The sequence below is a fragment of the Canis lupus genome, unplaced genomic scaffold (genome assembly GCF_048164855.1).
Source record: "Canis lupus baileyi unplaced genomic scaffold, mCanLup2.hap1 Scaffold_276, whole genome shotgun sequence".
NCBI classification, from domain to species: domain Eukaryota; kingdom Metazoa; phylum Chordata; class Mammalia; order Carnivora; family Canidae; genus Canis; species Canis lupus.
The window spans coordinates 1-58234 of NW_027326514.1; the positions used below are offsets into that span (position 1 = coordinate 1).

General features: G+C 42.7%; 1 long non-coding RNA gene across 5 annotated transcripts; it reads left to right on the forward strand.

Moving 5' to 3' along the window:
* The first annotated feature begins 9605 nt into the window (after positions 1 to 9605).
* Positions 9606 to 35830, forward strand: LOC140629847 (uncharacterized). Of its 5 annotated transcripts, none has more exons than XR_012027672.1 (6): positions 9606 to 10218; positions 19147 to 19314; positions 19909 to 20129; positions 23711 to 23818; positions 24926 to 25418; positions 35732 to 35830. It is a non-coding gene; the product is annotated as an uncharacterized lncRNA (long non-coding RNA). The 5 variants fall into 5 exon arrangements; XR_012027673.1 differs by lacking the exon at positions 9606 to 10218 and adding an exon at positions 10254 to 10826; XR_012027671.1 differs by lacking the exon at positions 9606 to 10218 and having other exon boundaries at positions 15814 to 19314.
* Positions 35831 to 58234: the final 22404 nt, after the last annotated feature.

The window sequence follows — 58234 nt, forward strand, 5'->3', positions numbered from 1 at the left end:
ATACAGTTAGTACAGTTGTTAAAATCTGTGACTGAACTTAGGTACAGAAAACAATTAAGTTACTGTTTAAATCACCATAATTTGCTACTCAATTGGCCTGTGAAATACGTGCGTTTATAGATAGACTATATTGAGAACGATTTGGCAAAGAAAAGTTGAGGATAAAATCCATCTACTACTTATTCTCAATAAGAACTCCAGTTTCCAGTTTGGAACTGTTATTTGTAGTTATTCCACTTTCTTTATCTTTTGGGCGTTTTTGAGACAAAGTGTCTTACCCAATGAGATGCTTTGAAAATTTCAACTGATAAAAATCTGTACAAGGAAACGATTTAAAAATCACCAAAAAGCCAAAGGACAAGATGTTCAAGACTTTAGACAGTATCTAAGAGAGAATATAGTCAGAGAATGGTTACAATCAGGTGGGCAGAGGTCAGAATGGCAGAATTCCTTCCCTGTTGTAATGAATATATGAAAACCATCAACGGTTTGGTGACTATCACTTTCCACTACTGTTTTACATTTTACATTTACAGTAGTAAAACAGAAGGGGAAAGCCTGGTACAGAAAGCTGACTGGCTCAGAGAAAACCTAAGTGGTGATAAGAGCCTAAAGGTACATACAGGTACGCATCTTTTATACTGGATGTGATCCATTTACATGGCCCCTGTTGAATCTCTTGGGGACCAACAGTAAAGTAAGTTTAGAACTTCATATCTTGAGACATCTCTAGCAAGATGCTGATCCAATGTGGTTCCAAATATCTTGTGTTTTCCTGGCTCACCTGAAGAGGAAAAAACACTACTGAGGATGTGGGAACTGAATTTCTTGATGTAGTTTCTTCTAGAGAAACTGTCTGAAAGTTTTGGCCCAATCCTTTATGAAGACTGGAGATGAGGCACTTGAGTGACTATTGGAAAACAAAATTCAAATGAAAAGGCGGAGTGAGGCATCTAAATGGGGAATACAAGAGCAAAAGATAACCGACTGCCGTAGGTAAATCAGCATTTCTAATCTGTAAGTGGGAGGAGGCAGAGAAAGGAGAGAAAAAATAAGCACAGATGTTTCTCCCTCCACTCCCTCACCCCAATTGCTACTAAAAATTCCCAAAGTACCTAAACTTTTGGACCACAACTAGGGAGTGAATAAGCAAGGTTAATTGGAAAGGTAAACATTTTGTCAAGTCTCCCTCCCCTGGCTATGTGACATTATTAAGCTGCAGGGAGGCCTCTCAGATAATAATTTTTTTCTAAGAACAGATTCTGGTGTAATACAGCTTGAAGCAATAAGAAAGAGAAATATAAACTCAATTTATGCAAAAAGAAGTCACAGGACAATATACCATATTGACAAAGTTTATTTAATTCTGTTTTTCAAAAGGGGAGGGACAGCTTTCATATAATAAGAAATCAGAACAAAAGTAGTTTTTATGTAATAGAAAATATTTTTAAACTAAGCAAAACAAACTGCATGCTTCATCCCCTTAGGAAATATTATCCTCTGGAAAGATAATCTTAAAAAAAAACTAATATTAGCAAAAGCAAATCTGATGTACATTACCACACAAAAGCATAAAAATGTAGTCCATAATATTTAGATTCAATCTAGTAACTTTTTTCTTAAAATATTTTACCTAAATATTATATTACAGTTATTCTCCAGCGTTCATGTAATAGCCTAGAACATAAAACAATTTTCTTTCCAAATATCTTCCATTTTAACCAGTTTACTTGAACTATATCTGGTAAAAAATGGCAGAATTTTCTGACAAATAGGATTGGAGAACCAATTAGATCTTTACCTGACGTGGCTGCTCATTCATTTGTTGTGGGTCTGATTTCACTTTATTACTAGGGTGAGTTGTGACTTTGGTTACTGGTTGTTTGAAAATTGATATGGTTTGTCTGATTGACAATGTTGTATTCAAGTCTGGTTTACCCGGTGGATCTAAGCATGTTTTCATTAATAAATAATATGTATAAATATAATTTGGTCCATTTTTTATTAATTCATTATCCATTACTTTTAAGTTTTTATTTAAATTCCAGTTAGTTTACATACAGTGTAGTATTAGTTTCAGGTGTGCAACACAGTGATTCAACACTTCCATAAATTACCCACTGCTCATCACTAGTGCACTGCTTCATCCCCATCATGTATTTAACCCACGCCCGAACCCCCTCCCCTCTGGTGTCCATTAGTTCTCTATAACTAAAGAGTCTGTTTCTTGGTTTGCCTCGTTTTTCCCCTTTGATTTTTAAGTTTACCTATTTAAATAATTTCTACATCCAATGTGGGGCTCGAACTCACGACCATGAGATCAAGAGTCACATGCTCCTCTGAGCCAGGCAAGCACCTCTGTTTTGTTTCTTAAATTCCACGTATGAGCAAAATCACATAGATGGAGCTAGAGATTATTGTGCTAAGTGAAATAAGTCAGAGAAATACCATTATCCATTACTTTAAATCATATTATACCAAACTTCTCAATCTCAAGCATTATAAATACTTGAAAGGACACTTTTAGCACTTCATTATACAAGACATACATGAAGTTTTCCTATCATAAAAAGCTTTACTTTTTATAAAAAGTTTTCTGTGTATTTTAAAATGTAAGGAAATTATTTATATGTAATGCATGATTAATTTGATTAGCCAGATATTCAGGATTTTTAAATGAATAAATTGTGCTTATGGGTAACACAAAAAGGAGCATTTTCAGAACAATCATCAGGATAGCAATCATCTCAACACTTGAGAATGGAGGAAAATATTGGTATACTTGGCCTTTAAAATGTGAACAACCTGGTCAGCTATTAGGAGGCCAGGTTTACATAAAACCATGTAAGTTAAACTTCACTCTCAAATTAAAAGATAACTAGAGATGGAAGTTCTAACAAATAGAACTCAATTTAGCAACAAACATATCTTTTAATCACCAGTAAATAAAATCTAAGATGTGTTCTAGTAAAGTCAAAATGTGGCAGAGTTACCATTAAATTCATTTGTGATGGAGATGCAGAGGGGCAAGGAAGGAGAAGAAGGACAAAAAGAACAAAATGTGATTTAATCATTGTATATTCTGATGCTGGCAAAAATCTATATATACATAAACAGTCATCTGTATCTGCAACAATATACATCTGGTATTTTTGATACACGCACTTGATAAATCTACAGGAGGGTATTCAATGAACTTTTGTCTTTATAACTATCCCCAGATAAAAATAGTGCTATCAACTTCCAGGCTCCAGAATAATGGTTCTCAACTTCAGCACACATCAGTACCACCCAGGGGATTTATTAAACATGATTCTTGGGCCTCAGCCCTAGAGATTCAGATTCAGGAGAGATGAAGTGAGGCCTGGGAACTTGCATTTCTATTAAGGATGCACGTGATGCTGATGCTACTGATCCAGGGACAACCTGGAGAACCACTGCTCTATAACAAAGATTGCAAACTTGTTGCAGAAGAACCAAGTTTAACCCATAGGTGTAATTTGTTCAGTTTTTAGTGTATTAAAATGAGCAAACATCTACAAGATCTGGAGATTTCACATAAAATCCATATTCTAGCTTAAAAATTCAAATATCTAGAAACACTGGACTTGATATGGCCACAACAGGCCATAATTAATTAGTAACGGCTGCTCACAAGGGTTTCACCCACCCGACCCTAACTTTCCCGAACCTGAACCCTAAACTGAACCCTAACCAACCCCTAAACCATAACCCTAATCCGTAAGCTTAAGAGTAACCCTTACACTCACACTAAACCCAAACCCTAACCCTAACCCTAACCTTAACCCTAACCCTAACCCTAACCCTAACGCTACACCGCAAATGTAACCCTACCCCAACCCGAAGCCTAACACTAACATTAAGCATAGTTCCATTTGGAACTTAGGTGTGACATAACATTGTGTTGGATGTATCGTGTTGGTCAAAACCCATGACGAAACACCTCGCAGTGACACAGGGATATTTATGCCACAGGTCATTATTGCTGGGAGTCATTGTGAAGGCTGCAACCCCCAGAGCCCAGAAGGAGGCATCTCTGTCTCATTCAAAATAGAACAGGTCACAATTGGACGGTTTGACTACAGAAGATGACCATGGCTGCATCTTGTAGCATTCTCACCCCATCATGCTGCCCCCATTGAAATGAGGCCAGAGGTAAAGTGACCATTGTGATATTACATTGCTGGTACCCAGGCCAATTTCAAGTAGTACCCCATGCCACATCTTACCCATTCATGTCAATGCACCATCCTTAAAATTGCGCCTCAGATACACAGGGCACCAGCTCACGTGCATTACACATATCATCCAGAGACCCCTGATGATATCCCTAGGAAGGAGATTCTGCCTCTTCTATCACCATGTAAGGTGGGAATCTGCGGACTATGTGAGAGACACGGTGGGTTAGGTAGGTCACAAATCTGGGAAAGCAAGCACAGAAAGAAAGTCTGAAATCAGCTCCGTCTCCAGAAAAGTAGACCTTCCTTGCATTTTCAGAGATTTGTGGCTATGGCATTTTTGGCTCCTGATGTACAGTTAAGGAGATGGCATGGGGTCAGCAGTCATCTGCCAAGAAGGGGTTCTGGATAGGTCTGACTGAAGGCAGGGGCCCAAGGGCTGGAATCTTGAAAAAGTGACGTCACTTCCTTGGGGACAAGCATGTAACGGATTTAGAACTCTGGTAACCAGGAAGCTGCGTTGAACAATGTCCCTCTTCCAGCTCACTTAACTGGAGCCGGTCAAGAGAACAAGACCTTTTGTTGCTGTTGCCCTACTTTCAGTGGCTCTGGGCTTAAGAGAATCCAGACAGAGAGATGTTCATGTTGCCATGGACGTCAACTCGGCCCTCTTTGCCGAAGTCTGGTTATGTGCGGGAGACCTCAACAGGTACCGCAAGGCACCTGGGGGAAGCCACTGGAGAGGAGGCCACACTGTAATCTCAGCTGTGGGGGCTCGCACCTCTTTCACCCTCATTGAGTGTGTGTCCACATGTGTATGCGTAAGAGGGTGTGTTAGTGGGAGACTGTGTGTGTGTGTGTGTGTGTGTGTGTGTGTAGAGGGGACAGAGGAGAGGAACATGCCTTTCCTGGGCAGAAACCACCAGCCCCTAACCCTGACCCTAACCCTCACGCTAACCCTGACACTGACTGTAAACCTATACCTGACTCTAACCCTAACCCTAACCCTGACCCAAAACCTAAATCTGACCCTGACCCTAACCCTAAGCCAAACTCTAACCCTAACCCTGAGGCCTAACTCTAACCCTAACCCCACTCCCTGAGGCCTAACCCTAACCTTAAACCCTAACCCAGAGACTTAACCCCTAGTCATAACCCTGAGGCCTAAACCTAAACCCTAAACCTGATGCCTTCCCTAACCCTAAAATGAGGCCTGAACTATAAACCTAACCCTAAACCTAACCCCTTACCCTAACACTAACCCCGAAGCCACTCAAACTCTAACTCTAACCCTAACCCTAACTCTGACCATGACCCTAACCCTGACCGTGACCCTAACCCTAACCCTCACCCTGATGCTACCCCTAACCCTGACCCTGACCCTCACCCTAACCCTGACCCTGACTCTAACCCTAACCATGACTCTAACCCTAACCCTAAACCTAACCCTGACCCTAATCCTAAATCTGACCATGCCCTAAACCTAACCCTCACTCTAATCCTAACACTAAGGCCTAACCCTAACCCTAACCCACTCCCTGAGGCCTAACCCTAACCATTAACCCTAACCCAGAGGCTTAACCCCTAGTCATAACCCTGAGGCCTAAACCTAAACCCTAAACCTGAGGCCTTCCCTAACCCTAACCCTGAGGCCTAACCCTAAACCCTAACCCTGGGGCCTAACCCTAACCCTTAACCTGGAGGGCCTAACCCAGAGTCCTCACCCTGAGGCCAAGACCTAAACCCTAATGCTTAGACCTAATACTAACACTGACCCCAGGCCTAACTCTAACCCTAACACTAAATCCTTATCCTAACCCTAACCCCTAGGCCTCACCCCTAACCCTAACTGATGGGCTAACCACTAACCCTAAACATGAGGCCTAACCCTAACCCCTAAACCCTCGGCCCAACCCTAACCCATAACCCTGAGTCCTAATCCTAACTCTAACCTAGAGGCCTAACCCTAACCCTAACCCTAAACCTGACCCTGACCCTAACCCTGACCGTGAGCCTAACCCTAACCCTAACACTGAGGCCTGAACCTAACCCTAACCCTAACCCTGAGGCGGAACACTGAGTCCTAATCCTGAGGCTTAATCCTGAGGCCTAACCCTGAGACCTAAACCTAACCCTAAACCTGAGGTCTACCCTAACCCTAACCCTGAGGCCTAACTCGTAACCCTAACCCTGAGTCTTAAACCTGAGGCCTAACCCTGAGGTCTAACCCATAAGACAAACCATGAGGACTAACCCCTAACCCTAACCCTGAGGCCTGAACCATAAAGCTAACCCTAATCCTAACCCCTAACCCTAACACTAACCCCAAAGCCACTCAAAATCTAACTCTAACCCTAACCCTAACTCAGACCATGACCCTAACCCTGACCGTGACCCTAACCCTAACCCTCACCCTGACGCTACACCTGACCCTGACCCTAACCCTCACCCTAACCCTGACCCTGACTCTAACCCTAACCATGACTCTAACCCTAACCCTAAACCTAACCCTGACCCTAATCCTAAATCTGACCATACCCTAAACCTAACCCTAACTCTAATCCTAACCCTAAGGCCTAACCCTAACCCTAACCCCAAACCCTGAGGCCTAACCCTAACCCTAACCCTAATCCTAACGCTAAACCTAAACCCTATCGTTGAGGACTAACCCTAACCCTAGCCCTGAGGCCTAAAGCTAACCCTGAGGCCTAACCTTGAGGACTAACCCTGAGGCCTAACCCTAAGCCTGAAGCCTAACACTGAGGCCCTACCCTGAGGCCTAACCCTAATCCCTAACCCTGAGGCCTAACCCTAACCCTAACCCTAACCCTGACCCTAAACCTAAATCTGACCCTGACCCTACACCTAACCCAAACTCTTACCCAAACCTTGAGGCCTAACCATAACCCTAACCCTGAGGCCTAAACCTAACCCTGAGACCTCATCCTCAGGCCTAACCCTGAGACCTCAGCGTAACCCTAACCAGAAGGCCTAACCGTGACCCTAACCCTGAGGCCTGACCGTGACACTGACCCTAACCCTCAACCCTAACCCTGAAGCCTAACCCTACCCTAACCCTAACCATAACCCTAAAGCTGACCCTGACCCTAAACCTAACCGTGACCCAAACCCTAACCCTGACGCTAACCCTGACACTGACCCTAACCCTGACCCTGAAACTAACCATAACCCTGACCCTAACCCTAACCCTGACCTTAAACCTAAATCTGACCCTGACCCTAAACCGAACCCTACTCTTACCTGAACCCTGAGGACTAACTGTAACCCTAACCCTAAAACCTGAGGCCTAAACCTAAACCCTATCCTTGAGGCCTAACCCTAACCCTAACCCTGAGGCCTAACCCTGAAGCCTAAGCCTAACCTTAACCAAAAGGCCTAACCGTGACCCTAAACCTGAGGCCTGACCATGACAATGACCCTAACCCTAACCCCTAACCTTGAAGTCTAAACCTAACCTAACCCTAACCCTAACGTTGACCCTGACCGTAAACCTGACCCTGACCCTAAACCTAACCGTGACCCAAACCCTAACCCTGATGCTAACCCTGACACTGACCCTAACCCTGACCCTGACCCTAACCATAACCCTGAACCTAACCCTAACCCTAAACCAACCACTGACCCTAACTCTGACCTGAACCTAATCCTAATGTTAACCCTAACCCTAACCCTGAGTCCTAACCCTGAGTCCTAACCCTGAGGCCTATCTCCTAGTCCTAACCCTGAGGCCTAAACCAAAACCTTAACCCTGATGCCTTACTGCAACCCCTAACCCTGAGGCCTAAAACTAACCCTGAGGCCTAAACCTGAGGCCTAAACCTAAAACCTAACCCTGAGGCCTAACCCTTTCCCTAACCCAGAGTCGGAAACTTAACCCTGAGACCTAAACCTGAGGCCTCACCCTGAGGCCTAACCCTGCGGCCTAAGCCTGAGGCCTAACTCTAACATAACCGTGAGGCCTAAACCTAACCCCTAACTTTGAGGCCTAACACTATGGCCTAAGCTTGAGGCCTAACCCTAGACCTAACCCTGAGGCCTAACGCTAAACTCTAACCCTTAGTTCGAATTCTAATACTGACCCCAGGGCTGATCCTAACCCTAACACTAAACCCAAATCCTAACCCTAACCCCTAGGCCTAACCCCTAACCCTAACGCCTCGAGCTAATGGCTAACCCTAACCATGACGCCTAACCCTAACCCTTAACCCTGAGGCATAACCCTAACCCCTAACCCTGAGGCCTAACCCTAATCCTAACCGTAACCCCTTACCCTAACTTTAAAACTGAAGCCTAACTCTAACCCTAACCCTAACCCTAACCCTGACCCTGATCCTAACCCTGACTCTGACCCTAACCCAAAACCTGACCCTAATCCTGACACTGACCCTAACCTTGAACGTGACCCTAACCCTGACCCTGAGCCTAACCCTAACCCTGACCCTGACCCTAACCCTGACCCTGACCCTGAACCTAAACCTAACCCTAAACCTACCCGAACCCAAACCCTAACCCCTACGCTGAACCCTGAGGCCTAACCCTAACCCGTAACCCTGAGGCCTAACCCTAACACTAAACCTAACCCCTAACCCTGAAGCCTAACCCCTAGGCCTAACCCTGAGGCCTAAACCTGAAGCCTAACCCTGAGCCTAACCCTAACCCTAACCCCTTGGTCTAAACCTAACCCTAAGGCCTAACCCTGAGGCCAAACACTGAGGCCTAATCCTGAGGCCTAATGCTGAGGCCTAACTCTAACACTAACCCTGAGGCCTAACCCTGAGGCTTACCTCTGAGGCCTAAACCTAAACCCTAACCCTAAGGCTTAACCTTAACACTGACCTCAGGCCTAACCCTCACCCTAACCCTAAAGCCTAACCCTAACCCTAACCCTGAAGCCTAATCTAACCTTCACCTAAATCCCTAACCCTAACCCTAACCCTGAAGCCTAACCCTAACCGTAACCGTGAGGCCTAACCCTAACCTTAAACAATTGGAAATTAGATGTGATATGCCATTGAGTTGGATGTATTGTGTTGGTCAGGAACCGTCACCAAGCACCTCGGGGTGACACAGGGATATTTATGCCACAGGTGATTATCGCTGGGAGCCATGGTAAAGGCTGTGACCCCCAGAGCCCAGAAAGAGGCACCTCTGTCTCATTCAAAATAGAACAGGACACAATTGGACGGTTTGACTACAGAAGATAACCATGTCTGATCTTAGAGCATTCCCACCCCATCATGGTGCCCCCATTGAAATGAGGCCGGAGGTCAAGTGAAAACTGTGGAACCCAGGCCACTTTCAACTGGTACTCCATGCCACATCTCATCTCTTCATGTCAATCCACCATCCTGAAAATTTGCGCCTCAGATACACAGGGCACCAGCTCACGTGCGTTGCAGATGTCATTCATAGACCCCTGATGATGTCCCTAAGAAGAAGATTCTGATTCTTCTATCATTGTGCAAGTTGGGAACCTGTGGACTATATGAGACACGGTGGGTTAGATAGGTCACAGATCTGAGAGGCAAGCACAGAAAGAAAGTTCTGAATTCAGCTCCGTGTCCAGAAAAGTAGGACCTTCCTTGCATTTTCAGAGAGTTGTGGCTATGGCATTTTTGGCTGCGGATGTAAAGTTAACGAGATAACGTGGGGCAAGCAGTCATATGTCAAGAAGGGGCTCTGGATAGGTCTGACTGAAGGGAGGGGCCCAAGGGCTGGAATCTTGAAAAAGATTGACGTCACGAGACGTCACTTCCTTGGGGACAAGCGTGTAACAGATTTAGAACTCTGGTAACCAGGAAGCTGCGTTGAACAATGTCCCTCTTTCCAGCGCACTTAACTGGAGCCGGTCAGGAGAACAAGACCTTCTGTTGCTGTTGCCCTACTTTCAGTGGCTCTTGGCTTAGGAGAGTCCAGAAAGAGAGATGTTTATGCCGCTATGGACGTCAGTTCGGCCCTCTTTCCAAAGCTTCTGGTTATGTGTGGGAGTCTTCAACAGGTACCACAAGGCACCTTGTGGGAGGCTAATGGAGTGCAGACCACACTGTAATCTCAGCTGAGCGGGCTCGCACCTCTTTCACCCTCATTGGGTGTGTGTCCATTTGTGTATGTGTAAAAGGGTGTGTTAATGTGAGATTGTGCATGTGTGTGTGTGTGTGTGTGTGTGTGTAGAGGGGATAGAGGAGAGGAACATGCCCTTCCTGGGTATAAACCAGCTGCCACGGTTTGGAAGCCTGACACATCTTTGGTGTTCAGACTCCAGGTCATAGCAGGCAAGATGAGAAGATGAGTGCTGAGGGCCAAGCTCAACTACAAGTATGTTAAGTCATGAGCGCAAGAGTGTCTTTCAACTGGCTTCTCCTTGCCAGATGTCCCTCAGCTGCCCTTGTGATGTGAAGCCGAGAACACGATTTCTAAAGGGGATGTTCCCTTGTTGTGTTGTGGAAGGAGTACCTTAATATCTCTTGGCCCTGTACATATGGGGCACTGTATTTGCAGAGCTGCACCCAGGAGATCTTGGAGGAGATGTTCTGTGGCTTCAACTCTTCTAACTCCCTAGACAATGATAGGGTGCTCCAGGCAAACAAGGAGCAGTGCTGTTCTGAGGTGAGAATGGGAAGAGGGTTCTCCACAGAGAGATGGCCACCAACGAACATGGAGATAAACCTGGGGCCCTCCCGTAGTGTTTCCACACGAGTGCCACACAGGCCTAAACGCAAAGAGACCTGAGCATCCACCCCTAACCTCCGGCTGTGTCTGAGGTGATAAGACACTGTTCCCCTAGATTGGAAAGGTGCAGAATAGATTTCATGCTTTTGAGGAGTGCGAGTGGTTTGTTTTTTTTTCACTCAGAGCACTGAGTGTCTTTGCGTTTCACTACCATTTTCCTTATTTCACACACGTGCCCCAGGTGTCCTGTGTAGAATGCAGCACCACTGTCGTTGCACAATGTCTGCAGGCCTCACAAAAGATCACACTGAAGACGGTGATTTAAGACAAAAGGAAAAGTGGGATGAAGCCATTCTCTATGTTTATCTGTAAGGTGTCATGTGCCTGAATACATCAGATCATTATAGGTCCAACGGGTCATGAGCTATGTCCTTAGTGGTCCTCGTAGTACTCCATCAATGGGGCCGTCTGCCACAGTGATTCAGCCATTCAAGGCCCTTGGCACTTGACATGATGCCATTCTCTTGCCATGTCTCCTGTGCTGCAAGGAGAACCTTGTGTGTCCCCACAGGCTGTTTAAGTTGCTTGATCTGTCATACCTGGAAGCCCAGTTTGGGTGGGAGCCCTCTGAATCCTGACCCAAGTAGCTGGCTCTGTCTTTTTTTGTAGAGATCCGCACAGAAAATCTAGGATGAGGCTAACTACGACCCTGACCCTAACCCTGACACCTAACCCTTAGGCCTAACCATAACACAAACCCCAGGCCTAACCCTAACCCTGACGCTAAACCCTAACCCTTACCCCAACCCCTAGGCCTACTCCCTAACCCTAAACCCTTGGCCTAACCCCTAACCCTAACCCTGAGACCTAACCCTAACCCCTAACCCTGAGGCCTAAACCTAACCCCTAACCCTGAGGCCTAACCCTAACTGCTAACACTGAGGCATAACCCTAACCCTAACCTTGAGGCCTGAAACCTAACCCTAATCCTAACCCCTTACCCTAACAGTAACCCTAACCCTAAGCCTAAACATAACCCTCACCCTAACCCTAACTGTGACTTTGACCCTAACCCTAACCTTAACTCTAACCCTAACACTGAGGCCTAACCCTAACCCTAACCCCAAACCCTGAGGCCTAACCCTAACACTAATCACTAACCCTGAGGCCTAACCCCAAAGCCTAACACTGAGGCCTAAACTTAAAACCTATCCCTGAGCCCTAACACTAACCCTAACCCTGAGGCCTGAACCCTATCCCTGAGGCCTAGCCCTAAGCCAACCCTGAGGCTTAAACCTAACCCTGAGGCCTAACCCTACCTTAACCCCAGACCCTGAGGCCTACCCTAACCCTAACCCCTAACCCTGAGTCTGAACACCTAGGCCTAACACTGAGGCCTAAACCTAAACCCTATCCCTGAGGCCTAACACTAACCCTAACCCTGAGGCCTAAACCTAACCGTGAGACCTAACCCTGAGGCCTTACCCTGAGGCCTAACCCTGACCCTGACACTAACACTAACCCCTAACCCTGAAGCCTAAGCCTAACCCTAACCTTAACCTTAACCCTATCGCTGACCCCGACCCTAACCCAGACCCTTATACTAAACCTAACCATGACCCTAACACTAACCTTGACCCTAACCCTGACCCTGACCCTAACCCTGACCCTGACCCTAACCCTAACCATGACCCTAACCCTAACCCTGACGCTACCCTGACCCTGACCCTTATCTCGACCCTGACCCAAACCCTGACCCTGACCCGGACCCTAACCCTTTGGCCTTACCGTGAGCCCTAACCCTGAGGCCTAACCCTAATCGCTAACCTGAGGCCTACCCTAACACCTAAACCTGAGGCCTAACGCCTAGGCCTAACCTTGAGGGCTAAACCTAAATCCTAACTCTGAGGCCTAAACCTAACCATAACCCTGAAGCCTAAACCTCACCCTGAGGTCTAACCCTGAAGCCTAAACCTGAGGCCTAATCCTGAGGCCTAACCCTAACCCTAACACTGGTCCTAACCCTGACACTTACCCTGAGGCTTAACCCTGACCCTAACGCTAACCCAGACCCCTAACCCTGAGGCCTAACCCTAACCCTGATCCTGAGCCTAACCTTAACCGTGACCCTACACCTAACCCTGACCCTAACCCTGACCCTGACCCTTAACCTAACCCTGACCCTGACCCTAACCCTGACCCTAACCCTAACCCTACCCTAAACCTTACACTGACTCTGATCCTAACCCTAAACCTAATCCTAACCATTACCCTAAAACTGAGGCCTAACCCTGAGGCCTAACCCTAACCCATAACCCTGAGGCCTAACCTAACCCATAACCCTGAGGCCTAACCCTAACACTAACCCTAACCCCTAACCCTGAGGCCTAACGCCTAGGCCTCCCCTGAGGCCTAAACCTAAACCCTAACCCTGAGGCCTAACCCTGAGGTGTAACCCAAAACCTAAACCCTAACGGTTCGTCCTAATCCTAACACTGACCCCAGGCCTAACCCTAAACCTAACCCTAAACCCTAATCCTACCGTAACCCCCAGGCCTAACCCCTAACCCTAATCCATCGGGCTAACACCTCACCCTAACCATGAGGCCTAAACCTAACCCTAACACTGAGGCCTAACACCTAACCCTGAGGCTTTACCCTGACCCTAACCCATAACCTGAACCCTGTGGCCTAACCCTTAACCCAAACGCTGAGGCCTAACACATAACCCTAATACTGAGGCCTACCCTAACCCTAACCCTGAGAACTAACCCTGAGGCCTAATCCTGAGGCCTAACCCTCACCTTAACCCTGAGGCCTAACCCTAACCCTAACCCTAAACCCTAACCCTGACGCCTAACTCCTAGCCCTAACCCTGAGCCTTACCCTAACCCCTAAACCTGAGGCCTAAACCTAACCCTGAGGTTTCACCCTGAGGCCTACCCCTAGGCCTAACCATTAGCCCTAAACCTAAACCCTAACCCTGAGGCCTAACCGTTACATTAACTTTGGGTCTTAAACCTAACCCTGAGGCCTAAACCTGAGGACTTACCCTGAGGCCTAACCCTAAACCCTAACCCTGAGGCCTAACTCTTAGTCCTAACCCTAAGGCCTAAACCTAAACACTAACCCTGAGTCCTAAACCTGAGTCTTAACCCTGAGGCCTAACCCCCAACCCAAACCCTGAGGCTTAAGCATTAACCCTAATACTGAGGCCTAACCTAACCCTAACCCTGAGGACTAACCCTGAGTCCTAAGCCTGAGGCCTAACCCTCACCTTAACCCTGAGGCCTAACCCTAACCCTAATTCTAAACCCTAACCCTGACGCCTAACTCCTAGTCTTAACCCTGAGGCCGAAACATAAACCCTAACCCTGAAGCCTTACCCTAACCCCTAACCCTGAGGCCTAAACTTAACCCCGAGGCCTAACACCTCAGCCTAACCCTAAAGCTAACCCTGAGGCCTAATCCTAACCCTAACCCTAACCATGACCCTGAGCCTAAACCTAAACCTGACCCTCACCCAAACCCTAACCCTAACCCTAAACCTAACCCTGATCCTATCCCTAACCTTGACTCTGACCCTAAACCTAACCCTAACCCTAAACCGAACCCGAACCCTAAACCTGAGGCCTAACCCCGAGGCCTAAACCTAATCCCCAATCCTGAGGCCTAACCCTAACCCTAACTGTAATCCCAAACACTGAGGCCTAACCCTGAGGCCTAACCCTGAGGCCTAAACCTAAAACCTAACCCTGAATCCCAACCCTAACCCTAACTCTGAGGCCTAAATCTAACCCTAAGGCCTAAATCTAAGGGCTAACACTGAGGCCTAATCCTGAGGCCTAACCCTGAATCCTAACCCTGAGGTCTAAACCTAAACCCTAAACCTTAGGCTTAACCCTAACACTGAACGCAGGCCTAACCCTCACCCTTACCCTAAACCCTAACCCTAATCCTAACCCCTAGGCCTCACCCCTAACACTAAGCCCTCGGCCTTAACCCTAACCCTAACCCTGAGGCCTAACCCTGAGTCCTAACCCTGAGGCCTAAACCTGAGACCTAACCCTGAGGTCTAATTCTTAACGCAAACCATGAGGCCTAACCCCAAATCCTAACCCTGAGGCCTAACTCTCACCGCTAACACTGAGGCCTGACCCTAACCCTAAACCTGAAGCCTGAACCCTAAACGTAACCTAACCTCTTATGCTAACCTTAACCCCGAAGCCTAACTCAAACCCTTGCCCTAACACTAAACCTAACCCTGACCCTAACCCTAACCCTGACCATGACCCTAACCCTAACCCTGACCCTGACCCTACCCCTAATCCTGACCCTAACCCTCACCCTAACCCTGAACCTGACTCTAACTCTAACCCTGACCCTAACCCACCCTAAACCTAACCCTGACCCTAAACTGAAATCTGACCCTGACCCTAAACCTAACCCTAATAATAACCCTAACCCTGAGGCCTAACCCTAACCCTAATCCCAAACTCTGAGGCCTAACCCTAACCCTAACCCCTAACCCTGAGGCTTAAGCCCTAGGCTTAACAATGAGGCCTAAAAATAAAACCCTATCCCTGAGGCCTAACCCTAACCCTAAGGCCTAAACCTAACCCTGAAGTCTAACTCTGAGGCCTAACGCTAAGGCCTAACCCTAAACCTGAGGCCTAACCCCTAGGCCTAACACTGAGGCCTAAATCTAAACCCTATCCCTGAGGCCAAACCATACACCTAACCCTGACCCTGACCCTGGCCTTGACCCCGATCCTGACCCGAACCCTAACCTTAACCCTAACCCTAACCCCTAACCCTGAGGCCTAACCCTGGGGCCTAACAATAACCCCTAAGCCCCAGACCTAACACTAACCCTAACACTAAACCCTAACCATGAGGCCTAACCCCACTCCTGACCCTGAGGCTTAAACCTAAACCCTAACCCTGAGGCCTAAAACTAACCATGAGACCCAACCCTGGGGCCTAAACCCTAGGCTTAACCCTGAGTCCTAAATCTAACCCTGAGGCCTAAAACTGAGGCCTAATGCTGAGGCTTAAACCTGAGGCCTAAACCTAACCCTAACCCTAAACCCTAATCCTAACTCTAACCCCTAGGCCTAACCCCTAACCCTAACCATGAGGACTAACCCTAACCCTTAACCCAGAGGGCTAAACCTAATCCCTAAACCTGAGGCAGAACACTAACCCTAACCCTGAGGCCTAACCCTAACCACTAACCCTGAGGCCTAACCCTAACCTTAACAATAACACTGACCCTGATCCTAAACCTGAACCTGAACCTGACCCTAACCCTAAAACTGACCCTAACCCTAAACTTGACCCTAACTCTGACCCTGAACCTAACCCTGGCCCTAACCCTAACCCTAACACTGCCATAACCCTAACCCTAACCCTGACCCTGAACCTAAATCTAACCCTAACCCTAACCCTAAACCTAACCCTAACCGTGAGACCTAACCCTGAGGCCTAACCTAAACCCCTAACCCTGAAGCCTAACCCTAACCCTAACCCCTAACATTGAGGCCAAAAAACTTGGCCTAACCCTGAGGCCTAAACCTAAACCCTAACCCTGAAGCCTAACCCTAACCATCACCCTGAGGCCTAAATCTAACCCTAAGGCCTATCCCTGAGGCCTATCCCTGAGGCCTAACCCTGAGGCCTTACCGTGAGGCTTAACACTAACCCTAAACCCTCGGCCTAACTCAGGCTTAACCCTGAGGCCTAACCCTGACCCTAACCCAGACCCTAACCGTAACTCTGAGGACTAACCCTAAGGCCTAACCCTAACTCTAACCCTGAGGCTTAACCCCTAACCCTGAGGCCTAACCCTATCCCTAACACTGAGTCCTAACCCATCACCCTGAGGCCTAACACTGACCCTAACCCGAAACCGTAACTCCGAGGCCTAAACATAAATCCTAACCCTGAGGCTGACTCTTACCCTAACCCTGAGTCCTAAACCTAACCCTGAGGCCTAAACCTAAGGCCTAATCCTGGGGCCTAGGCCTGAGGCCCCTCCCTAACCCAAAACCTAAGGCCTAACACTGAGGCCTAACCCTGAGGCCTAAACCTCAACCCTAACCCTTAGTCCTAATCCTAACACTAACCCCAGTGGTAACCCTAACCCTAACCCTAACCCTAAACCCTAAACATAACCATAACCCCTAGGACTAATCCATAACCCTAACCCCTCTGGTTAACCCCTAAACCTAACCATGTTGCCTAACCCTAAACCCTAACCCTGAGGCCTAAACCTAACCCCTAACCCTGAGGCCTAACCATAACCCTAACTGTGAGGCCACACCCTAACATTAACCTTAATACCTTACTTAATCCTAACCTTGACCCCAAGGTCTAAACCCAACCCTAACCCGTCGGCCTAACCCTAAACCCTAACCCTGAGGCATAACTCTTACCCAAACCCTGAGGCCTAACCCTAACCCTAACACTGAGTCTTAACCCCTAACCCTGAGGCCTTACACTGACCCTAACCCAAACCATAACCCTGAGGTCTAAACCTAAATATTAACCCGGAGGCCTAACTCTTACCCTAACCCTGAGTCTTAAACCATATCCTGAGACATAAACCTGAGACCTAACCCAAAGGCGTAACCATGGGGCCTAAACCTAACCCCTAACCCTGAGGCCTAAACATAACCCTAACCGTGAGGCCTAACCCTAACACTAACCTTAACACCTTACCTTAATCCGAACCCTGACCCAAGGCCTAACACCAACACTAACGCCTTGACCTAACCCTAAATCCTAACCCTGAGGCATAAACCTAACCCTAACCCTGAGCCATAACCCTAACCCTAACCCTAACCCCTTACCCTAACCCTAACCCTGGTGCATAACTCTAACCCTAACCCTGACCCTGACCCTAACCTTGACCCTGAGACTAACCCTAACCCTAACCCTAACCCTGACCCTAACTCTAAACCTAACCCTAAAATGAACCCCAACCCTGAGCCTAACCCTGAGGCCTAACCCCTAGGTCTAACCCTGAGGCCTAACCCTAAACCATAACCCTGAAGCCTAACCCTAACCCTGACCCTAGGCCTAAAACTAACCCTTAGGACTAACCCTGAAGCCTAACACTGAGGCCTAATCCTGAGGCCTAACCTTGAGGCATAACCCTAACCCTAACCCTGAGGCCTAACCCGAAGGCCTAAACCTAAACCCTAACCCTTAGGCTTAACCCTAAAACTGACCCCCAGCCTCACACTAATCCTAAACCTAAACCCTAACCCTAAACCTAACCCCTAGGTGTAACCCCTAACCCTAACCCCTCAGCCTAGCCCCTAACCCTAACCCTGAGGCCTAACCCTCATCCTTAAACCTGAGGCCTAACCCTCACCCTAAACTTGAGGCCTAACCCTAACCTTAAACATACATCAATTTGGAAATTAGATGTGACATGCCATTGAGTTGGATGTATTGTGTTGCTCAGGAACCAGTCATGAAGCACCTCAGGGTGACACAGGGATATTTATGCCACAGGTCATTATCGCTGGGAGCCATGGTGAAGGCTGTGACCCCCAGAGCCCAGAAAGAGGCACCTCTGTCTCATTCAAAATAGAACAGGAAAAATTGGATGGTTTGACTACAGAAGATCACCATGTCTGCATCTTAGAGCATTCCCACCCCATCATGGTGTCCCCATTGAAATGAGGCCGGAGGTCAAGTGAAAACAGTGGAACCCAGGCCACTTTAACTGGTACTCCATGTCACATCTCACCTCTTCATGTCAATCCACCATCCTGAAAATTTGCACCTCAGATACGCAGGGCACCAGCTCACGTGCATTGCAGATATCATTCATAGACCCCCGATGATGTCCCTAGGAAGAAGATTCTGATTCTTCTATCACTGTGCAAGTTGGGAACCTATGAACTATATGAGAGACACGGTGGGTTAGATAGGTCACAGATCTGGGAAGGCAAGCACAGAAAGAAAGGTCTGAATTCAGCTCCGTGTCCAGAAAAATAGGACCTTCTTTGCATTTTCAGAGAGTTGTGGCTATGATATTTTTGGCTGAGGATGTAAAGTTAACGAGATAACGTGGGGCAAGCAGTCATATGCCAAGAAGGGGCTCTGGATAGGTCTGACTGAAGGGAGGGGCCCACGGGCTGGAATCTTGAAAAAGTGACGTCACTTCCTTGGGGACAAGCGTGTTACGGATTTAGAACTCTGGTAACCAGGAAGCTGCATTGAACAATGTCCCTCTTTCCAGCACACTTAACTGGAGCCGGTCAGGAGAACAAGACCTTCTGTTGCTGTTGCCCTACTTTCAGTGGCTCTTGGCTTAGGAGAGTCCAGAAAGAGAGATGTTCATGCCGCTATGGACGTCAGTTCGGCCCTCTTTCCAAAGCTTCTGGTTATGTGCAGGAGACTTCAACAGGTACCACAAGGCACCTTGGGGGAGGCCAATGGAGAGCAGACCACACTGTAATCTCAGCTGAGGGGGCTCGCACCTGTTTAGCCCTCATTGAGTGTGTATCAGTTTGTGTATGTGTAAGAGGTGTGTGTGTTGGAGACTGTGTGTGTGTGTGTGTGTGTGTGTGTGTATAGAGGGGATAGAGGAGAGGAACATGCCCTTCCTGGGCAGAAACCAGCTGCCACGGTTTGGAAGCCTGACACATCTTTGGTGTTCAGACGCCAGGTCATAGCAGGCAAGATGAGAAGGTGAGTGCTGAGGGTCAAGCTCAACTTCAAGTATGTAAGTCATGAGCGCAGGAGTGTCTTTCATCTGGCTTCTCCTTGCCAGATGTCCCTCAGCTGCCCCTGTGATGTGAAGCAGAGAATACGATTTCTAAAGGGGATGTCCCCTTGTGTTGTGGAGAGAGTACCCTAATGTCTCTTGGCCTTGTACATACAGGGCACTGTATTTGCAGAGCTGCACCCTTGGAGGAGATGCCTTGCATCTTGGAGGAGATGTTCTGTGGCTTCAACTCTTCTTTTTTTTTTAATTTTTATTTATTTATGATAATCACAGAGAGAGAGAGAGAGAAAGGAAGAGACATAGGCAGAGGGAGAAGCAGGCTCCATGCACCGGGAGCCCGACATGGGATTCGATCCCAGGTCTCCAGGATCCCGCCCTGGGCCAAAGGCAGGCGCTAAACCGCTGCACCAGCCAGGGATCCCAGCTTCAACTCTTCTAACTCCCTAGACAATGATCAGGTGCACCAAGCAAACAAGGAGCACTGCTGATCTGAGGTGAGAATGGGAAGAGGGTTCTCCACAGAGGGATGGCCCCCACACAAACATGTAGAGAAACCTGGGGCCCTCGCGTAGTGTTTCCACACTAGTGCCCCACAGGCCCAAATGCAAAGAGACCTGAACCTCCACCCCTAACCTCCAGCTACATCTGAGGTGATAAGACACTGTTCTCTTAAGTTGGAAAGGTGCAGAATAGATTTCTTGCTCTTGAGGAGTGGGGGTGGTTTGTTTTTTTCACTCAGAGCAATGAGTGTCTTTGCATTTCACTACCATTTTCCTTATTTCACCCACGCACCCCAGGTATCCTGTGTAGAACGCAGCTCAACTGTCGTTGCACAACGTCTGCAGGCCTCACAAAAGATCACACTAAAGTGGGTGATGTAAGACAAAAAGAAGGGTGGGATGAAGCCATTCTCTATGTTTATCTCTAAAGTGTCATGACCAGAACACATCAGATCATTGTAGGCCCAACGGGTCATGAGCTGTGTCCATAGAGGTCCTCGTAGTACTCCATCAATGGGGCCATCTGACACAGTGATTCAGCCATTGAAGCCCCTTGGCACTTGACATGATGGCATTCTCTTGCCATGTCTGCTGTGCTGCAAGGAGCACCTTGGGTGTCCCCACAGACTGTTTAAGTTTCTAGATCTGCCATATACTGGAAGTCCAGTTTGGGTGGAAGCCCTCTGATGCCTCCTGACCCAAGCAGCTGGTTCTGTCATTTTTGTAGAGATCCGCACAGGGAATGTAGGATAAGGCCTAAGCATGACATTTCCTAACCCTGATCCCTAACCCTGAGGCCTAATCCTGACCCTATCCCTGAGGCTAACCCTGAGGCCTAACCCTGACCCTAACCCTTACTCTAACCCTGACCCTAACACTGAGGCTTAACCCTTACCCTATCCCTGAGGCTTAACCCTGAGGATTATCCCTAACCCTAACCCTAACCCTAACCCTGAGGCCTATCCCTGACCCTAACCCAGACCCTAACCCTAAATCTGAGGCCTAACTCTAAGGGCAAACCCTAACTCTAACCCTGAGTCCTAACCCTTCAACCTGAGGCCTAACCCTAACCCTAACACTGAGTCCTAACCCCTAACCCTGAGGCCTAACACTGACCCTAACCCATAACTGTAACCCTGAGGCCTAAACTTAAATCCTAATCCTGAGGCCTAAGTCTTACCCTAACCCTGAGTCCTAAACCTAATCCTGAGGCCTAAATCTGAGGCCGAACCCTAAGGCCTAACCCTGGGGCCTAAGCCAGAGGCCTAACCCTAAACCTAAGGCCTAACCCTGAAGCCTAACCCTGAGGCCTCAACCTAAACCCTAACCCTTAGTCCTAATGCTAACACGGACCCCAGTGCTAACCTTAACCCTAACCCTAAACCCTAATCATAACCATAACCCCTAGGACTAACCCCTAACACTAACGCCTCCGGCTAACCCCTAAACCTAAACATGAGGGCTAACCCTAAACCCTAACCCTGAGGCCTAACCCTGAGACCTAACCCCTAGGCCTAACCCCGAGGCCTAACCCCTAGGCCTAACCCCTAGGCCTAACCCTGAGGCCTAACCCTGTGGCCTAAGCCTATACCGTAACACTAAGGCCTAACTCTAACCCTGACCCTAGGCCAAAAACTAACCCTAAGGCCTAACCATGAGGACTAACACTAGGCCTAATCCTGAGGCCTAACCCTAACCTAACCCTGAGGCCTAACCCTGAGGCCTAAACCTGAACCCTAACCCTTAGGCTTAACCCTAACACTGACCCCAGGCCTAAACCTCACCCTAACCCTAAACACTAAACCTAGCCCTAATCCCTAGGTCTAACCCCTAACCCTAACCCCTCAGCCTAACCCCTAACTCTAACCCTGAGGCCTAACTCTCACCCCTAAACCTGAGGCCCAACCCTCACCCTAACCTGAGGCCTAACCCTAATCCAACTCCTTACCCTAACCCTAAACCTGAAACCTAACCCTAACTCTCACCCTAACCCCTAATCCTAAACCTAACCCTGAAGCTTAACCCAACCCTAACCCTGAGGCCTAACCCTAACCTTAAACATAGATCAATTTGGAAATTAGATATGACATGCCATTGAGTTGGATGTATTGTGTTGGTCAGGAACCAGTCATGAAGCACCTCGGAGTGACACAGGGATATTTATGCCACAGGTCATTATCGCTGGGAGCCATGGTGAAGGCTGTGACCCCCAGAGCCCAGAAAGAGGCACCTCTGTCTCATTCAAAATAGAACAGGAAAAATTGGATGGTTTGACTACAGAAGATCACCATGTCTGCATCTTAGAGCATTCCCACCCCATCATGGTGCCCCCATTGAAATGAGGCCGGAGGTCAAGTGAAAACAGTGGAACCCAGGCCACTTTCACTGGTACTCCATGCCACATCTCACCTATTCATGTCAATCCACCATCCTGAAAATTTGCGCCTCAGATACACAGGGCACCAGCTCACGTGCATTGCAGATATCATTCATAGACCCCCAATGATGTCCCTAGGAAGATGATTCTGACTATCCGATCACTGTGCAGGTTGGGATCCTGTCGATATGAGAGACACGGTGGGTTAGATAGGTCACAGATCTGGAAAGGCAAGCACAGAAAATGAGGTCTGAATTCAGCTCCGTGTCCAGAAAAGTAGGACCTTCCTTGCATTTTCAGAGAGTTCTAGCTATGGCATTTTTGGCTGCGGAAGTAAAGTTTACAAGATAACGAGGGGCAAGCAGTCATCTGCCAAGAAGGGGCTCTGGATAGGTCTGACTGAAGGGAGGGGCCCACGGGCTGGAATCTTGAAAATGTGACATCACTTCCTTGGGGACAAGCGTGTAACGGATTTAGAACTCTGGTAACCAGGAAGCTGCATTGAACAATGTCCCTCTTTCCAGCTCACTTAACTAGAGAAAAATTTGTTCTGTTGCTGTTGCCCTACTTTCAGTGGCTCTTGGCTTAGGAGAGTCCAGAAAGAGAGATGTTCATGCCACTATGGACGTCAGTTCGGCCCTCTTTCAAAAGCTTCTGGTTATGTGCGGGAGACTTCAACAGGTACCACAAGGCACCTTGGGGGAGGCCAATGGAGAGCAGGCCACACTGTAATCTCAGCTGAGGGGGCTCGCACCTCTTTAACCCTCATTGAGTGTGTTTCCGTTTTCATGCATGTAAGACGGTGTGTTGTTTGAGACTGTGTGTGTATGTGTGTGTGTGTATGTGTGTGTGTGTGTTTGTGTGTGTGAGGAGGGGACAGAGGAGAGGAACATGCCCTTCCTGGGCAGAAACCAGGTGTCACGGTTTGTAAGCCTGACACATCTTTGGTGTTCAGACACCAGGTCATAGTAGGCAAGATGAGAAGGTGAGTGCTGAGGGCTAAGCTCAACTTCAAGTATGTAAGCCATGAGCACAAGAGTGTCTTTCATCTGGGTTCTCATTTCCAGATGTCCCTTCAGATGCCCCTGTGATGTGAAGCAGAGAACACGATTTCTAAAGGGGATGTCCCCTTGTTGTGATGTGGAGGGAGTACCCTAATGTCTCTTGGCCCTGTACATACGGGGCACTGTATTTGCAGAGCTGCACCCAGGAGATCTTGGAGGAGATGTTCTGTGGCTTCAACTCTTCTAACTCCCTAGACAATGATCAGGTGTACCAGGCAAACAAGGCACAGTGCTGTTCTGAGGTGAGAATGGGAAGAGGGTTCTCCACAGCAAGATGGCCACCACACAAACATGGAGATAAACCTGGGGCCCTCCCGTAGTGTTTCCACACGAGTGTCGCACAGGCCCAATGCAAAGAGACCTGAACCTCCACTGCTAACCTCCGGCTACATCTGAGGTGATAAGGCACTGTTCCCCTAGGTTGGAATGGTGCAGAATAGATTTCATGCTTTTGAGGAGTGGGGGTGGTTTGTTTTTCACTCAGAGCACTGAGTGTCTTTGCGTTTCACTACCATTTTCCTTATTTCACCCACGCGCCCCAGGTATCCTGTGTAGAACGCAGCTCCACTGTCGTTGCACAACGTCTGCAGGCCTCACAAAAAATCACACTAAAGTGGGTGTTTTCAGACAAAAAAAAGGGTGGGATGAAGCCATTTCATATATTTATCCCTAAGGTGTCATGTGCCAGAACACATCAGATAATTACAGGCCCAACGGGTCATGAACTGTGTCCGTAGAGGTACTCGTAGTACTCCATCAATGGGGCCGTCTGCCACAGTGATTCAGCCATTGAAGGCCCTTGGCACTTGACATGATGGCATTCTCTTGCCATGTCTGCCGTGCTGCAAGGAGCACCGTGGGTGTCCCCACAGACTGTTTAAGTTGCTAGATCTGCCATATCCTGGATGTCCAGTTTGGGTGGATGCCCTCTGATGCCGCCTGACCCAAGTGGCTGGCTCTGTCTTTTTTGTGGAGATCCACACAGGAAATCTTGGATGAGTTGCTCCAAGGGTTCAATTACTCCATTTACCCCCGAGAAGCACAGGTGCATCAGGCCACCGACTACAAGAATGGCCAGTCTGGGCTGAGAACAAGTCCCATTCATGGTGAAAGTCAGGACCCAGAGATGATCAGGGTAAGCCAAGCACCCAGACTAGAAAAAACTGGCTCCCCTGGGGCCTGCCGAAAGAGGTGTTCTCCCCTGCTCCTTCCTCCCTATGTCAGGTACAGATTAAGGTACATCAGCTTAGGGGAAATGCCATGCAGCCCATGCTGTGGTCTCTTTTCAGGCCCCATTTATGGGATGTTGAGCAAAATTGAGGTGCTAACCCTCTGTGTTCTATCTGCAGTTGGATGTTTATGGATGACTCCATGGAATACTCGTCTTCATAAAAGCTCTGAGTTGAGAGAATGCGAGTGTTGCTCAGCTATTCATGTGTGTGGAAGTTTCCATTGCTCTACCCTGCGTCCCAACCAACCAATGGTACTTTGAAGCCTAAAACCTTTTTCTCTGTGGGTCCTGAAATTCTTTTTCCTGTACAACTTCCTGAGGGGATGGGTGTCTCTGGGCTGAGCGCCAGACTCTGATCTTCCCAGTGGCTTGTGGCTTGGAAGCTGACTACAGTGCCCCTCCTTGTGCCTCTGGTGTGGAAAGGAATCATCCACCCTGACCACAGATGAGGCCTGGAGCATGAGGACTCACCGCAAAGGCAGAATGGATACTTTTGTACAGTCCCTGCTGCGATCCTTCCAGAAGAGGAGCCTCTCAGAAAACGCAGTCGTTTTCCCTGTCTACCAGGTGTTCAGCGAAGCCCAAAGGGTCCTGGGCCAGCAGCTCCACAGGTGAGTGACCACCCCATACATAGCACAGGGCCTGAGGCTTGCCTCTACTACTGGCATGTTTTGGGAATGTCACTGCTCCTCTCTGAGCTTCCTTTTCCTCCTCTGAGAAGGGCTGTGGAAGAGGATGAACCTCATGGAGCTACTGTGGGCAATCACAGCAGAAAACATGGCCTAGAATTCTCTGCTGCCTAACCTTGTCGATAGGGCTGCTGGGCATCTTCCTGTGGAGCAGCTGTCTCTCGCCAGCGAAGAAGCTCTCCACATCAAGCCTCATGGGCCTGTGGCACCCTGGGTGCACAGAAGCACGTGGAAAGCAGGCCGTTTTCCTGTTTGCAAAAGACTTCTGGGATTCCATCTAACTGGCCCTGTTCCTTGTCCTTCATGTGCCCAGATCAGAGGTCACTGGAGGAAGGCAGAGCAGCTCAAGTTCCACTCAGTAGATGGAAAGTTCTGGTTGGGATTCCTTTCTCCAAGAATAGAGATAAAGCGCCTAGGATTGCAGACACATTTCTAAGCACTAAGATCATTGGAAGAATACAGTAGATACACTGTCTCAGTCTCAATTCTAATCAGAGTGTTAGACAGTCAATCTACCTGTCCTAGGCACGCCATGTCCACAGTTGGTTAGATGTGACATGTTCATGGCCGCCGCATGGGATGAATGGATCCACCCACATTTCGACCACTCGGATGAACGATAAGATCAAGGTAGGGCACTGGGTGGCTCAGTCAGTGAGGCCCCTACTTTCAGGTCAGGCCATGTTCCCAGGGGCCTTGCTTTGAGACCTCCACTGGTCTCCCTGCTCTGTGGGGAGCCTGCTTCGCCCTCTCCCTCTGCAGCTCACCCTGCTTATTCCTTTTTTTAATTTTAATTTTAATTTTTTTCACATTACACATACATTATTTATTTTGTTTTTTCTTCTTCTTCTTTTTTTAATAATAAATTTATTTGTTATTGATGTTCAATTTGCCAACATACATTATAACACCCCATGCTCATCCCGTCAACTGCTCTCCTCAGTGCCTGTCACACATTCACCCCCACCCCCCGCCCTCCTTCCCTTCCACCACCCCTAGTTCGTTTCCCAGAGATAGGAGTCTTTTTTTTTTTCAGAGTTAAGAGTCTTCATGTTCTGTCTCACTTTCTGATATTTCCCACACATTTCTTCTCCCTTCCCTTGTATTACCTTTCACTATTATTTATATTCCACAAATGAATGAGAACATATAATGTTTGTCCTTCTCCGACTGACTTACTTCACTCAGCATAATACCCTCCAGTTCCATCGACGTTGAAGCAAATGGTGGGTATTTGTCGTTTCTAATGACTGAGTAATATTCCATTGTATACATAAGCCACATCTTCTTTATCCATTCATCTTTCGATGGACACCGAGGCTCCTTCCACAGTGTGGCTATTGTGGACATGGCTGCTATAAAATCGGGGTGCAGGTGTCCCGGTGTTTCATTGCATCTGCATCTTTGGGGTAAATCCCCAACAGTGAAATTGCTAGGTCGTAGGGCACGTCTATTTTTAACTCTTTGAGGAACCTCCACACAGTTTTCCAGAGTGGCTGCACCAGTTCACATTCCTACCAACAGTGTAAGAGGGTTCCCTTTTCTCCACATCCTCTCCAATATTTGTTGTTTCCTGCCTTGTTACTTTTCCCCAACCTCACTGGTGTGAGGTGGTATCTCATTGTGATTTTGATTTGTTTTTCCTTGATGGCAAGTGATGCAGAGCTTTTTCTCATGTGCATGTTGCCCATGTCTATGTCTTCCTCTGTGAGATTTCTGTTCATGTCTTTTGCCCATTTCATGATTGGATGGTTTGTTTCTTTGGAGTTGAGTTTAAGAAGTTCTTTATAGATCTTGGAAACTAGCCCCTTATCTGATACATCATTTGCAAATATCTTCTCCCATTCTGTAAGTTGTCTTTGAATTTTGTTGACTGTATCCTTTGCTGTGCAAAAGCTTCTTATCTTGATGAAGTCCCAATAGTAAATTTTTGCTTTTGTTTCTTTTGCCTTCGTGGATGTATCTTGCAAGAAGTTACTGTGGCTGAGTTCAAAAAGGGTGTTGCCTGTGTCCTCTAGGATTTTGATGGAATCCTGTCTCACATTTAGATCTTTCATCCATTTTGAGTTCATCTTTGTGTCTGGTGCAAGACAGTGGACTAGTTTCATTCTTCTGCATGTGGATGTCCAATTTTCCCAGCACCATATGTTGAAGAGGCTGTCTTTCTTCCAATGGATAGTCTTTCCTCTTTTATCGAATATTCGTTGACCATAAAGTTCAAGGTCCACTTCTGGGTTCTCTATTCTGTTCCATTGATCTATGGGTCTGTTTTTGTGCCAGTACCACACTGTCTTGATGACCACAGCTTGTAGTACATCCTGAAATCTGGCATTGTGATGCCCCCAGACATGGTTTTCTTTTTTAAAATTCCCCTGGCTATTCGGGGTCTTTTCTGATTCCACACAAATCTTAAATTAATTTGTTCCAACTCTCTGAAGAAAGTCCATGGTATTTTGATAGGGATTGCTTTAAACGTATAAATTTCCCTGGTAACATTGACATTTTCACAATGTTAATTCTGCCAATCCATGAGCATGGAATATTTTTCCATCTCTTTGTGTCTTCCATAATTTCTTTCAGAAGTGTTCTATGGTTTTTAGGGTATAGATCGTTTACCTCTTTAGTTAGGTTTATTCCTAGGTATCTTATGCTTTTGGGTGCAATTGTAAATGGGATTGACTCCTTAATTTCTCTTTCTTCAGTCTCATTGTTAGTGTATAGAAATGCCACTGATATCTGGGCATTGATTTTGTATCCTGCCACGCTACCAAATTGCTGTATGAGTTCCAGGAATCTTGGGGTGTAGACTTTTGGCGTTTCTAGTAGAGTATCGTGTCTTCGGCAAAAGGGGGAGAGTTTGACTTGTTCTTTGCCAATTTGAATGCCTTTAATGTCTTTTTGTTGTCTGATTGCTGAGGCTAGGACTTTCAGTACTATGTTGAATAGCAGTGGTGAGAGTGGACATCCCTGTCTTGTTCCTGATCTTAGGGGAAAGGCTCCCAGTGCTTCCCCATTGAGAATGATATTTGCTCTGGGCTTCTTGTAGATGGCTTTTAAGATGTTGAGGAATGTTCCTTCTATCCCTACACTCTGAAGAGTTTTGATCAGGAATGGATGCTGTTCTCTGCATGTAATGAGAGGATCCTATGTTTCTTGGTTTTTCTCTTGCTGATATGATGAATCACATTGATTGTTTTACGAGTGTTCAACCAGCCTTGTGTCCCGGGAATAAATCCTACTTGGTCATGGTGAATAATTTTCTTAATGTACTGTTGGATCCTATTGGCTAGTATCTTGTTGAGAATTTTTGCATCCATGTTCATCAGGGATATTGGTCTGTAATTCTTTTTGGTGGGGTCTGTGTCTGGTTTTGGAATTAAGGTGATGCTGGCCTCATAGAACGAATTTGGAAGTACTCCATCTCTTTCTATCTTTCCAAACAGCTTTAGTAGAATAGGCATGGTTTCTTCTTTAAACTTTTGATAGAATTCCCCTGGGAAGCCATCTGGCCCTAGACTCCTGTGTCTTGGGAGGTTTTTGATGACTGCTTCAATTTCCTCCATGGTTATTGGCCTGTTCAGGTTTTCTATTTCTTCCTGTTCCAGTTTGGTAGTTTGTGGCTTTCCAGGAATGCGCCCATTTCTTTTAGATTGCCTAATTTTGGCGAATAGCTGTTCATAATATGTTTTCAAAATCGTTTGTATTTCCTTGGTGTTGTTAGTGATCTCTCCTTTCTCATTCATGATTTTATTAATTTGAGTCTTCTCTCTCTTCTTGTTAATAAGGCTGGCTAATGGTTTATCTGTCTTATTGATTCTATCAAAGAACCAACTCCTGGTTTTGTTGATCTGTTTCTTTTTTTATTTTTTCAATTTTTATTTATTTATGATAGTCACAGAGAGAGAGAGAGAGGCAGAGACACAGGCAGAGGGAGAAGCAGGCTCCATGCACTGGGAGCCCGATGTGGGATTCGATCCCGGGTCTCCAGGATCGCACCCTGGGCCAAAGGCAGGCGCCAAACCGCTGCGCCACCCAGGGATCCCTGTTGATCTGTTTCACAGTTCTTCTGGTCTCGATTTCATTGAATTCTGCTTGAATCTTTATTTATTCTCTTCTTCTGCTGGGTGTAGGATCTATTTGCTGTTTTTTTCTCTCGCACCTTTCGGTGTAAGGTTAGCTTTTGTATTTGAGTTCTTTCCAGGTTTTGAATGGATGCTTGTATTGCGATGTATTTCTCCCTTAGGACTGCTTTTGCTGCATCCCAAAGATTTTGAACGGTTGTTTCTTCATTCTCATTAGTTTCCATGAATCTTTTTAATTCTTCCTTAATTTCGTGGTTGACCCTTTCATCTTTTACAGGATGGTCCTTAACCTCCACGTGTTTGAAGTCCTTCCAAACTCCTTGTTGTGATTTAGTTCTAATTTCAAGGTTTATGGTCTGAGAATATGCAGGGGATGATCCCAATCTTTTGGTATCAGTTCAGACCCGATTTCTGTCCCAGCATGTGGTCTATTCTGGAGAAAGTTCCAGGTGCACTTGAGAAAAATGTGTATTCAGTTGAGTTTGGAAGTAAAGTTCTGTAGAAATCTGTGAAATCCATCTGGTCCCATATATCATTTATAGCTCTCGTTTCTTTGGAGATGTTGTGCTTAGAAGACCTATCGAGTATAGGAAGAGCTAGATTGAAGTCACTAAGGATAAGTGTATTATTGTCTAAGTATTTCTTCACTTTGGTTATTAATTGATTGATATATTTGGCAGCTCCCACATTCGGGGCATATATATATTGCGGATTGTTAAGTCCTCTTGTTGGATAGATCCTTTAAGTATGATATATTGGGCCTCTTCAAGTCTCAGTATAGTCTTCGGGGTAAATTTTAGTTGATCTGATATAAGGATGGCTACCCCTGCTTTCTTTTGAGGATCAATTTGAATATTTCAATTTTAATGGTAAATGGTTCTCCAACATTTTATTTTCAGACTGTAGGTGTTCTTCTGTCTAAAATGTGTCTCTTGTAGACAGCAAATAGATGAGTCCTGCTTTTTTATCCAGTCTGACACCCTGCGCCTTTTGATGGGGTCATTAAGCCCGTTCACGTTCAGAGTTACTATTGAAAGATATGAGTTTAGGGATCCCTGGGTGGCGCAGCGGTTTAGCGCCTGCCTTTGGCCCGGGGCGCGATCCTGGAGACCCGGGATCGAATCCCACGTCGGGCTCCCGGTGCATGGAGCCTGCTTCTCCCTCTGCCTGTGTCTCTGCCTCTCTCTCTCTCTCTCTCTCTCTCTGTGTGTGTGTGACTATCATAAATAAATAAAGAAAAAAATATTAAAAAAAAGAAATATATGAGTTTAGTGTCATCATGATATCTATTCAGTCCTTGTTTTTGTGGATTGTTCCACTGGACTTCTTCTTAAAGGGGAATTTTAAGATTTTAAAATTTAAAATTTCTTGCAGAGCTGGTTTGGAGTTCACGTATTCTTTCAGCTCTTGCCTGTCTTGGAAGCTCTTTATCTCTCCTTCCATTCTGAATGAGAGCCTTGCTGGATAAAGTATTCTTGGTTGCATGTTCTTCTCATTTAGGACCCTGAATATATCCCGCCAGCCCTTTCTGGCCTGCCAGGTCGCTGTGGACAGGTCTGCTGTTACCCTAATACTCCTCCCCATAAAATTCAGGGATTTCTTGTCTCTTGCTGCTTTAAGGATCTTCTCTTTATATTTGGAATTTGCAAGCTTAATTATTAGATGTCGAGGTGTTGAATAGTTTTTATTGATTTTATGGGGGGATCTCTCTATTTCCTGGATCTGCATGCCTGTTTTCCTTCCCAGATTAGGAACGTTTTCAGCTATGATTTGTTCAAATACATATTCTGGCCCTCTGGCCCTTTCGTCGCCCTCGGGAACACCAGTTAAACATAGGTTTTTCTTCCTCAGGCTGTCGTTTATTTCCCTTAATCTAACCTCATGGTCTTTTAATTGTCTCTTTTTTCCTCCGTTTCCCTCTTTGCCATCAACTTGCCTTCTATGTCACTCACTCTTTCTTCCTCCTCATTAACCGTCGTCGTTAGGACTTCTGGTTTGGATTGCATCTCATTCAATTGATTTTTAATTTCTGCCTGATTGTATTTAAATTCTGCAGTCATGAAGTCTCTTGAGTCCTTTATGCTTTTTTCTAGAGCCACCAGTAGCTGTATAATAGTGCTTCTGAATTGGCTTTCTGACATTGAATTCTAATCCAGATTTTGTAACTCTGTGGGAGAGAGGACTGTTTCTGATTCTTTCTTTTGAGGTGAGGTTTTCCTTCTAGTCATTTCTCTCACTGTGTAGTGGCCAAAAACAAGTTGTATTGGGAAAAGGAGAAAAAGAGAAGAGAGATAGAAGGAAAGAAAAGAGAAAAAGAAAAAGGAAAAAAGGAAGAAAGAAAGAAAAAAGAGAAGAAAAAGAGACAGAAAAAGAAAGAACGGAAAAAAACGGTGGGGGAAGCAAACAGAAATCAACAAGCAAAAAAGCAAAAAAAAAAAAAAAGAAAAAGAAAAAAGAAAAAGAAAGAAAAGAAAACACTGGGGAGTATCTTCTGATTCTGTATACTTTAATTCCCTTGACTTTCCCTGGAACTTGTCCGTCTAATGGTCTTTTGGGGGAGGGGCCTGTTTTGCTGATTTTCAGGTGTTAGCACTTGGGGGAGCTTCTCTGCCCCCTGCCTGGTGCAACGGTCAGTGGGGGTTGTTTACCCCTTAAGGCCCCAGGAGGAGCAACCACCGTGGCGGCAGCCAGCTCTGGAGCCCTGGATTCAGCTCCTGCAGTAACTCAGGAGCTCTCAGTCTGCAGGGCCTGGATGCTCTGGGGGCGGGGCCCCTGATCTACTCAGCTCCGGGCAGGAGCGTCCTTGCTGTCCTGGGCCCTCCCAGCCTCTGCCTGTCTCCGGGGGAGGCCGGATCCTGGGCTGTGTCCCCGGCGCCCAGTGCTCCGGGGCCAGCGCTGTCGGATTCGCCCTCCCGGCTGCGCAGACGCCTCTCCGCCAAGCCGCTGCCCGACACCCTCCGAGTTGCTCCTGGAGCCGCGCATCCCCCTCCGCACAGAGCCTCCTCCTCTGCCGGAGCCGCCTCCGAGCTGCGCCCGGGACACGCAGCCCCCTCTCCCCGGATCCGCCATCCGAGCCCCTCCGAGCTACTCCCGGGTCAATGTGTGCGTACGCTGCAGCCCTTTAGGGAACTTGGCACACTCTCCGTGTTGTGCAGTTGCTCTGTTAGAACTCTACTTTCCTAAATTGTACTATCATAAGAATCTGGAAAGTATGCAGAAATGATCAAACAAAAATTTTTACTTCAATGTCTGTGTCTGTTGTCCCTCTCCACCTCTCTCTTAATCTTTCTCCATTGACACCCAAACTAATACATTGAAGATCTTCCATTTTGTGTAAACATGTCATATATAGGATCTGAGTTTGTATTTTTAATGGATTTTTTAAAATCTGGAAAAATTCGGGATCCCTGGGTGGCGTAGCTGTTTGGCGCCTGCCTTTGGCCCATGGCGCGATCCTGGAGACCCGAGATCGAATCCCACATCGGGCTTCCGGTGCATGGAGCCTGCTTCTCCCTCTGCCTATGTCTCTGCCTCTCTCTCTTTCTCTCTCTGTGACTATCATAAATAAATAAAAATTAAAAAAAATAAAAAAAAATTAAAAAATCTGGAAAAATTCAAACCACTCAGTCGTAGAACAATTTGAAAATCTCTTTTAATTTTTAATAGGTAATATTTGGACCTCTTCTGATACTATGTGCATAAGAATGAGATTCCAGTTTTTTAAAATTCCCTTATTTACTACTTAAATATTTTAGTATGCTGAATTAATATGCATTAGTAGTATGGATTAATATGCATCAGTAGTCTATGATTATAAATATGAGTGTCTTGTTTTATTCAACTGTAACGATTAAAGCATAATCAAATTTCCTTTACTATTAATCAGTATTTAAGTTAATCAGTTTTGAAATCAGAAACTGAATTGTTTATATGGTAGCAATAAAGATATTTAAGTTTGCAGTGAGAACAAAGACACAGCCTTTGTTTTAGGGTGTAAAACAATGTGATATGTAACATGTAACTTTTAAAAAGATATTTATAAGCACTGTTTTATGACTAATTTTTTCACTAGAGATTGGAGGTAACATACACTGTACATACACTGTACATACCTCACTCTGTTTCCTTTCTAAGCACTGTTCACATTCAAGCAAAGGAAGGGGAGAGTTCATTCCATGGCTTTAAGTTAAGCATCTAATATATCCTTCCTAAATAAAATCTCCTATGTATTATTCCACAAGGATTTACAGTTTAATGCAAACTTTTATTTGAAGTTTTGAAAAACAGAATGAATGAGAAGAATTTTACTTCATCTGAGAAATATTGCATAGTAGAAGATGGAAGGATAGCAGACTAGTTGGGCTTAATAATTAACACCCTCAGTTTACCAGATGGGTAGCCACATCATGGTCATAGGAATTAGAATCAATACTTACAGATTTTTAGGTGAAATTCTATAGAACAAAGAAGTTGAGCTTTGCTAGTCTTAACATACCACTTTATTCAAATCCATTTGAACATACGATTATGATTATGTATTTGCTACTAGTTTTGGAGGAAATATATCAGTTTTTAAGATTGAACGAGGAGATACATGGAGTAAGATTATTGAGTTATGAAAGAGATTTAGAGAATTTATTGATTTCTTACCATCCTGAAATGTTTCAGAACACAGCTGTAACTCATCACTTGATTGTTAGATGAAGTGCAGTAGCTACTCAAGTGATGTGTAATGTAAGACCCTATGCCTGAGCCTCATGATTCTAACCATACTAATATATACTAGAAAAAGAATCAAGAATGTAACACAAATTTGACTAAATTCATACAATATCAGTTTTTAAAATTTAGTAGCTTTTCATTGTTAGAAACACTCATCCTGTAATTCCTTTAATGGCTGATGTTTTTTAAGGCATTAAACTGTTGTTGCTACTATCTTTAATGAATTGCAAGTCATTTTATCTGTAAATTGCCCTTTTGTCTTATATTTCCCTGAATTACTGGACTTAACTGCTCTAGCGAGTTTTCAAATTTCAGTTTTCTAAGGAAGTTTCTATTTTTCTTTCTACTCCTAGTTTTTCTTTTATATCTACTTCACCTGTTTCTTTTAATAATACAGATTGGTTGGTCTACCTTTCCTTATGAACACAAAAGAATGCAAAATAAATATGTATATCTGGTTATAATAAAAATTAACCAATTAAATATAATCTTGTATGGGAAAGGAATTTAAAAATCCTTTTTTAAGGTATGCATTGTACTTTTGTAGTTAGTATATCACAGCATGTAATTCTATGCAATTCCAAGTAATAAACTCCTTCCTTGATAATTAAATATGATAAAGATTAAGATAGGGATCCCTGGGTGGCGCAGCGGTTTGGCGCCTGCCTTTGGCCCAGGGCGCGATCCTGGAGATCCAGGATCGAATCCCACGTCGGGCTCCCAGTGCGTGGAGCCTGCTTCTCTCTCTGCCTGTGTCTCTGCCTCTCTCTCTCTCTCTCTGTGACTATCATAAATAAATAAAGAAAAAATATTTAAAAAAAAAAAAGATTAAGATAGCTTGAATAAATCATTACATACAGTAATTAAGTTTACAAAGACTGATAGTCTTATGAAATCTGTATAAACAATTCACAGTTTCATTATCATATGATTTGGTTTATTGGCTACATACCTTGACTTAGGTTACAAACCAGAAAATCCCATGGTTATGTTTCTACATAACATAGTTTTACCACATTATAGGCAGAGTTAAACTTTGTTAGATTCCACAGTAAAATTGATTTTTCTTTATTCTTTTGATGTGAAATTCTGCTTCTTCTGTTTCTTTCCAAAGTGTAAGCAGCAAACTCATAGTTTTCATTGATCATAACTTGTTTCCAGAAGGACCAGAAAAGCTGTTGTAACTAAATGACTTGACAGAGAAACCTTTACTACAAAGCTGTAGAGTATTTTATTTGCATTTGTACCTGAACTAACAAAGAAAAGTCTTAAAGCATTAATATGTACATATTTTATATGTTTTTCCTCAAGTGGTATATCTCAAAATATAGACGTAGTGTCAATGACTCTTTAAGTATTTGTAAATGTTAGTGAACCTCTTTTTCTTTAGAAAAATTAGCCCAGCTAATTTGACAAATATGTTTATTTCAGGAAAAGAAGAGAAAGATACTGGAACGCTTTGGACTCCTTTGATATTCTACATTAACATTTCCTCTCCAAGTTTTATATATTAAGTAAAAATAATTGCCAAATTAAAATATTTCAGTGCTCTTTCTTATCACCAATACATTCATATCTTCACTGACATTGAATACGTAATTGTCTCATAATATCACTGTTATATCTTATAATATTTAAAAGTATTTATCCAAGTGTATTAAATTACTAGAATGGAGTTATTTTACTCGAGATATTTTTAAGAAGGATTCCATTTATTTATTCATGAGAGATAGAGACAAAGACACAGGCAGAGGGAGAAGCAGGCTCCCTGCAGGGACCCCGATGCAGGACTCAATCCCGGGACTCTGGGGTCATGCCCTGAACCAAAGAGAGACGCCCAACCACTGAGCCACCCGGGCACCCCTACTCGAGATATTTTAAGTTGATTGTAGTATATTATGCTTTAAGAACAAACAAAAAGGTCAAAACTATATAGTTACATTTACATGCTATTCACAAATTATGGTTACTTTGACTTCCTTTAGGTGAGTTATTATTGAAGATTTATCATAAAAATATTGAATTTCCTTATGGTGACCTTGGATTAAATACATACAGCTACAGATTAGCTGAAAACTTGTCAAAATAAATTATAAGCTCAAGCGTCATTATCATTTGTAGTTTGAACATAACAAATCTGATACAGTGTTACATCATAATTCTGATGCTCTTTGCAGTAAATTTGATATAGAACAGTTGCTAAAGAAACCATGTTCAAATGTGTGAGCATTTTTATGGAAAACATCTGGGGTAATTATAATTAGTTCAGGATGTGTACTGTTTAAAAATAACCTTGAATTCATGGAGAAATAAGTGTATCTTTTCTTCAATGAGTAGAATAATCCAAGTTAGTATAAAAAATTCTTCAAGTTATTGGTAGCTGTGCTTAGAGTATAATTTTAGAGTATTCCAAAAGTAAATGAGGAGTAACTTTTACATAAAATGCCAAATTAGCACTTTACACCTCTTAGTGTGTTTAGTTTATTTTTTATTTTTTTTTAAGATTTTATTTATTTATTCATGATAGTCACAGAGAGAGAGAGAGAGGCAGAGACACAGGCAGAGGGAGAAGCAGGCTCCATGCACCGGGAGCCCGACGTGGGATTCGATCCCGGGTCTCCAGGATCGCGCCCTGGGCCAAAGGCAGGCGCCAAACCGCTGCGCCACCCAGGGATCCCTGTTTAGTTTAGAACAGCTGTGTCTTTTATTATTAGTAATCAGATGCAGAAAGTAATAGAATGTTTTTTTTAATTTTTATTTATTTATGATAGTCACACACAGAGAGAGAGAGAGAGAGAGAGAGGCAGAGACACAGGCAGAGGGAGAAGCAGGCTCCATGCACCGGGAGCCCGACGTGGGATTCGATCCCGGGTCTCCAGGATCGCGCCCTGGGCCAAAGGCAGGCGCCAGACCGCTGCGCCACCCAGGGATCCCCCAGTAATAGAATGTTTTAAAGCAATATGTTAATCTTGTCTTCCACTACTGAACTGTCTCACAATATAGTGATTAAATATTGACTATGCAATAGAGGGAGAGTTTGACTTCTTTTTTGCCAATTTGAATGCCTTTAATGTCTTTTTGTTGTCTGATTGCTGAGGCTAGGACTTCTAGTACTGTGTTGGATAGCAATGGTGAGAGGGGACATCCCTGTCTTGTTCCTGATCTTAGGGGAAAGGCTCCCAGTGCTTCCCCATTGAGAACGATATTGTGGTTTTCCAGAAATGCGTCCATTTCTTCGAGATTGCCTAATTTATTGGCGAATAGCTGTTCATAATATGTTTTTAGAATCGTTTGTATTTCCTTGGTGTTGGTAGTGATCTCTCCTTTGTCATTCATGATTTTATAAATTTGCGTCTCCTCTCCTTTTTAATAAGGCTGACTAATGGTTTATCTGTCTTATTAATTCTTTCAAAGAACCAACTCCTGGTTTTGTTGATCTGTTCCACAGTTCTTCTGTTCTCTATATCATTGAGTTTTGCTCGAATCTTTATTAACTCTCTTCTTCTGCTGGGTGTAGGATCTATTTGCTGTTTTGTCTCCTGCTCCTTTAGGTGCAAGGTTAGCTTTTGTATTTGAGTTCTTTCCAGTTTTTGGATGGATGCATGTATTGCGATGTATTTCCCCCTGAGGACTGATTTTTCTGAATCCCAAAGATTTTGAACAGTTCTATCTTCATTCTCATTAGTTTCCTTGAATCTTTTAAAGTTCTTCTCTAATTTCCTGGTTGACCCTTTCATCTTTGAGCCGGATGGTCCTTACCATCCATGTGTTTGAAATCCTTCCAAACTTCCTCTTGTGATTTAGTTCTAATTTCAAAGCCTTATGGTCTCAAACTACACAGGGGACAATCCCAATCTTTTGGTATTGGTGAAGACCTGATTTGTGACCCAATATGTTGTTTATTCTGGTGAAAGTTCCATGTGCACTTGAGAAGAATGGTACTAAAGTTTTATATTTTACGCTTAAGTTCATGATTGATTCTGAATTAATTTTTGTATAATATGGGAAACTTTGATTCGTTTTTAAAATTTATTTCATTTATTTATTCATGTGTGTGTGTGTGTGAGAGAGAGAGAGAGAAAGAGAGAGAGAGACAGAGAGAGAGAAAGAGAGGCAGAGACACTGGCAGAGGGAGAAGCAGTCTCCATGCAGGGAGCCCGATGTGGGACTCGATCCCAGGACCCTGGGGTCATGCTCTCAGTCAAAGGCTCAACCGCTGAGCCCCCCAGGTGTCCCTTGGCAGATTCTTTTTGGTGAGAGTCAGGGGGAGATAATGGACACCAAAATGAAGCAGTATCATTTGGTGAAATAAACACCTTTGTTTCATTGAATTGCTTTTGCACTTTAGTAAAAAATCAGTTGGCCACTTTTGCCTAAGTGTGTTTTTAGGTTCTTATTTGTGTTCCATTGATCTCCATGTGTATTCCTCCACTAATACAAAGTCTTGATTACTATTCTATGTCATGCCTTGAAAATGGGCATTCTATTCCTCTCACTTTGTTTTTTTCAAAATTGTTTTAGCTTTTCTAGCTTCTTTACCTTCATATAAATTTTTGAATCTCACCTATATCTACAAAAATTCTTGCTGGGATTTTGATAGGAATTAAATGAAGTTTGAATATCAATTTGGAAACTGTTGAAATCTTAACTCTATTGTTTTCTAATCCATAAATACATTATATTCTCCATTTTTAAGGGTTTCTATCTCTTTTATCACTATTTTGTATTTTCAGCATCCAAGTACTGTATGTCGTCTTAGATTTATACCTAAGTAATTCATTTTTCTTGAATGTTTATAAACGGTATTGTATATTCACATTTTATGTCTACATGGTCATTACACATCTATGTTTATCATGTATCCTTGCAACCTTGCTGAACTCATTAGTTCTATCTTTTTAATGGATTCCTTGAGTTTTCCTACACAGACAATCATGTTATCTGCAAATATGGACATCTTTCTTTCACTTTATATACATCTTTTTTTCTACCATTCCCCTGGCTATAACTCTCAGCCCTATATTAAGTAGGAGTAGTTTAGAGAGGATATCCCTTTACTTTTTCCCTATCTTGGGATTTCTCACTAAGTTCTCCATTCAGTGTTACCATTAACAATAATGTTGGCTATAGGTTTTGTAGATAAAATGTCAAGTTGAAGAAGTCCCCTCTAATTTTTCTTTCTTTCTTTTTTTTTTTGACAAAGCTTCTAGGTGTTTGAAGATATTCCCATTATCATTCTGATACTTGATTTCTAGTTAGACTCCTTGGTGGTCAGAGAACATGCTCTATTATATTTCAATTCTTTTAAGTTTTTTTAAGGTCTATTTTACAACCCAAGATATCACCTATCTTGGTACATGTTCTGTGGGAATTTGAATGGATGTGTATTCTGTTGTTAGGAGTGGAGTTTTCTATAAATACTTATTAGATCCTGTTTGTTGATTGTCTTGTTCAGATCTTATATCTTTCCTGATTCTCTGTCTAGTCCAGTCAATTGTTGAGAGAGTGGGTGTTGAAGTACTCCAGCTGTAATTGTGGGTTGTCTATTTCCTCATTTTTTAGTTCTACCAGTTTTTACTCAAATATTTCAGCTCTGCTGTTTGTTGTGTGCACATTTCAGATTGCTGTATTGTCTTAATGGATTGACTTTTTATCATCATATAACATCACTGTATTTTGTAATTTTCTGAAGTCTACTGGAGTCACACCTGCTTTTTGTTGATTTGTGTTTGCATGATACATCTTTTTCTATCCTTTTATTTTCACCCTGATTATGTTATTTTTTTGAAGTTGAATTTCTTGTAGGCAGCATACACTCGGATCATGGGTTTTCATCCACTCTGCCAATCTCCATCTTTTAATTAGTGTAGTAAGGCCATTTACCTTTAATGTAGTTATGAATAGATTGGACTTAAGTCTGCCTCTTTTTTCCTGTTTAATGTGGTTTTCATTTTTGTTTTACATCTTCCAATTTTCTATGGGCTACCTGAACATTTTTTTAGAATTTTGATTTAATATTAGTGTTTTTGAATATCTCTGTATAGCTTTTTTAGAGTTTGCACAGGTGTTACTATTTATATATGTGCATACACACACACACTTTATTGTCTATTGCTGTTGTCATTTTACCAGATGAAGTATAGAAACCTTACTTCCATTAATAATCTTTTATCTTTTCCCGTTTATAACATAATTGTGTTAAGTATTGCTTTACATACATTTAGAGACATAGTAGTTAATATTTTAATTTGTACTTCGACCATCAAATATAATTTATAAAACTCAATAAGTAAAGTGTACTGTGTTTACCTATATGTTTTCTTGTTTTATTATTCCCTTTCTGTTTAGAGGATTTCCTATCGTTTTTTGTTTGTTTGTTTTTTAAGATTTTATTTATGTATTCATGACAGACACAGAGAGATAGAGAGGCAAAGAGAGAAGCAGGCTCCATGCAGGGAGCCCAATATGGGACTCGATCCCAGGACTCCAGGATCATGTCCTGGGCCAAAGCCAGACACTAAACCGCTGAGCCACCCAGGGATCCCCTCCTATAGATTTTTTATACACTAGATCTGCTGGAGACAAATTCTGTTGGTTTTTCTTCATCTAAGAATGTCTTGATTAATTTGCCATTTCTGATGGAATTTTAAGGGATATAGGATTCTGGGTTAACAGCTCTTTTCTTTCAGGTCTTGAAAAATATCCCACTTCTAGCTTTCATGGTTTCTTTTTTTTTAAGATTTATTTATTCATTCATTCAGAGAGAGTGAAGAGAGAGGCAGAGACACAGGCGGAGGGAGAAGCAGGCTCCATGCAGGGAGCCCAATGTGGGACTCGATCCCGGGTCTCCAGGACCACACCCCAGGCTGCAGGCGACGCTAAACCGCTGCGCCACCGGGGCTGCCCAGCTTTCATGGTTTCTGATGAAAAATCTACTGTCATCTAGATGGTTTCTTGCTGCTTTCAAGATTTTTTCTTTGACATTAGTTTCAGAAGTTTGACTAAAATATGTATTGGTACAAATTTATTTGGGTTTATGTTTTGGGGACTTATTCATCTTGAATCTGTAAGTTTAGGTTTTTCCAAAATTGGAAAGTTTTTGGCCTTTATTCATTTGAGTACTTTTTTAGCCCCTTTCTCCTCTTCCTTTGGGACTCTGATGACATGAGTATTAGTTTTTTTGTTCTTTGTATCTCTTATTTCTTTGCTGAGTTTTCTAATTTGTGTTGTTTAAAGTGTATTCTTAATTGCTCCCTGAAGCATAGATGGCCACTTTAAAATCTTTGTCAGAGAATTCTAACATCTCTATTATCTGGGCTTTGGTATCTGTTGAATGTCTTTTTCATTTGGTTTAAGATCTTCCTGGTTCTTCCTATGATGAGCAACTTTCTGTCAAAACTTTTTTTTTGTCCAGAATTAGAGCATGAGACTCCAAATATTATTTAACCTATTACTTCAGTTGGTTTTCTCGAACACCTGTCCAGCAGGAGAAGGAGCCTCATTACTGCCATGTGGGGCTAGAAGTGTTAGGTTTCCCAATTGTCCTCTGTTAAATCCCAAGGGAGATTGTGGGAAGGAGCTTCCCATGACAACTGGGTAGGTATACAATTTTCATCTCCACACAAGTCCTCCACTGACATCCCAGGAGTAGGGCATTTTATCAGCCAGCGGGGATGAACGTCCTGGCTCCCTATTGGTCTTCTTTGACTCCAGCTCTGCAGAGTTCAGAATTGCCTTGTTATAACATGTCATAGTGGAGGGATCCCTGGGTCGCTCAGTGGTTAGCGCCTGCTTTTGGCTCAGGGCGTTGTCCTGGGGTCCCGGATCAAGTCCTGCATCAGGCTCCCTGCTTGGAGCCTGCTTCTCCCTCTGCCTATGTCTTTGCCTCTCTCTGAGTCTCTATGTCTCTCAAGAATAAATAAAATCTTAAAAAAAAACACATGTCAGAGTAGAAATCTGTCAGGCTTTAGGGTGAGGGTATGGCCACAGCTTTTCTGTTATGTTAGACTGGAGTAGGGCAGTTATATAAAGCTCAGGCCTGTAATCTTAAGGAATAGAATACTTAGAATACTGTGTTCAGATGTGAATCCAGCCCTAACCAACAACATGTTGATTGTAGCCTTGTAGGGGACACACCTAAGCAATGTTTGGACTCTTTGTTATCAGAAACTATGAGATAATAAATGTGCATTGTTTTGAGCTGCTAAATCTGTGGTGATTATTATACCACAAAAGATAATTAAAAGACAATACAGATAGACATAACCACTTCCCACATATATAAAACATCACCTAGCTCCTCCTCTCTCCCCAGTTCTGTTTGTTAGGAGGAATCGTTTTATTCATTGTCTTCTGTGATCCTAGGCTTTTCTATTAGAAGATTCTTTTTTGTAGCCACATTTAAAGTGTACATTAAAGAATATGCTCTCTTGTGGGATGTGCAACCACTTAGAGCCACTTTCTGCTGTTGGATTTTTGGGAACCCAATATTTTCTTTAGGGGTCAAGATACTTTTATAAGTGTTGTATGTGACTTTTTTAAAAAATTAAACTAGATATGTTCATTAGTCCATTTGTGGTCATGAACCTCTGGAATGACTTAGGATGGTACACTCTTGGATTCATTCCCATATGTGTAGTATATGGTTTTCTAAGCCAAGAATATAGAATGAAATTACTCAGGAACAGTGTGTATAAATGAGAAGAGGTGATGGTCTAGAACAGAATCTGGAGAAATATCAATAGTTAAGAAATGAGCAAAGGATATTGGAAGCAGGATGTAGAGAGATAAGAACAGGAAAATATACATCATTAAAATCAGGAGAAAATGTTTCAAGAAAAAAAGACAGTCTGTATTATCAAAAATTATCCAGATATTAAGAACCAAGAATTATTCATTGGATTTAGTGAAAAATACATAAATGATCATACTGAGAATAGTTTTAGAGAAATATATAGAGATACAAGATTTGATTATACTGGATTTGCATATTTTTAAAAAAGAAATCTTATTTTAAGTAGACACCTTTTCTTCCTTATTTTCCAGATTTTGTGTCCAGCAACTTTTGCATTATTGGTCCTTGACATATAATTGATCACATACAGGTGAAACATAGAGATATTTTTTCTTGATTATCTTCTCAAGGATGAACCCACTAAATCTTACTTTGCAGGCCTCTTCATTTTACTCTGTAGGGATGGACTATATATATCCCACATCCTCAGAAAGATGCTCAAAATGTTATTTGTGCTCTCCTGAATGACATCAACTTTTAAATATCCTTGCTGCTTTTAACATTCAGTACTCGGGTCATAATCTGAGCTTTATCTTCTTTTCTTCTCTGCTAACTACTCAAGTTTGAAATAACTAAATACACACACTTTAGATCAAGAGTGAATATTTTGTTTTAGAGAGTTAGAAGAGTAGTTTTTTATGAAAATCAAATTAACTGAATACTTAAACTTTAAAAACTAAGTAGAAAACCAAGTGAAACTAAGTAAATACAGAGATAAATGGGATCTTAATAATTTTATATTTACAAATAAGCTCTGATTAGAATAACATTAGCTTTATGCAGCTATTTATTCTTTTCTCTTTTTTAACTTTTGAAGTAATGTTAGACTTACAAGAAAGTTACAAAAATTGTACAATGAATGCTATGCCCTTTACCCAAATACTCCAAATATTAACATTTTGCCACATTTGATTTAGGTTCCTCTCACCTTTCTCTGAGACGTTTTGAAGTACTTAAGCTGCACACATAATGCCCTTTAACCTCTAAAAATTTCTCTCTATATTTTCTAAAGCCAAGGACAGCCTGATGAACTCAATACAATTATCAAAATCAGTAAATTAACATTGATATAGTATCATTATCTAATCTATATAGCTGTGCTGTCCAATACAATAACCACTAGCTACACGTGGCTACTTAAATTAATTAGAAATTTGTTTCTTTGGTCACACTACTTAACATTTCAATCAGTTAGCAGTTTAGTGGCTGCCATATTGGAAATCATAGCTATAGATCATTTTCATCATTGCATAAAGTTCTATTATACAGTTAATGGTCTAGAGATCTTAATCATGCCACTTGTTTCACTGATGTCTTTTATAGCAAAAGAAAAGGAGTTTTTCCAGATTTTGCTAAATATCTTATTGTTCTTACTTTGGTCCAGGATCCCTTTCTTATTGCATTTAGTTATTATTTCTCTGTTAGTCTCCTCCACTCTGAGGTAATTCCTCAGTCTTTCTCTTTATTTCATGACAAGTTGTGATTTTTTTTCTAATTCTATAAAATTACCACATTTAAAAAAAGATTTTATTTATTTATTGGAGAGAATGATAGAGCACAAGTAGGGAGAGGGAGAAGCAGGCACCCTGCTGAGCAGGGAGCCCAATGCAGGACTGGATCCTAGGACCCTGGGGTCATGACCCACACTGAAGGCAGACACTCACAGACTGAGCCACCCAGGCGGCACACATATCTACCATATTTATTAATTGCAATTCAATTTTAAGAAGGAGCTCTCTCTTCTTATTTATTTCTACTAGTAGGGACTCATAGATTCTTTCATTCTGTGGTTAAAATCTATTGCCATCATTAGTTATTTGATGCTCAAATCATCCTGGGTTTGAAAAGTGAGAGAGAGCCCTTCAGGCTGGTTTATATTTATACTGAATATGTCAGCTAATAAAAAGGAGATTGTTTTGCAGTATTGATAAAAGTCATATGGATTATGGTATTCTTTATCTGCTGAATATCTTTAACCTATTTAAAATATCTGACTTATTAAACTATTAAAAGTCAAATATTATTCATCATATAATTGTCTGTATCTCATATCTAGATTATCCTATATCTCACACTAATTATTGAGAGCAGGGTGTTTTCACTAGGATCCTTTGTTACTGTTTAACTTGGGCAAATATTCACTGATTTATTCACTCTTCAGTTTTGAGAAGAGTTTTCATATAATTATTTCCTTTTTTAACAGTTCTTTTTTTCTTTCAGTTTTATTAAGATAGAACTGACATACAGCACTGTTTAAGGTGTGCAGGATAATGACTTCTACATATTGTGAAATTATTACCACAAGAAGTTTAGTTAACATCTATCATCTCAGATAGATACAAAAAAAGGAAAAGAAAAAAAATTTCTTGTAATGAGAACTCTTAGAATCTACTCTCAGTACCTTTCAAATATGCCATGCAGCAGTGGTAACTATATTAAAGTTGTACATCCCCAGTACTTACTTATCTTATAAGTGGAAGTTTGTACCTTTTAACTTCCACCTGCATCTACTTCCCCTACTTCCATACCCTTCTAACCAGAAATTTGAACTCCTGAGTTTGCGTTTTGAGGGGCTTTTATTTGTTTAGATTCTACATAAGTGAAATCATGCAGCATTAGTCTTTCTCTGACTTATTTCACTTAAATAATGCCCTCAAATTCCACTCATGTTATCAAAAATGGCAGGAATTCCCTTTTTTAATGACTGGATAGTATTCTGTTATACACACCTGCAAAAAGCCCAGGGCAGCAAGAGATAAATTTTATATTAGTGAAGGTTTAAGTTCTGGTAGGATTAAGAAGTGCCAGCATCAGAACTCGCATAGTGGGTGTCAGTGGTTGGGGAAATCCCAGAATCAATAGTTGAGCATTAACCAAAGCAGCATGAGAATCCATCTAGGTGACACAAAGGATAATGTTTGGAAAAACCTGCTGCAGCAAGAACCAGGCTATGAAAATGGGTAGCTCCCAAGAAGAGTATTTCCCTGACTTCTCTTTATCTGCTATCATGGGGAATAATAGAAGAAACTCCCAGAGAGCAAAGACAGGCCGCTGGAGCATAGTGGATTTGGGAATTCTCCTCATCAGCAAAATCTGGGCAGTCTACTCAAGGAATTTAATCTACTGTTAGAGGCTTGGGATTACCTGCTAAATGGACTTAACAACTAATATGGATTGGTGACTGTTAGTTTTCTAATTCTTTTAGTTTAGTTATAGTTATCCTATTCACATGTCACCATTGGATATTGAGTAGGGAGGGAACAGATAATTTGTCTGTCTGTAGGTATATATAGACCTGGAGGGGGCACAGTCACTAAATTTTATTCTCCCTTCTTCCATAACAGTAAAACCGCAGCTGAGATATGGTTCCCTTGCAGCAAAGTCATAGTTCTGCGACACAAAGATTTCACCAATGGAATGTGAGCAGAAGTCATATAACTTTAGATTCTTTTGCTTAAAAGGAATGCCCTGGCCCTGGGACTTTATTATTATTATTCAATTTATTTAAACTCAAGCAAAAAAGGCATTCCTCCCACCACCCCTCCCCCAGATGATGTTGAGTATCTTTCTATGTATATGTGAGCATCTGCACCAGTCTGTTCTCTGTGTATATTGGATGCCATATATAGGAGAGGTCATATAGTATTTGTCTTTGTTGGGCTTGTTTCACTTAGCATAATGCCCTTGAGGCCCATCTGTATTGTCACCAATGGCAAGATTCCATTCTCTTTCGTGGCTGAATAATATTCTGCTGTGTGTGTACACATATACCTAAACACACAGAAACACACGTACATACACACATACATACCATGATTTCCTTATCCATTCATCCATCAGTATATACCTAGGTTGCTTCCATACTTTGGCTATTATAAATAATGATGTAGTGAACATATCTTTTCCAATTAGTGTTTTCATTTCCTTTGATAAATACCCAGAAGTAGAATTGCTGGATCACATGGTAGTTATATTTTAATTTTTTGAGGAGTTTTCATACCCAAAAATTGTACCAATTTACATTCCCATCAACAGTGCACAAAAGTTCCCTTTTTTCCACATCATCTCCAATACTTGTTATTTCTTGTCTTTTTGGTGTGAGGTGATATCTCATTGTGGTTTTGATTTGCATTTCTCTGATGATTAATGATGTTGAGTATCTTTCTATGTATATGTGAGCATCTGCATGTCTTCTTTGAAAAAATATCTATTCATATGCTCTGTCCATTTTTTTAATAAAATAATTTTTATTGGTGTTCAATTTACCAACATATAGAATAACACCCAGTGCTCATCCCGTCAAGTGTCCCCCTCAGTGCCCGACACCCACTCACCCCCAACCCCCGCCCTCCTCCCCTTCCACCACCCCTAGTTCGTTTCCCAGAGTTAGGAGTCTTTATGTTCTGTCTCCCTTTCTGATATTTCCCACACATTTCTTCTCCCTTCCCTTCTATTCCCTTTCACTATTATTTATATTCCCCAAATGAATGAGAACATACACTGTTTGTCCTTCTCCGATTGACTTACTTCACTCAGCGTAATACCCTCCAGTTCCATCCACGTTGAAGCAAATGGTGGGTATTTGTCATTTCTTTTTTTTTAATTTTTATTTATTTATGATAGTCACACAGAGAGAGAGAGAGAGAGAGAGGCAGAGACATAGGCAGAGGGAGAAGCAGGCTCCATGCACCGGGAGCCCAACGTGGGATTCAATCCCGGGTCTCCAGGATCGCGCCCTGGGCCAAAGGCAGGCGCCAAACTGCTGCACCACCCAGGGATCCCATATTTGTCATTTCTAATGGCTGAGTAATATTACATTGTACACATAAACCACATCTTCTTTATCCATTCATCTTTCGATGGACAACGAGGCTCCTTCCACAGTTTGGCTATTGTGGACATGACTGCTATAAACATCAGGGTGCAGGTGTCCCAGCGTTTCATTGTATCTGAATCTTTGGGGTAAATCTCCAACAGTGAAATTGCTGGGTCATAGGGCAGGTCTATTTTTAACTCTTTAAGGAACCTCCACACAGTTTTCCAGAGTGGCTGCACCAGTTCACATTCCCACCAACAGTGTAAGAGGGTTCCCTTTTCTCCTCATCCTCTCCAACATTTGTTGTTTCCTGCCCTGTTACTTTTCCCCAACCTCACTGGTGAGAGGTGGTATCTCATTGTGGTTTTGATTTGTATTTCCCTGATGGCAAGTGATGCAGAGCATTTTCTCATGTGCATGTTGACCATGTCTATATCTTCCTCTGTGAGATTTCTCTTCATGTCTTTGCCCATTTCATGATTGGATTGTTTGTTTCTTTGGTGTTGAGTTTAAGAAGTTCTTTATAGATCTTGGAAACTAGCCCTTTATCTGATACGTCATTTACAAATATCTTCTCCCATTCTGTAGGTTGTCTTTAGTTTTGTTGACTGTATCCTTTGCTGTGCAAAAGCTTCTTATCTTGATGAAGTCCCAATAGTTCATTTTCGCTTTTGTTTCTTTTGCCTTCGTGGATGTATCTTGCAAGAAGTCACTGTGGCCAAGTTCAAAAAGGGTGTTGCCTGTGTTCTCCTCTAGGATTTTGATGGAATCTTGTCTCATATTTAGATCTTTCATCCATTTTGAGTTTATCTTTGTGTATGGTGTAAGAGAATGGTCTAGTTTAATTCTTCTGCATGTGGATGTCCAATTTTCCCAGCACCATTTATTGAAGAGACTGTCTTTCTTCCAATGGATAGTCTTTCCTCCTTTATCGAATATTAGTTGACCATAAAGTTCAGGGTCCACTTCTGGGTTCTCTATTCTGTTCCATTGATCTATGGGTCTGTGTTTCTGCCAGTACCACACTGACTTGATGACCACAGCTTTGTAGTACACCCTGAAATCTGGCACTGTGATGCCCCCAGACATGGTTTTCTTTTTTAAAATTCCCCTGGCTATTCGGGGTCTTTTCTGATTCCACACAAATCTTAAATAATTCGTTCTAACTCTCTGAAGAAAGTCCATGGTATTTTGATAGGGATTGCATTAAACTTGTAAATTGCCCTGGGTAACATTGACATTTTCACAATATTAATTCTGCCAATCCATGGGCATGGAATATTTTTCCATCTCTTTGTGTCTTCCTCAATTTCTTTCAGAAGTGTTCTATAGTTTTTAGGGTATAGAAACTTTACCTCTTTGGTTAGGTTTATTCCTAGGTATCTTATGCTTTTGGGTGCAATTGTAACTGGGATTGACTCCTTAATTTCTCTTTCTTCAGTCTCATTGTTAGTGTATATAAATGCCACTGATTTCTGGGCATTGATTTTGTATCCTGCCACGCTACCAAATTGCTGTATGAGTTCTAGCAATCTTGGGGTGGAGGCTTTTGAGTTTTCTATGTAGAGTATCATGTCATCGGCAAAGAGGGAGAGTTTGACTTCTTCTTTGCCAATTTGAATGCCTTTAATGTCCTTTTGTTGTCTGATTGCTGAGGCTAGGACTTCCAATACTATGTTGAATAGCAGTGATGAGAGTGGACATTCCTGTCTTGTTCCTGATCTTAGGGCAAAGGCTCCCAGTGCTTCCCCATTGAGAATGATATTTGCTCTGGGCTTCTCGTAGATGGCTTTTAAGATGTTGAGGAATGTTCCCTCTATCCCTACACTCTGAAGAGTTTTGATCAGGAATGGATGCTGTATTTTGTCAAATGCTTTCTCCGCATCTAATGAGAGGATCATATGGTTCTTGGTTTTTCTCTTGCTGATATGATGAATCACATTGATTGTTTTACGGGTGTTGAACCAGCCTTGTGTCCCAGGGATAAATCCTACTTGGTCATGGTGAATAATTTTCTTAATGTGCTGTTGGATCCTATTGGCTAGTATCTTGAGAATTTTTGCATCCATGTTCATCAGGGATATTGGTCTGTAATTCTCCTTTTTGGTGGGGTCTTTGTCTGGTTTTGGAATTAAGGTGATGCTGGCCTCATAGAACGAATTTGGAAGTACTCCATCTCTTTCTATCTTTCCAAACAGCTTCAGTAGAATAGGTATGATTTCTTCCTTAAACGTTTGATAGAATTCCCCTGGGAAGCCATCTGGCCCTGGACTTTTGAGTCTTGGGAGGTTTTTGATGACTGCTTCAATTTTCTTCATGGTTATTGGTCTGTTCAGGTTTTCAATGTCTTCCTGTTCCAGTTTTGGTAGTTTGTGGCTTTCCAGGAATACGTCCATTTCTTCTAGATTGCCTAATTTATTGGCCTATAGCTGTTCATAATATGTTTTCAAAATCGTTTGTATTTCCTTGGTGTTGTTAGTGATCTCTCCTTTCTCATTCATGATTTTATTAATTTGAGTCTTCTCTCTCTTCTTTTTAATAAGGCTGGCTAATGGTTTATCTATCTTATTAATTCTTTCAAAGAACCAACTCCTGGTTCTGTTGATCTGTTCCACAGTTCTTCTGGTCTCCATTTCGTTGAGTTCTGCTCGAATCTTTATTAACTCTCTTCTTCTGCTGGGCATGGGGTCCATCTGCTGTTTTTTCTCTAGCTACTTTATGTGTAAGATTAGCTTTTGTATTTGAGTTCTTTCCAGGTTTTGAATGGATGCTTGTATTGCGATGTATTTCCCCTTTAGGACTGCTTTTGCTGCATCCCAAAGATTTTGAATGGTTGTATCTTCATTCTCATTAGTTTCCATGAATCTTTTTATTTATTTATTTTTTCTTTATTTATGATAGTCACACAGAGAGAGAGAGAGGCAGAGACACAGGCAGAGGGAGAAGCAGGCTCCATGCACTGGGAGCCCGACGTGGGATTCGATCCCGGGTCTCCAGGATCACGCCCTGGGCCAAAGGCAGGCGCTAAACCGCTGCGCCACCCAGGGATCCCTCCATGAATCTTTTTAATTTTTCCTTAATTTCCTGGTTGACCCTTTCATCTTTTAGCAGGATGGTCCTTAACCTCCACGTGTTTGAGGTCCTTCCAAACTTCTTGTTGTGATTTAGTTCTAATTTCAAGGCATTATGGTTTGAGAATATGCAGGGGACGATCCCAATCTTTTGGTATCAGTTCAGACCCGATTTGTGACCCAGTATGTGGTCTATTCTGGAGAAAGTTCCATATTCACTCGAGAAGAATATGTATTCAGGTGAGTTTGGATGTAAAGTTGTGTAGATATCTGTGAAATCCATCTGGTCCCATGAATCATTTAAAGCTCTCGTTTCTGGGATCCCTGGGTGGCGTAGCGGTTTAGGGCCTGCCTTTGGCCCAGGGCGTGATCCTGAAGACCCAGGATCGAGTCCCACATCGGGCTCCCGGTGCATGGAGCCTGCTTCTCCCTCTGCCTGTGTCTCTGCCTTTCTCTCTCTCTCTCTGTGACTATCATAAATAAATAAAAAAAAATAAAGCTCTCATTTCTTTGGAGATATTGTGCTTAGAAGACCTATTGAGGGTAGAAAGAGCTAGATTGAAGTCACCAAGTATAAGTGTATTATTATCTAAGTATTTCTTCACTTTGGTTATTAATGGCTTTAAATATTTGGCAGCTCCCACATTCGGGGCATATATATTGAGGATTGTTAAGTCCTCTTGCTGGATAGATCCTTTAAGTATGGTATAGTGTCCCTCTTCATCTCTCACTACAGTCTTCGGGGTAAATTTTAGTTTATCTGATATAAGGATGGCTACCCCGGCTTTTTTTGAGGACCTTTTGAATGGTAAATAGTTCTCCAACCTTTTATTTTCAGGCTGTAGGTGTCCTTCTGTCTAAAATGAGTCTCTTGTAGACAGCAAATAGATGGGTCCTGCTTTTTTATCCAGTCTGACACCCTGCGCCTTTTGATGGGGTCATTAAGCCCGTTCACGTTCAGAGTTACTATTGACAGATATGAGTTTAGTGTCATCATGATATCTATTCAGTCCTTGTTTTTGTGGATTTTTGCACTGAACTTCTTCTTAAAGGGGAATTTTAAGAGTCCCCCTTAAAATTTCTTGCAGAGCTGGTTTGGAGGTCACATATTCTTTCAGTTCCTGCCTGTCTTGGAAGCTCTTTATCTCTCTTTCCATTCTGACAGAGAGCGTTGCTGGATAAAGTATTCTTGGTTGCATGTTTTTCTCATTTAGGACCCTGAATATATCCTGCCAGCCCTTTCTGGCCTGCCAGGTCTCTGTGGAGAGGTCTGCTGTACCCTAATATTCCTTCCCATAAAATTCAGGGATTTCTTATCTCTTGATGCTTTAAGGATCTTCTCTTTATCTTTGGAATTTGCAACCTTCACTATTAAATGTCGAGGTGTTGAACGGTTTTTATTGATTTTAGGGGAGGATCTCTCTATTTCCTGGATCTGAATGCCTGTTTCCCTTCACAGATTAGGAACGTTTTCAGCTATGATTTGTTCAAATACATATTCTGGCCCTCTGGCCCTTTAGGCGCCCTCGGGAACCCCAATTAAATGTGGGTTTTTCTTCCTCAGGCCATCGTTTATTTCCCTTAATCTGTCTTCATGGTTTGTAATTGTCTGTCTCTTTTTTCCTCAGTTTCCCTCTTTGCCATCAACTTGTCTTCTATGTCACTCACTCATTCTTCCACCTTGTTAACCCTCGTCGTTAGGACTTCTAGTTTGGATTGCATCTCATTCAATTGATTTTTAATTTCTGCCTGATTGGATCTAAATTCTGGAGTCATGAAGTCTCTTGAGTCCTTTATGCTTTTTTCTCGAGCCACCAGTACCTGTATAATAGTGCTTCTGAATTGGCTTTCTGACATTGAATTGTAACCCAGATTGTAACTCTGTGGGAGTGAGGACTGTGTCTGATTCTTTCTTTTGAGTTGAGGTTTTCCTTCTAGTCATTTTGCTCAGTGCAGAGTGGCCAAAAGCAAGTTGTAATGGGTAAAGGAGAAAAAGAGAGAGTGAGAAGGAAAGAAAAGGGAAAAAGAAAAAAGAAAAAAGGAAGAAAAAAGGAAAAAAGAGAATAAAAATAGAAAAAGAAAGAAATGTGACAACAAGGGTGGGGGAAGCAATCAGAAATCAAAAAGAAAAAAAAAACACGGGGGAATATCTTCTGATTCTGTATACTTTAAGTCCCTTGACCTCCCCTGGAACTTGTCCGTCTAGCTGGTCTTGTGGGGGAGGGGCCTGTTGTGCTGATTTTCAGGTGTTAGCACTTGGGGGAGCTGCTCTGCCCCCTGCCTGGTGCAGGGTTCAGTGGGGGTTGTTTACCCCGTGAGGCCGCAGGAGGAACACTCCAGTGGCTGTGGCAGCTCTGGAAACCTGGATTCAGCTCCCGCAGGAACTACTTCGTCTGCAGTGGCCTGGATGCTCCGGGGGCGCGGCCGCTGATCTGCTCAGCTCGGGGCAGGAGCGTCCTTGCTGTCCTGGGCCCTCCCGGACTCTGCCTGTCCCGGGGGAGGCCGGATCTTGGGCTGTGTCCTGGCGCCCTGTGCTCCGGGGCCTGCGCTGTTGGTTCACACTCCGGCCGAGCAGCCCCCTCCGCGGAGCCGCTACCCGAGCCCCTCCCAGCTGCTCCCAGAGCCATGCAGCCCCCTCTGCACGGAGCCTCTTCCTCTGCTGGAGCCCCTCCGAGTTGCTCCCGCTCCGCAGCCCCCTCCGCACGGAGCCTCTTCCTCCGCCGGAGCCCCTCCGAGCTGCTCCCGCCCCGTAGCTCCTGCCGCATGGATCCTCTTCCTCCGCCCGAGCCCCCCCGAGCTGCTCCCAGGCCGGCAGCCCCCTCCGCGGAGCCGCCGCCCGAGCTCCTCCGAGCTGCTCTGGGTCCCGCTGTGCCAGCTGCAGCCCTTAGGGAGCTCGGCGCACTCTCCCCGGGGCGCAGTTCCTCTGTTACTGTCCCAGGGAGCCTGAGGGCATCCCCGCCCTCCCGGGGTCCTGCTCTAACTCCCTGCGGGCCCCTTTCCACCCGGGAAGGTTGGTGCAGCTCCTGCTTCTCCAGGACGGGGCTCTCCTGTCCTGGGGACACTCGCTCCGGCCTTAGCCCGGGTCCTCGCGGGCCCCTCCCTCTTGGAAGCCTTTTGTTTCTTTATTTCTTTTTCCCCGTCTTCCTACCTTGATAGAAGCACGAACTCTTCTCACTGTAGCGTTTCAGCTGTTCTCTCTTTAAATCTCAGGCCGAATTCGTAGATTTTCAGGATGATTTGAAGGTTATCTAGGTAATTTGGTGGGGACAGGTGATTTGGGGACCCTACTCTTCCGCCATCTTGCCCCTCCCATCTCTCTGTCCATTTTTTAATTGGATTGTTTCTTGCCACTGAGTTATGTAAGTTCTTTATTTTGGATTTAATCTTTTATCAGATATATGATTTGAAAATGTTATCCCCATTGTTTTGATGGTTTCTTTTCCTGTGCAGAAGGTTTTTTAGTCTGTAGTAGTCCCACTTGTTTACTTTTGCATTTGTTCCTAGGATTTGGTTATTACCTTAGTAATATAAGTCCTTGTGAAACAGGGTTATCATTACTTTAGAGTTGAAATTAGCAGTTTATTCAGGTATCTCTCAAAAAGATACCTAGTGTTTTTGGGGAAATATGAAGGTGAGGTCAGAGCAATTTCTTAGAGAACCAAAACTATACCCAGTGCCAAGCATTATGTTTGGCACTTAAGTTAGTGATCAATAAATATTTGTTGAATGAATGAATAATGACTGTAAGAAGGACTTAACTCTCTACTGTTTGTCTTTTTTATCTTAAATTCCTTCAGATCATGGTTTAACTTAATAATTTTTCATATGTGGGCCACTTTTACTTTTAACATTTTCTGCCTACACATCTATAATTATCTATTAAAACATTCTCAAATTGTCTTCTGTGGAAAAATATGTGTGTTGCAATTTTCAAAAAGGGATGGTAATTTCATGCACAAAAGTCAGGCTAATATTTTATCCAGCACTTTCCTCACAGACACTTTTATATACTATTATTGTACACTGTGAATTTCTTGGAGGAAGGAGAATATTCAGTATCTTTGAAGCTTATTTAATGATAAAATCCATTTTCTCAGTTTGTTAGAGACCATAGTGTCATAGAACACACTTCAGGAAATGTTTATCTGATCTCTAAAGTTCTGCTTAACTTTCTTTAGGCTAATTCCCTTGTTTTCTTTGTTTGTTTGTTTCATATTGTCATTTTTGGTTTACTTGATATACCCCAAGTGACTTTTCTTTCTTATTAATCCAGACAGCCTCTTTTCAGCTAAATGATGTCTTACAAAGTCCACCGATTTTCCAAAAAGCTGAGCCCATGTATGACAGATGACTTTAGGAAGATTATTCATCTAAACATTTGTCACATTTAAAAAAAAAATAAACATTTGTCACATTTTCATCAGACAATTTAATGCATAACTTTAAAGTCATTTAGATTCTTTGTAAACCATTCTATACACCTTGGTGGGGATGTTTTGTGTTTTAGTAGAAAAAGTAGTAAAATTTTTCAACATTCATGGAATGTTGAGTCAGTCTCTTAATGGCAAAATTGTACAGAGTAAGAAAAAAGTCCCTAGATATAGAACCAAGAGGCATCTATATAAATAGTAATGTGAAGAAGAGTGAATTCCTTTTTAGCTGTAACACTACATTTTTCGCATGTTGCACAAATTCTTTAGCCGTTTCTAAACACATTTCCATTTACGTTATTTATAAAAACTGACTAGCTTTATATTCTGGAAAATTGACAAAGTTATAATGAACAGATGCAGATTCCATAATTGTAATTGGCGTTTACTCTAATGTTCTGACTCATGCATCATTAATGATTTCTATTTTTCTCCATATATTACCTTACAAATATGAAAGCGTATCTTTCAGAATGAAAAACTTGATTGTTAAAAATCAGGGCTTATTACATTATAACCTATGTATTCTCCAAACACCTATATTTAAACCTAGAATTTCAACTTAGCTACCCTTTTATATATTTTTGCTTATATTTCTCTTTTCATTATCTTTCTCATTTTTTTTTATTCCTCAGAGGAGCACACAGTTTTAAATGTAATCCTTTTTATTATATTTTTCTTATCAATGATAAGTTCTTATTTCTAAATTAGATATTATACTATATAATTTATCTATTTTATGTTTTTTTTTCACAAATTCAACTTTATCTGGAGAATGAGAAATAAATATGAGTAGAATGCCAAACAGAAACAAAAAGATGTACTCTCATGTTAACTTGTTTTCTGATAAGATTTCAACAATAATATGGAAAGGACTTTTACTTTCCAAAGTGGAACTAACTTAAGTAAAGAACTGAAGGACTTAAAGGGACCAAAAAATCTTGTTTTAAGCATAATACACATACAATTTAAAATTAGATTAAATAAACCCTCCAAACTCCTAGACTTTGAATAATTCTTTTGACAGTTTCTGACTATTGCTGAATTTTGTTATATGAGTAGAGAACACTATATTAATGAAGGAATGGTTTTATAATTACTTTTTTGGGGGAATCATAAGTTCTTTTGTGAAAGTACCAAAATACAGAGCAAGTGTTTTGGCATATTGTTGCTTGTTGTAAGGAAGATCTAATAGCTTGTTATGGACTATTAATATGAATAGAAGTCATTTAGAGTTCAGATATATATTTAGAACTAACATGTGGACAGAAAGATACAAAGTGAATCAAGAAATTCTAGAAAAGATTGTTTGAAAAGGAGAAATAGCTATTTTTCTGGTTAGCACTAATGAAATAAAGAAATTTAAAGTTTTCTTTATTTTGAAGAATTTTGAGTCTCAAATAGTAACTTAGAATTGATAGAATTAAATCAGTGAAAGTATGAAACTCTTTAGCTGAAAAAGTAGTTACATAAATATAGTTTCATTGACTAGGAAACCCAAAAGTTACAGCTGTTTGTTATATGAGATGATTACCAACTGAACATCTGAGTTTAGTAATAAAATGTCATTTGTTAAGGCTTATAGCAAATTTAAAACAATTACATATAAATTAGTTTTCTCTGGTTTTGAAAATATCGTTACCATGCTATTTTGCATAAAGAAGAGAAAAATCTTCACATTCTAGACCTATTGAAGAAATGTTAATAGGAATGTAAGTGAATGATTTGTTCTCTAAGTTCTAATTTGTTGATTAAAAAGTATGTATAATGAAAGCACATGCCAAGTAGGTTTGCAGCATGAATTTTGCAACGTATGGTAAACTAAAACCCCGTTGACCTTTTGGTCTTGTTGATCACATGCATGAAGATAATCATCTGTTAATCTCTACTAATCACTGGTACATTCTTGTACAGAAGACAGAACGGTTTTTATTTGTGCTACATTTGCTCTTTTGGAAATTGCTTTAACAAGGAATTTTTAAAAATTATTTTATATCTTAAGATTCTAAGATAATGAACATTGTTTTTTTTTTGTTTTTTTTTTTAAGATTTTATTTATTTATTCATGATAGAGAGAGAGGCAGAGACACAGGCAGAGGGAGAAGCAGGCTCCATGCACTGGGAGCCCGATGTGGGATTCGATCCCGGGACTCCAGGATCACGCCCTGGGCCAAAGGCAGGCGCCAAACCGCTGCGCCACCCAGGGATCCCGATAATGAACATTGTATATCTAAAAGAGAATTTTAAAATAAGACTTAGAATTCTCAACCTGCATATATCTCAATATTGTGTTTTTTATGAGTTTTAGATACCACTAATAATTTTATGAAAGACATGGATATATATATATTTTTTTTTGTAAGAAAAGGAAAACAACAGGGCTTCTCGGGCTTTGATATGAATTATCTAGGGATTTTGGTAAAATCCAATTTCTGATTCAATAGTTATAGGGTGTTGTTTGTTATTCTGAATTTCTAGCATGCTTTCCACTCATAACTGTTCAGCTAGTTTGAAGTCTGCAAACTTTTTCTTTAAGGGTCTTGGTAGCAAATATTTTAGACTTTGTACAATAAGGATATCACATAGGTGTTTACATAAGACAAAAATGTATGGAAATGCTTTATTGGTGAAATTCAGAGTATACTGATAGTTATTTTTTGTGGTATTTCCATATAACAAAACATTATTCAGCAATAGAAAGGAATGATCTATCAATACACACAACAGGACCCAGTCTCAAAAGCATGCCGAGTAAAGAGGCCTTACACAAAAGTTATATTCTCTGAGATTCCATTTACATGAAGTTCTAGAAAATACAAAGTA